The 61,794-nt window shown below is 41.6% G+C and overlaps 2 protein-coding genes and 1 pseudogene across 2 annotated transcripts in view; 1 reads left to right on the top strand and 2 right to left on the bottom strand.

The window, feature by feature from the left end:
- sec61a1 (Sec61 translocon alpha 1 subunit) overlaps positions 1-1,662 on the bottom strand; it is an 8,903-nt gene extending 7,241 nt beyond the window's left edge. The window contains 1 exon segment of the mRNA NM_001004801.2: positions 1,587-1,662. Within this exon segment, the coding sequence (NP_001004801.1) occupies positions 1,587-1,593 (7 nt within the window). The 5' untranslated portion in view covers positions 1,594-1,662.
- Positions 1,663-5,695: 4,033 nt separating this feature from the next.
- On the top strand, positions 5,696-5,812 carry LOC116410676 (annotated as a pseudogene).
- Positions 5,813-22,891: 17,079 nt separating this feature from the next.
- On the bottom strand, positions 22,892-61,119 carry kbtbd12 (kelch repeat and BTB (POZ) domain containing 12). The gene is made up of 6 exons (XM_002933082.5): positions 61,022-61,119; positions 57,801-58,968; positions 56,445-56,715; positions 47,501-47,651; positions 36,292-36,489; positions 22,892-23,658 (listed from the first exon to the last, which is right to left on the bottom strand). Exons 2-6 carry the CDS (start codon positions 58,850-58,852, stop codon positions 23,489-23,491), a joined length of 1,842 nt encoding a protein of 613 aa, XP_002933128.2. The 5' UTR covers positions 58,853-58,968; positions 61,022-61,119; the 3' UTR covers positions 22,892-23,488.
- Between the last annotated feature and the right edge of the window lie 675 nt (positions 61,120-61,794).

The raw sequence follows: 61,794 nt of genomic DNA, 5'->3' as shown, positions 1-61,794 counted from the left end.
TATTTACAAAGCTGTAGTGGAATGAAACACTACCCAAGGGCAATGATGGCTGGGGAACCACACATTACACGTTATTAATCTTTGACCTTAAAAATGTGTTCTTTTATCTTAACGCTTTTACCTGTACGATAAAGATAAATACACAAACACAGAAAATGGCTCATCATAACCCATGTAACTGAACTTACAATTCTGTATTATGTGCAGTCTTGTGCTACTAGAGAAGAGCTACCCTGCCTCTTCTTTGTATAGGAAACAAGAATTAGAAAGATCTACTTGTCATATAACTCATGAGCGATTTACACTCTACAGGTATTTATACACGGCTATGGTTAGAGATTGAGCCTTGAGGAATACCCAAAATACAGCCCACTAGCCAGGCCTGGGATTCAAAATAGACCCCGGCATTGCAAGTACACAGAGACCCAAACAGCCCCCCCCCCCAACCCAATAAATAGTGACTGTCTATGGCATCTTACAGCAGCCCCTCTGGCATTTGCCTGAACCCACAGATTACCAGTCTGGGCCTGTCTCTAGCTGCAGCTTAAAGGAACAGTAACACCAAAAAATGAAAGTGTATAAATCTAACTAAAATGTAATGTGCTGCTGCCCTGCACTGGTAAAAGTTGTGTGTTTACTTCAGAAAGTCTACTATAATTTATATAAATAAGCTGCTGTGTAGCCATGGGGGCAGCCATTCAAAGGAGAAAAGGCACAGGCACATAGCAGATAACAGATAAAACACTATTGTATTCTACAGAGCTTATCTGTTATTTGCTATGTAACCTGTGCCTTTTCTCCTTTTTTCCAGCTTGAATGGCTGCCCCCGTGGCTACCCAGCAGCTTATTATATAAATTATAGTAGTGTTACTGTAGCAAACACACCAGTTTTACCAGTGCAGGGCAACAGTGCATTATATTTGTATTACTATAAAGCTCTTTTATTTTTTGGTGTTACTGTTCCTTTAAGATGATGACATTTCCCTCTCTCACTATATTATATACCCAAAGCATATAAACATATATTTAAAAGCAAGATGGAGCTAGATCAGTCTTATACGTCCCTGAGCTGGTAAACATTGGATCTCCTTGGAATGCCTGGCAGCCCTGTAGCCCTTGTCCCACTGGAGGTGCTAGGTGCCCAGTCCCAGGCACTGGGGGTCCTACCCTGGATCTCAGGGGCCCTTTTCCCTAGTGATGTGTATATAACAATGCCCAGGCCATAGCTGGGAAAGCTACCCTTACAGGGCACTGACCCCCAATAAATTCACTGCACCCACAGATAATGGGCCCTGCCCAAATAGCACCCATACCCCCCAGGAATAAAAGGTGAAGTTAAGCAGCATCAGGATCTCAAAATAAAAAGCAAATAGAAAATCAATGGGAAATGGAATGAAGAAGCATGAGTTATGTAGAGTTCCCATGGCAAGCAGGGTAGTGAAGTTAAATAAGGCTAGGGGCTGAGCTGGCAGTAAGCTTGATGGTGATGCTGGCAGCCCCTGCAGAGGCGGCAGAGAAGCGGCTGGATGGTGGGAGTCCCTGCAATAGAGCCCTAGGCTGTGTATGTGCGCCCCAGGGATACTCACTGCCCATGGTGAAGGTGTTGCGGTGGGCTCAGTGGCCTCTAGGGGTGTGACGGGCTGGGGGACCGGTCCTGTTGCGCCGCGGTCTCTCCTTAGACTGACTCGCAGCCGCCGCCGTCTGTAGAGAAGAACCTCCCGAGACACGTCACCCCTCCTAGGTGCCGCACACACGTCAGTAACCGGAAGACAGAGATCCTAAACATTTCCGCTTCCTGCCACGCTCTGGGCATTCCACACTGAGGCGGACACTGACGCTTACAGAAGCGGCCATTTTTATAGTGGGACGCTGCATTCTTTTACCCCTTACCCGCGCCTTACAGACACATTTATACACTTAGATTTTAAATACACACAACCCATTTATTTCTGAAACGTTATTGTTTTTAAACACGAAAGCAGTATGTTCGTATTGGCAACATTGGTTGATTTTTGCCATCTCTCAAAATGGCGTAACCGTAAACTACACACAGAGGTTTCCGATGGCGCTTATGACGTTTTTCCGGAGTCGCACTGCCGGCTGCTTAAAATAGTGACTAGCGCTTCTGCTATTGGCTGTATCGAACGCGTCATCTCTAACGGGGGAGCGCCATGTTGGGTTAGGGACTAGTAAGAACACGTACGTCTCTTTGTTTGTGGAATGCTCCGGCCAAAACGCGTGTTATTTATTAACTTTCATTTGCTAAATAATAACTTTTATGAATTACACGCAAGTAGACGGTGCCTTTATAGAGTATGGGGTTTGGAAGCAGGAAACATTCTGTTTAAATGGGGGGGGGGGGTGAGTGTAATAAATGATATAGGACAGCACAAGCCAGAGTTGCCAGATTTAGTTTTCCAAACTAGCCAAAAGCCACTTTGAAAGTAGCCCACAAATAGCCCAATATGTGCAATGAAAAAATTTCTAAAAAAATAAAAGTACAAATGGGAAAAAATGCCTTTTTTAAAAGTGTATAATCACTCCCCATGCCCTGTGCCCCCTCTCCAGTTACTGGGATGGCCGATAATTCCCTCTGTGCCCAGTCCAGCTGGGAAGTCACTACTGAAATAGATTCACAATGTTGCATTAACCCCAGACATGATATACATATGGGTGTGTTGAACTACAACTCCCAGAAGCCCCAAGATATCCTGAGAGTTATAGCTTAATGGTCAACTGCAGAACTGCCCCCACATCCCAGTAGAAAGTAATAGTACAATCACATTCCCTATAGAGCAGGGGGTAGAACTGCCCCACATCCCAGTAGAAAGTAACAGTACAATCACATACCCTATAGAGCAGGAGGTAGAACTGCCCCACATCCCAGTAGAAAGTAACAGTACAATCACATACCCTATAGAGCAGGAGGTAGAACTGCCCCACATCCCAGTAGAAAGTAATAGTACAATCACATACCCTATAGAGCAGGGAGCAGGGGGTAGAACTGCCCCACATCCCAGTAGAAAGTAATAGTACAATCACATACCCTATAGAGCAGGGGGTAGAACTGCCCCACATCCCAGTAGAAAGTAACAGTACAATCACATACCCTATAGAGCAGGGGGTAGAACTGCCCCACATCACAGTAGAAAGTAACAGTACAATCACATACCCTATAGAGCAGGGGGTAGAACTGCCCCACATCCCAGTAGAAAGTAACAGTACAATCACATACCCTATAGAGCAGGGGGTAGAACTGCCCCACATCCCAGTAGAAAGTAATAGTACAATCACATACCCTATAGAGCAGGGGGTAGAGCTGCCCCACATCCCAGTAGAAAGTAACAGTACAATCACATACCCTATAGAGCAGGGGGTAGAACTGCCCCACATCACAGTAGAAAGTAACAGTACAATCACATACCCTATAGAGCAGGGAGCAGGGGGTAGAACTGCCCCACATCCCAGTAGAAAGTAACAGTACAATCACATACCCTATAGAGCAGGGGGTAGAACTGCCCCACATCCCAGTAGAAAGTAATAGTACAATCACATACCCTATAGAGCAGGGGGTAGAACTGCCCCACATCCCAGTAGAAAGTAACAGTACAATCACATACCCTATAGAGCAGGGAGCAGGGTGTAGAACTGCCCCACATCCCAGTAGAAAGTAACAGTACAATCACATACCCTATAGAGCAGGGTATAGAACTGCCCCACATCCCAGTAGAAAGTAACAGTACAATCACATACCCTATAGAGCAGGGAGCAGGGGGTAGAACTGCCCCACATCCCAGTAGAAAGTAACAGTACAATCACATACCCTATAGAGCAGGGGGTAGAACTGCCCCACATCCCAGTAGAAAGTAATAGTACAATCACATACCCTATAGAGCAGGGGGTAGAACTGCCCCACATCCCAGTAGAAAGTAACAGTACAATCACATACCCTATAGAGCAGGGGGTAGAACTGCCCCACATCCCAGTAGAAAGTAACAGTACAATCACATACCCTATAGAGCAGGGAGCAGGGGGTAGAACTGCCCCACATCCCAGTAGAAAGTAATAGTACAATCACATACCCTATAGAGCAGGGGGTAGAACTGCCCCACATCCCAGTAGAAAGTAACAGTACAATCACATACCCTATAGAGCAGGGAGCAGGGTGTAGAACTGCCCCACATCCCAGTAGAAAGTAACAGTACAATCACATACCCTATAGAGCAGGGTATAGAACTGCCCCACATCCCAGTAGAAAGTAACAGTACAATCACATACCCTATAGAGCAGGGAGCAGGGTGTAGAACTGCCCCACATCCCAGTAGAAAGTAACAGTACAATCACATACCCTATAGAGCAGGGTATAGAACTGACCCACATCCCAGTAGAAAGTAACAGTACAATCACATACCCTATAGAGCAGGGGGTAGAACTGCCCCACATCCCAGTAGAAAGTAACAGTACAATCACATACCCTATAGAGCAGGGGGTAGAACTGCCCCACATCCCAGTAGAAAGTAACAGTACAATCACATACCCTATAGAGCAGGGAGCAGGGTGTAGAACTGCCCCACATCCCAGTAGAAAGTAACAGTACAATCACATACCCTATAGAGCAGGGTATAGAACTGCCCCACATCCCAGTAGAAAGTAACAGTACAATCACATACCCTATAGAGCAGGGAGCAGGGTGTAGAACTGCCCCACATCCCAGTAGAAAGTAATAGTACAATCACATACCCTATAGAGCAGGGTATAGAACTGACCCACATCCCAGTAGAAAGTAACAGTACAATCACATACCCTATAGAGCAGGGGGTAGAACTGCCCCACATCCCAGTAGAAAGTAACAGTACAATCACATACCCTATAGAGCAGGGGGTAGAACTGCCCCACATTCCAGTAGAAAGTAATAGTACAATCACATACCCTATAGAGCAGGGAGCAGAACATACAGGTTGAGCCTGAAAGAGCAAAAAGGAATACAAAACAGCCTCTGTCTATACTGTCCAATTGCATGCTGGGTATTGTAGTTTTTCCATGCAGTGGAACAGGCACACTATGGAGAAATAAACTTTGGCTAGTTTCTAAACTACAAACTTGCCAAGGCTTCAAAAAAATAGCCCAAAAGTGTACCCTTGCAGGGCTTTAAAGTAGTAGCCCAATTTGGTGGAAAAACTGCCAACCCGGCAACCCTGGCATGGGGGACTCAGCAGGTAGTATTTCTGCCTTGCAGGACTGGAGTCCCAAGTTCCATTAAACTGGCTGTGGGGTGTGTGTGATAGGAATACAGGAACAAGTCAAAAGGGTTGAGGAGACCGCCTCATACGTATGCAAGTAGACCAAAGGGATTCTGGGAACAAATTCCTTAAGGCTCCAAAAAAAATCGCATTTACAAGGGTTTATCCTGTAGAAACCAGTCTGTAGTTGGGAATCTGATCAGCTATTATCCGGCTTCTGCTTTAAAACCCAGTGGGTGAGCTTTAGCCTATAGGATAAACCCATGTAAATGGAATTTTTTTTTAGGAGCCTTAAATTTGTTCCCAGAATTCCTTTGGTCTATTTGCATGCGTATGAGGCGGGTCTCCTCAACCCTTTGAATTGTTCGTGAATCCCCACTCCTGGCTGTACTTAAGCTGATCAGAAAACCCTGTACTACACTAAGGAGCCCCAAGAAGGGCGAAACCGGTCTGCAGTCTTTGCGCAGTGGCAGTAACATAGCCAATAAGGTCAAACCGAGGCGTGATTATTGCTAATTGTGATGAAGCTTATTGTACAGCACTGCGGAATATGTTGGCGCTTTATAAATAAATGTTAATAATAATAATGAAGCTGAAGCTTGATGAAAGCTGAGGGGCTGTGTTCCCATTAGGGAAGACCTGCTGACTTATTTTTTGTCGGGGGCTTTGCACATGCTCCTTCTGCCTAATCATGCTTCACTTTCTTGCCACAGCCATTAGGCGGGCGGGAGGTTTTTTCTTTTTTTTCTTCCAGCTGCCAGCTGGAGCCTTACCAAGGCGATTAATGGCATTGCACCCATACACTTCTGCACCCTTTTTGTGTTTGATTTGTGCACCCTGGATAGTTGTCATAGTCCTTGGGCTTGACCCTAGGCCAAGACTTGGTGGTTTTTACCCTAGCTGAGGCAAAGGTGGATCTGCCAGCACATGCTGTTCATTGGCGAAAGCCTTGGACACATGAGCATCGGAGCCCATACCTTCGGGTAGGACTCACAGGTGATGACTCAACATCGAAACCGGTCTGTTGTTGGGAATCTGATCAGATATTATCCTGGCTTTTGCTTTAAAGACCCAGTGGGTGAGCTTTAGCCTATAGGATAAAACCATGTAAATGGGATTTTTTTAGAAGCCTTCAGGAATTTGTTCCCAGAATCCCTTTGGTCTATTTGTGATAGGAATACACATGGCAATCCACACTCACCAGCACACCCTGGCCTTTCCACTCTGTTCCACCTGGTGCACAGTATTTAGAGAAACGTCGGCACTCTCCACCACGATCCAAATAGCACAAAATACCGGCACAACAGGATTTGTTTAAGCGGGATAAACCCTGCTGATTTTAATAGTAGCAAACCATGTAACGTTTCGGGGGCACGCCCCTTCGTCAGACATACGTCATGCCTGACGAAGGGGCGTGCCCCCGAAACGTTACATAGTTTGCTACTATTAAAATCAGCAGGGTTTATCCCGCTTAAACAAATCCTGTTGTGTAGGAATACACATGGCACAGCAAGGTAATTACAACTGGGGTAAACCCAGCATGTTTATTAGGTGCAAACCATGTAATGTTTCAGGGCAAGCCTCGTCATCAGATATAACGTTGCATGGTTTGCAACTTATAAACATGCAAGGTTTAATCCACGTGTAATTGCCTTGCTGTGCCAGCATTTATGTGTATTCCAGTGAGTGTTTGAGGGTGCAGATCCTTCAGAGGACACTGTACAGCAGGCAGAATATAGTTGGAAAGGTCAGGGAGTGCTGGTGAGGCTCCTATATATGTGAATGTATAATATCTGTGAAATGTGTTGGTGCTATATAAATATTAGGATATAAATAACATGGCCCAGTGTGGCAAAGTTATTCATTTACGTATGCACAATATTTACAGAAGTATCAGGACACCTACCTGTCCAATATCAATGTCTGAAACCAAAAGTATTAATATGAAGTTGGTCCTGTGCTTAATTTCACTGCAACCTGGGGGCCTAAACCAAACCAGTTCATTATTTTGCTTCCACCAACTTTTTCAACAGACTTGTTCACTCAAAAACATACATTTAAGTATCAGTTCCTTTGCTTCCATCCACAGTAATGAAATCAATAAAATATAGTACGGGAAAGGTACCAAGAAGTGCCTGCTATACAGGGTAGCATATTGGCTAAAACTGGGACCTTACATGCTATTTGTAAATTGTTTTCTGATTCTGTTCTATTCTCAGCTAAATCATGCCACTTGGAAACAGAAAATGGTACAGGTAAAATCAAATATAAATTTGAAATATATAAAATTACAGGTAAAAAAACGGCCCCACTAGTTGTTAGTATTGTCACTCTTAAAATTGGCTGATAGTTGTATATCATGTTTTTATTTCATATACATGTTTAGTAACGTTTATATTTAATTGTAATTTTATGACCATTAAAATTAGACTAATGGGAAATGCTGTTTGGACTAATAAAGAAATTCTTCAAAGTACCTGATCTACTTAGACTGGTCATGGAAATATGTAGGACTTTGTTGGGAGAGGATTTATATTACCATTAGACAAATGGAGGGAGTCCCCTAAAGAAGGAGCAATTAGGGTGTACTTGTGGCTTTAATAAATGGGGCAAGGATCCCTTTGCTGTCACTGGTGTGTGCGAATCATTGCCAGACCCAGACTGACCAATGCCAGAGGGGCTGCTGTAAGGTAACATAGACAGTCACTTGCAAAGCAACATGGCTACAGTAGAACTAGGTGGTAATAGCAGACCTTTAGATCAGGGTCACCCTTTCAGCAACACTTTAGGCAGTTATTGGTTTAATAATGGAACCCCACAAAATCTGTTTTTCCCTATGAACCACAATACATTGAACCACAATACATTGAACCACGTGCATGACATTCACAAACTAGCACAATATTTTGTGCTCCTTGTTTTTTACATGCAGTAATGTCTCCGATCAGCAGACAGGAGCAGTTTGTGGCATAAATCAGGGTCCTAAAAGCAGCAAGTGTATAGATTGCGGGGTGATAGTATATAGGCACATGGGTATGGAATAATGTATGTGAGGAGTATGGTTGCCACCTGACTGGTAAAAACAATGCTTGGTTCCAATGTAATTAATAGGGAAGAAAGATAATAATATAGGATTTTTTTTCTAGAAAAGGTGGCAACCCTAGTGGTGAGATCCATGAAAACAACAGAAAGATCCATGGAATGTATTAGCATGTATAAATATGAAGCCTAGGTGGACGCTGCCCTATTTTGCTTATACAGGTATGGGACCTGTTATCCAGAATGCTCGGAACCCAGGGTATTCCGGATAAGGAATCTTTCTGTAATTTGGATCTCCATAACTTAAGTCTGCTAAAAATCATTTAAATATTGAATAAACCCAATAGGATTGTTTTGTCACCTATAAGGATTGATTATATCTTAGTTGGGATCAAGTACAAGGTACTGTTTTATTATTACAGAGAAAAGGGAATCATTTAACCATTAAATAAACCCAATAGGGCTGTTCTGCCCCCAATAAGGGGTAATTATATCTTAGTTGGGATCAAGTACAGGAACTGTTTTATTATTACAGAGAAAAGGGAATCATTTAACCATTAAATAAACCCAATAGGGCTGTTCTGCCCCCAATAAGGGGTAATTATATCTTAGTTGGGATCAAGTACAGGAACTGTTTTATTATTACAGAGAAAAGGGAATCATTTAACCATTAAATAAACCCAATAGGGCTGTTCTGCCCCCAATAAGGGGTAATTATATCTTAGTTGGGATCAAGTACAGGTACTGTTTTATTATTACAGATATAAAGGACATTTTTTTTAAATTAGAATTATTTGCTTATATTTATCAAAAATCCAATTCTAAATTATATTCTTTAACCTGGTGCTTCAACAGCTCACCTGGGATCAGGTGGCCAACTCACTGATATAGAAAGCCAGGGTCCCTGAGGGTTACTGAAGCACAGGTGTGTGTGGGCTGTATCTTAGTTTCAGTGGGCACTGTGATAGCAGTCAGCTCCTATACTTATATCCTTCACTGAACGGCACAGGGTTAAAAGGCCCACCATTTCATTCTGTCAGTTACCTAAACCTCTGTGTTGTCTCCTCTTCTACCTCTGTTGTGCCCGGCACTCATTTGGTGGGAAAAGGGACCCCTAATAGTAATAAAAGGTAACCTAGAGCAGTCTAGCTGGAGGCCTGCAGGCCAGTTGTAGCACTTGAACTTGGGCACTTGGGACATACTAATAAACTACATAGGGGGAATTTACTGTGTGTAACATATACTGTGTGTACAAAGAGATCTTACAGAATGAAACCATTTAATAGATGACACAAACATTATAAAAAAAAAAATATGGATCCACATATCTTTTACATTAAAAGCTCTCCACCTTTTCTGTGTAAGAAACTGATTATCCACAATACATTTGCTTGAGAAACTTTATTAAAGTGATACTGACATATAACATTTTTTGCATAACAGGTTTCCAGGTAATGGATCCCATACCTGTTATTTAGTGATTGTGTGCTTCCCTGAATGTGATATTCTCTAAAATAACTGTCTTCTTCTTGCCTAACAGTAGGTGTCGCTCATGGCAATTAATGGTCAAAAATCGTGCTCAATTGCAAAACTGTGGGGGGAGAAAACCTAGTACAGGTATGGGATCTGTTATCCGGAAACCCGATATTATGGAAAGCCTGTCTCACACAGGCTCCCATTTTAATCAAATAATTCAGATTTTTAAAATTGATTTCCTTTTTCTCTATAAAAATAAAACAGTGCTTTGTATTTGATCCAACCTAAGATGTAATTAATCCTTACTGGATGCAAAAAAAATCCTATTAAGTTTGATTAATGTTTTATTGATTTTTTAATAGACTTAAGGTATGAAGATCCAAATTACGGAAAGACCCCTTATCCGGAATACCCTTGGTCCCGAGAATTCTGGATAACGAGTCCTATACCTGTAGTTACAAATCGCAACCTTGACTTTTCCCACTATTCAAAATTTTTTCAGGAATTTTGTGCATATTTATAATAAATCATGAATGACTTTAAAGCACTCTCATAGAAAAAAATAATGAATCACATTTTCCTGTGCGTTTTCAAGCAAAATTTACAATGCACTTGCATACAGAAAAGACACCTCCCACTGACTTTTGTGATATTTCCACAGGTTAGTGGAAATTTCAATGAGGTTACTGTAAACCTTAAACTGGGGGACCTCCCTGGGTGCCTTGAAAGATGGGGTGCAAGCCCCCCTGCAAATATAACTCCATAGTTAGGAGATGATTGTAGTGAGGGGCTGATTATGTCGTTGCTTCTGGGGAATGGGTGAAAGGCCGTGCAGTGGTGTGTAAATCATATATTTCAAAAGGAGTAGGGGCTGGTAAATGAGAACAGACAAGCTGGTATTCCATTAGTTTGTAACTAGGTGTTTTTTATGAATATTATCTCCCAGTCCCCAGCCTGACAGCACCTGAGGATAAGTTTGCCCAGGGGATTCCAACACCATCTGTAACTGGTACCCAGAATAACTCTCACTGCAACACACCTGCTGGCCACTAGAGGGTAGCGTGGAGTTATGGTAATATGACCGCACCGGGAAAATGCAAAATGCAGGCACTTTTTATAAGTACAATAATATTATGCCATATAATATACTACTTTGGCTTGTTGCATCTTTATTGTATATGTGTAGATTCCAGTAGTATAGATGGCATTCCTTCTCAGCACTCACATGCTGGCTGTGGGGCTGGCAGTTTGATTATAGCTTTTGCTCTTTGTAGCCTTTGAAAAATAGCTTATATGATGCTAAACTGTATGTGTGAGCCAAATGATAATGAACTGCTTACAAATGTATATAGTTATAAAGGTGCCCATGCACCATATCCCTAAACCCCCCCCCCCCCATGATTATTCTCAGCACACAGTAAGTGATGCTTTCTTTTTTTGCTGTTCTATTAAACCCTTCTTATAGATGAGCTAAACATACTCACTTTATTGTTTTCTCTTTATGCACATATTTAACTGCTCTTAATTGATTTAAAATCCCTTGTATGCTTCATAAGGAAACAATCAAGCAGCAGGCATGGGGAATATACAGAGTCTACTGAATGCTTTCCCTCAGGAGACCACGAGAAGCACAAAGCTTATAAAACACCAACTGCAAGAAGATATTTATGCTGCTGTTGCATCTTCAGTAATACTGTATTTTATACATGGAACTTACTGTACTGGCCCCATAACAGTAATGACCCAGGTGTGTGCGCAGAGTAGCAGCTAGGGTGGCCAACTGCCCAATATTTTACACCTGCCAGTAAAAACTCTCTAGAAAGGTGGCAACCCTAGTAGCACCCCATTTTGGATCTTGTTATGCCATATTCCAGATGTCTCTGTTAACAAGGTTAACAGAACCCTGACCACCAGAATCCTTTTCCACCTCTTCCAAGGTGACATTTTGTAACCTTTAAACATTGTTGTTTCCTTTGTTATTATTAAATAACCAATAGAACTATGTCAGCATCATTAGGAATTAAGGGCCACAATCTAAAATTTTAAAACTGGTTTAGGTGCTTGGGAATGGCCAGTTCTAACACTCACTTTTGGCTGGAAGGAGGTGTGATCTTTTGATGGACTGGAGTCCCATATCCACTGCATTGGGCCAAATAGGGGTTCGTGGAGTGGATTTCAGAACCAAAATCTGCTCTATGTGCCCTGCTGTTGCATTGGCCCGGGTGCAGACACATTATGTAAGGACCAGTGCCCACAGGTGCTGAAGGCAGGGGTATGGTGGCTTTCACCTACTTTTTGCACCCTGCCCTGCCATCTGTACATAAGGCTCCTGGTTTCCTGTTGTATAATTGGAAATTTGCAGGAGTGTGTATAATGTCTGGCAGTCAAGGAACTGCTCTGGTGTCTTGGACCTAAATTCTAGGGCGCAGATGTCAGTTTAGAGCTTAATACATAAAAAGCCACCCATTGGATTTTATAAGCCTATTTATCAAATGGTGAACTCTAACCTTCAACCATTGATAGATACACTTCTATAAAACTCATAGGAATTAATAGAACGTGGGCAAGTTTTTATGTATTAGATCTAAATTCACATTTTGCTTAATCTGCCCCAAGTGTTTTAAATGTGTCTAGAGGAAGAGGAAAGAAAGTTAAAAATCACTGGGGGTGTCACAATACAGATATACCCAGGGGGTGCAGTTTTCTGCTATCAGAGCAACACTTGGAATATCGGGTAAGTGATTATAATAACTGGGGGGGGGATGTCTAGCACTTTCCTTTCAACTTTCCTTCTCCTTTAATGGCCTTTTTTTTTTGCCGCTGACACTACATTTTCCTTCTCACAAACCGAATAAGTCATTTTTCTCTTAGAGAATTTGTCCTTTCAGTGTAAATAGAGAGACAACGACAGACATCAGGTTATTGAATTTTTCCTCCCATGAAGATGGATTAGGTAGGAAAAGCAATTTTATCCGGCAAATCAGATTGGCAGCCGAGAATACCTTTTGCTCCAAAATATAGAAGTCTGTGCTACGATCAGGTCTGACAGAAAAGGAAGATAAAGTGCTGGAACAAACAGGGTCTGGAGGCCACTGATTCTGACTGCTGCAAGGATTTGTGTGAAAATGGCAACTTATCAGAACAGGTTTTGAAAATAAATATATGGTAGTGACTCAAAAGGGAAGCCAAATCCAGATGCCATACTGGAATACTATGGGCTATTAATTAGAAGTCATAGACTCAAAGTGCAAGGGGGCTTCTTTGGGCTCATTGTTTTGCACTGAGTTGTGGGATTACCCAGAAAGGTACTGGTGCTTTCGACTAGTTCCCATTAAAGTCAGTGGTGGTGGCATGGGTGGTATGGGGCACTTCAGCTGGCAGAAGGGATCTAGGAACCAATGTGGAATAAATGCATTCCTCATTCCCTGGTTGTATGTACGTTTTCTTATTTTCTGTGAAATTTTAGTGAATTGTAGGGATAATGTATACCATGGTGAAAAACATAGATGTCATCCAGAATATTCGATTTATCTGAGGATTCAGACAGTATCCATTCCCAAGGTAGATCCCCTCTCAGCCTGTTATCCAGAGAACTGCCTGTACTTTCAGTCTGGATACTTCAGATGGATTTTGGAAGTTCATAAGTTAAGGACTTGCCTTGTAAGAGGTTTTTTCGGTTCACGGTTCAATTTCAGTCGTCTAGCTCTTTCGTTTCTTTAGAGATAAGAACAACCAGTTAAAGGGTTAATCACCCAATTAACTTTTTGGTCTTCATTTTTATATTATTTGTGGTTTTTATTAGCTTTTGTTATTTAGCTTTTTGTTCAGCAGTTCTCCAGTTTGGAATTTTTAGCAGCTATCTGGTTTCTAGGGTCCAAATTACCCCAGCAACCGGGCAGGGTTTAAATGAGAAACTGGAATATGAATAGGAGAGGGCCTCAATAGAAAGATAAATAATAATAATAAAATTGCAGCCTTAAATTGCGGCATTAGGTTTTTGACTTCTGCAGTCAGTGGACATATTTATAACATACTAAGGTGAAGCACCCCTAGAGGTGGAGGCTGGAACGCAGGCAGATATAATAACAATAATGTGGAAGGACTGATATATATATATATATATATATATACAAGGAGTGTGCTGAGACAGAAGATCTTTCAGCCTTTCTGCCTGGTATTTGAAAAAGGAGAATATTTAAACAGGAAATAGCAGAACACAGACAGATAGGGCCAATAGAGAATGACGCAGCTAAACTGGCTGATTTTATTGTTATGAAAGCTGCCCCCGTGCTACAGCCAGAGTGCCCAATGTTATGGATGTGCTACATACAGACTCCAGCTGTTACTGCATGGAAACTCCCAGCATCCTCTGCCAGCCCATGGTTCATGTTGAATGTTTGTAGCTGTAGTTTAAAGCAGATGGGAGCAGCTGCAGGCTGGATTCTTAATAATGGGTTTACCCTGCCCTTACCTATCTTCCTTATGGCTAAACTGCAAGCTATGCTGGATAGAAGACACTATGCATTCTTTTTTTCTTAAGCCTTAAATTAGATATGGCGCTGAGATAAAATTAGACCGCCTTCTTGGAAGAGTTCTTAAAATTATATAACTGCATCATTATTATGGTAATGTAAAACCTTGTGGATTTCTCTGGTGAGGTGAAATGGATTTAAATTACCATAATTAAGATACAGTTATATAATTGCAAGAAGTGTCATCAAGGTGATGCATGGGAGAACGATACCTCTGTTCCGTTACCCGCGCTTCTCGCATCCTTTATCATCGAGTGAGAATGAGGCATATTATAGGATCAAAGCTGGCAGCAAGAATGACGGGAGGATCGGGCTTTGGCGTCAGTGCTCAGCTCAGAGGCCTTTAAAGGAAAACTATACTCCAGAATGAATACTTACCCAGCAGATTTGTCATATAAAGTGGCTTATTAAAGAATCTTGCCAAACTTGAATATATATATATCAGTAAATATTGCCCTTTTACATCTTTTCCCTTGAGCCACCATTTTGTGTGAGATCAGCTGACAGGAAATAATGCAGCTCTAACTGTAACAGGAAGTAGTGTGGGAGTAACATACAGAACTTTGTCTATAAATTAAATGATAAATAAAGAACCGTTCCAGACTCACCCAGTGTTTCAGTGATGTCCCCTCCAATCTAGAAATCTGATGCTACAGATATTAGTATTGGGGCACGCTTTCAAGGAGGATTGTTCTAACCTCCAGCATATTTGAAAAGGAGAAAAGTCCCAGCAGCGTCACAAGTGCCTGATGCGTTTCTGGCAGTCCTGCCCTTTATCATAGGCTAATGTGGGCGAGGTCATGACAGGCTGAAATACATTCTAATACAAAAAACTTTATAAAACATTACAATAACAGAACTAAGAAATGATGTAAGCAGAACATCAATATGATTAATGAGCACAAAATTCTTATCTACAGTAATTATATTAGACACAATATATCATATCTAATATTAAGTCCTTAAGGGATTGTAAAGTGAGTTTCCAAAAAGCTTCACCGGAATCACAGTATAACCTTTTCTTAAGGGAATCTTAACTTGTTCAATTATTTTCACACTCTAGTACCTCTAGTGAAATATAGATATAGTGAAATATACTGTCATTTATTATCCCCATTCTCTGTTGCATTAGGTGCGCCCTAATCCTGTCTATTGTGCGTCCAGTGTATTGTTTTTTTTTACAACATTCGCATTCAAGAGGATAAATAATGATTGGTAGTGCAGTCACCATAGCCTCTATAGTAATAAACCTTACCAGTAATGTTGGACCTAAAATTCCTGCAATATACGCCCCCTAAAAGACATGATTAGGTTACGATTTCCAGACCATACGTTCTGTTAAACTGATGTGCAATTAAAGGGATACTGACGCTTTTTTTACTCTGATTGTTTTTTATTTAGACTTTCATTTATTTGTCTGCTACATGGGTCCCCAACCTTTATTACTTATGAGCCACAGCCAAATGTAAAAAGACATTGAGAGCATCATAAAAGTTCATGGAGGAGCCAAATAAGGGCTGTGATTGGCTATTAGGCAGCCTCTATGCACACTATCAGCTTACAGGGGCTTTATTTGGTAGGAAATCTTGTTTTTATTCAACCAAAACTTGCCCCCAAGTCAGGAATTCAAAAATAACTCCCTGGTTTGGGGGCACTGAGAGCAACATCCAAGGGGTTGGGGAGCAACATGTTGCCCCGGAGTCACTGGTTGGTGATCATTGGTCTATTTTCTTGCTCCCTGTAAATTGTAAGCTCTTTTGGGCAGGGCTCTATTCACCTCTTGTATCGGTTATTGATTGCTTTATATGTTACTCTGTATGTCCAATGCACGAAACCCACTTATTGTACAGCGCTGCGGAATATGTTGGCGCTTTATAAATAAATGTTAATAATAATAATAATCTAAATATCTGTTAACTTTTATTCAACTCAACGGATCATCATTTATTTATAGCACACAATCAAAAATGATAACAAAAACACTTCATTGATATCTGCCCTCTGATTAGTCTTAATGCCATTACCAAGTCTGACCCGGATTTAAAATAGGCCCTGGCATTTCAAGTACACAGAGGCCCAAACATTGTACCTCAAGTATAAAATACTATTTCTTTTTAAAATAGTATGAATCCAATTAACTATAAATATGGGTTTCATAAATATTTTTTGTTTTTTGTTTGTGATAAATACTTTAAATACTAAAACCATCTCTGTGTTAAATGTCAAATTAAACAAGGACATTTTCTGGCCAAGTTGACCAAGTTCAGAGCTGTAGGCCCCAGGCAAATGTTCTCTTTGCTCCAGGCTAAACCAGCCCTGTCAGTTAGTACTGGGAATTCTCTCCTGCTCAGGTTGATGAGCCAGTGGAATTAAGACTGTAACCAGGCTCCTTATGTGGTTCCAAACAGCAGGTTGGTGAGGGTATGAAGGGTCACCTTGTATGCAAAGGTTTTAAAAAGACATTTTGTCTTAGTCAAAATGCAAGCGAGGAAAGAAAATGGATTAAATATCCACCTGCTTTGCGCCAGGCGTTTGTCACTCATCTGCCCGCCATTCATTCTTCATTTGTCTGACTCTGTGCAGATGTGTGCTTGTGGCCCAGGCTTCTACCCCTCTGCTGCCCATTATAATTAAAGCATTGTTTTCTCTCTTTACAGGGAAATGGGAAACATCTGCTTGCAAACAGCGCTGGGAAATTGAGACATGACTGCGAGCGGAGAGACTGATGGCTTATTCTGTACGCTGGGTTTGCAGCTACTTCACTGCCCCAGAGCTGCAACTCTGCATTCATCATGTTCTTTCAAAGGGAAAAATTCACTTATAAAAATATATGCTATGGTGGTATTTATATTGCGGTGTGTTCTGTTCTAAGTACTTTTGTAACCTTTGATATTATATTTTACTATTTTGATGAATTTATTGGAGATTCTCCTCCCAGCTTTCCTGTTTTGTATTTAAAGGAAAACCCCCAGATTAAATACTTGGCTTGTTTGTGTGCACTGTAAATCCTATGCGCCCAGGGGGCGGCACTTAGTATTTAAAATGGCAGTTTACTATTTAGGATTACCCAATGGCACATACTACTAGAAAAGTATATTTTTATGAAAATGGTTTATTTAGATGAAGCTGGGTTTTACGTATGAGCTGTTTTATGTGATATATTTTCATAGAGACCTACATTGTTTGGGGGTAAAGTAACAGAAATGTGTGTCCTGGCACTATAGATTGTAAGCCCATGAGGGCAGGGCCCATATTGGCTACTGTATAGGTTTGTTGGTATGTCATTAATTAAGCACCCTTGTGTAAAGCATTGCAGAATACAATATAATAATTGGTATGCCTAAAAATTTTGTCCAGTTCTAATTGGCCATTGAAAAAAATGCCATCCTGCTTGCTTCCAGCCCCCTGTTACTTATATATGCTTTTGCTCTCCAGCCTATCAGGACTCTGCCTGGCTCCCCCCAAGCCAATGTCGTGCCTATGAACAGATTGTGTGAAGCTGTGTTGCCTACCAACTCAGGTTAGTAACCAAGGGTTGCAGTCAGGCAGGCAGCTAGCAATGGGTAGGTTTTTATAGTCATATTTAGATATACATGTCATATATATATATGACTGTCTATGGCCCTTTGGCATTTTCCAGATTCCTCAGATTGCCAGTCCTAGCCTAGGGAGGCAGTTTGAACACTCAGTGTGGCAGTGGGCTTAATGTGCAAATGGACTGGCTTCTTTCCCTGCTGGATCCAGAAAATGCTGAAGCCCTTACTCAGTGGGTTGGCAATCTCTGACCGTAACCCTTAGGCCAATAAGTCAAATATCAGGCAGGCTGCTGTGTATGGGCGCTTGTACAGGATCAAACATTTCAAGATCTTTTATTACAGTTCTCTTTTACATTTCTATACATAGTAAAGTAAGGGTTAAACACATCACTACAAATCTGGGCAGAAAAGTCAAGTATTTTTACCTTTTTCAATTGATAAGTGTAGCCTTGGCATTTCCTACCTAATGTTTCTTTTTTGTCCCTGTGTTCATGAGTCACATTCTGACTTGCCTGCATATTGTTGGAGTAAAGTGTAATGTTGTCATTGTCACTGTTTGGGTGGTAATAAGATAACAGCAAAAAGGGAAAAAACTATCCTCATTAGTTCTTTAGATAGCAGATGGTTAGGGCTAAACTGTAAATAGACTGGGAGGCCAATTGGAACCTGCAATAAAACAAATTTAATTAATCTAAAATTTGCTTCACATGTTTATTTCTCTGTCCTGAGCCATCACTGTGCTGTACTGTGTGGCACCCCCATCCCAGGGGAGACAGATTCCTGCTCTACCTTCCATAGCCCCACAATGGGTGCCCCAGGAACATCATCTGGAGGAACAGAAACCTCTCTAAGGGTGCAATTTTGTCCAGTCCAGGCATCTGCAAATGAGGTCCCAGGCTCTAGTCTAATAAGCACTGAAAACAATGCAGGTATTCCATGAGAATTTAAATTACACATCTTTGTCTAGATTTTTTTTTCACAGCGTAAATCCCATAATCAGTTCTGTCCAACTAGTGGCCCTTCAGGAATGATATTTGCTGAACTGAAAAGTTTTTTTCAAGTTTGGTTTTCCAGCTTTTACAAATGTGTTTTTTGGCAGTATACAATTGTTTCTTTCTCGAAAAATTCTAGATTTTTTTTAAAACCATGAACATTCGACTTTATGTGACTTTTTTAACTGACAAAAAGTGCACAAGGTTTAAGCTGGTGAGAACCATTGAGTCCTATAGAGGCTTAGAATGGTGGAGGAATAGAATAGACAGTGACAGCCTGTCCTTGACACATTTTCAAGGGGAAGTTAATCCCCTCATTGTTTCTATTTTACCCAGTTTCAAGGGGAAGTTAATCCCATCATTGTTTTCTATTTCATCCAGTTTCAAGTGAAACTTAAACACATTATTGGTTTCCAAGAATGAGTGCTCCTAAAATGGCTGCTGAACCCATTCCTGTTTGGGAAAAATAAATTAAATGGGCATTTAAATTTCATGAATTTGACAGCTCAAAAAAATGATTTTCAGACAATAATATCGATATTTTCGTTGCTTAAATGCAAGAATGATCATGTCTTATTTGAAAAAAACACCAAGTAGAGTTTATACAAGTTTCAAGGCCAGAAAAATTCTAGATTTAGTAAATCTGCCCCTAAGTTTTAGGCTATAGGTTGGAATGATATTTTCCCAAGGTTCCACCACCGCTAAGGGCTGCTGTGAAATATAACTCCAAGCTGTAGATCCTGGTAACTGAATAGAACTAAAGATACCAAGAAATACGCGAGGTATGTCAGCCGATAAACAAAATGGTCCTTTATCAGATGTACTTTTTCCTTCGGTAACGTATCCAAGCTAGCGCTGGAGACATCTACCTGCTGCAATATATACATAAACATGCTATAAATATTACCATTGGTGGGTGCTAATCCTAAGCAGCCTTAAGCTTGTTTGTCGCTACCCATTAAAAAACCATTATGACAAATAATATTTGTGATCACAGCCAGTCAGATATTGATTATTAGTCTGTTTTTAACCTGCTTATGGGAATGTCCACCCATAAAGTGCATGATGCAAATGAAAAACAGAATAATTAAAATCATTATTGAGGGAAGGGTGGCGAGCAAGAAGCACCCAATCGATAAACCAATGCCCTTCTTATCCTTAATGCTCAAGATCATTACAATGTTTACACATGGATTTGCCAGATGGGAGTAACTGAAGGAAATAAAGCGCAACAAATTGGCATAAAGTCCATTTATGATTGACTTAATGTTTAAAGCTTATTGGTGGGATGGCTCAATAAATCAATAATGTTAGGAGGAAAGTCAAGTCACTGAGGTCTATGTGTAGGAGTAGTGGCCAGACCTTTAAGCTGATCCTATTATTACAAATAGAAAATCAAGAATGGAGATTGAAGCTCAGCTGAGTATAAAACATGATGGGCAGCTATCGGTATAGAGCAAAATGCCAACAGCTGTGCTTGCCAACAGAACTTTGGTGGCCCTAAAGATCAATGTTAAGAATTGTTTGTCTAGGGGTTGCTCTTTCCAAGCTCTGTAACCATCAGGTATGCTAATATTAGAATTGGCAATATTGTTGACATTACTGGTACAAAATAGTTGCTTCCGAGACTTTGTAAATGCATATGAAATTATATATGTACCAGCACGATCATTGCTAGATGGATTTATGGGGTCTCTGATTGGAATCTTCAGTATTTTCTGCAGATTCAGATAGGAATTTGGATGGTTTTGACTCACGCACATTGGCAAATCCCACCAGTCTGGATAAATACTGACCAGACGCATCAATCGGAGCCATCAATGTTTGTCATTCTAAAGTGCGCATACAGATTGCTGTGTTTTGGCACATTCATGTGTATACAATCTACACAAGCCTGGCATGCCTCAGCCTTCACACACACCTGTACTAACTAGTGTCGTGTTTTATTTTTATGATTTGGATTTTTAAGGCATAAAGTCGCAGGAAAAAAATTTATTAAGCAAAAAAAAAAAATGCAACAATTCTGAATCCAAAAATACTCCATCTAAAACTTGTCGATATCATGTAGAAGTCAATGGCAGATGTCCCTTCAATAAAAGATCTTTCTTTGATCTTTCTTCAGAGGTTTTCAGATTTATGACGCTGGCTTTTGTGCGACTTTTCCATAGTATTGAGTTTTATGCGTCAAGTCAAAAAAGTTGCAGTTTTCGCAACATTTCCGCAACTTTTTCCCGCATGTAAAAAACATATTTCTCTACCTCCATGAGAGATCTTTTTACACAAAGATTGTGATATTAAACCCGTATTATTTCTCAGACAGCAATAGCAGTTCCTACCAGCCTTTATGCTCAGTTTTATACTTGGCTTTTTGCATTAGAGATAGCAGTGATTTTGGTATCCTATGTGTGCAGTAACCAATGCTAGCTTTTCTCCTTTAAAGACTTTACTCCGTGTTTCTTCCCAGTGCATTTATTAGGAATATGCAGAATGAATCAGAAATGTATAGCAGACTAAATGATCGGGGAATTGCCTAACTTGGGTACCAGGGCCCTGTATGTTGGGATTCATGTACATAGCCCTGGGTTTAACTCAATTTCATTTTACTTTTAAATATCCTCACTCACGCTGATTGAATCAGTACTGAGCCGAATATATCAGCTCTTTCAGTAACACTGAACACTTTTCTATTTTGAATGGATGGTTGTGGCCTCGCAGGAAGACCCTAGTACCATCTCTATAGTGAACAAGATGAGGATCTTTAGGGCAATTTAAGCACATAGCTTGAGTGTAGTTTTCTCCAGACTTATAAACCAATCAAAATGTTTCTTGGCATCTCAGCTAATTGCTGATTAGCTATTATGGGTTAACATTCATAAGTAAAATTGTACTGTTTTTTCAAATTATTTGGCCAGATAAGGGCTGCAGTACTGACTTAAGGTGGCCAAACACGGGTCGATAATAGTTGGAAGCTTGGTCCGTCAGCTTATTGGCCTGTGTATGGGACCTACCAAGGGCTGACAAAACTAACACACACATACTGTATATATATGTATAAATAACACAACATTGGATTTCTCAAAACAGAGTCTTTATGTTTCGTCAGTTCCACATGTATATTTATTGGACTTATTACATTACAGCAATACAGTGCCGTGCTAACACTGGCTCACACCCGTGGCGCACAGGCCCGGATTTGTGGAAAGGCCACAAAGGCCCGGGCCTAGGGCGGCACAAGTTTAGGGGCGGCATGCCGCCCCGCCGCAACAGAATTTTTAAATTTGGCTCCCATACGGAGCAGTCGGGACCTCTCCCCATTGCTCCGTATGGGAGTTTAAATCCGCGATTGCACATGTGCATTGATCGCGCATGCGCACTTGGGGGGGAGAGGGTGTTGCGCGATCGCGCATGTGCACTCGTGGGGGGGCGGGGGCGGCCTCGGGGCGCCGAGAATTTAAATCCGGCCCTGGGGACGCAGTCTGTTTTCACTAAGGTCTAACAAGAATTTTATAATTCACTTTTAGGCCACGACCACACCCAGCAGACCCACTACCCCACCCTCTGCCCTCCTTTCTGCTTAAACCTCCAGCTCCCTCTCAGTTGGGGCGCGGCTGGGGAGGGGGCATTTTTATTCTATAAAGGTCGCTTTGTCTATAGTTACCCCACTGCCCGCACCAAGTGAAACACCTGTACCGTAGATCTTTGCACACATTGGTATGAAACAGGGTTTTAGGCTGCAACCAAAACAAATACATTATGGTTTCAATATACTGCTATACAAAAGAAAGTCATAGGCACTTATAGACAACCTGATCAGGCAAACAATATGGCAGCTTTCATTCATATATGATAACATAACACCATATTTTAATGAAGGGGCATAAAGTATAAAAATATTATATATACCCAAATAAAAATTAGAAGAAATTGAAATCATGTTTTTCTGTTATTTTTAAAGGGGAAGTTAACTCTTAGTTTGTTATAGAATGTCCTATATATAGCAATTTTCAATTTAACTTTTTAACTAGTTTATGAATTATTTGCCTTTTTCTCCTGCCTTTCCATTTTTTAAATGGGGGTCACTGGCAACCCCCGGCAACCAAAAAATGATTGCTCTGTGAGACTACAATGTTATTGCTATTGTTATTTTTTAGTGCTTCTCTTTCAGTCTCACATTCTAACCACTCCCTGGTTGCTATGATAAATTGGGATATAGCAACCAGATAGCTGCTAAAATGCCAAACAGGAGAGCTGCTAAAAATAATTAAAAAAAACAAAAAAAAACCAGTCCAACTGCAAAATGACTCAGAATGTCACTGTGTGCATCATACTGAAAGTTAATTTAAAGGTGAAGCGTCGGAAGAACTTATCATTTACTTTACCAATAAAGCCAATCCTATTTCCTGCTGTTTATCAGTGCTAATTCTGGCAGGTACTTTGCTACCCGCATCACTGAGAGACTAATGGAGTGAATATTATGAAGGAAGATAAACTGTGCACTGACATTTATATAACCTTTATCAATTCCTTGCTTTCTATAATGCAAATTCTCCAAACCCATAGCAGTCACCAAGCAGATTTCTGCTGTAAAACTGAATCTATAACACTCAGCACAGGGATATAAACAGGCAGTTAGGAGTCTCCGGCCACAGATATATTTCCTTTATAATCCCTGTTCAGGTATCCACCAAGTCTCTGGGCGGTGGGATTAGGTCCCTGGGGTTCAGCCGAGCCACAAGGCAGACATCATATGAATCGTGCATGGGGGCTCTGACGCACGCCACATTCCACTGGTTGTCCCAAGGGTCAAGCTCCAGGATTTCTTTTGTAATGACTTCATACCGGTCTGCAAAACAAGGCCACCCACAAGCACATTAAACATATTAATATCAAATATTTATTTACACAGATATAGCACGTCTCCCTTTTTTTTACTTTTACTGTTTGTCAACGTTCCTCATCTCTGTGTGTTCTAATAGCCAATTACATTATACAACACTGAGAGCACTGTACATGGCTCCTATAGATCATAAAGTGACCGTTTCACCCATTGCCCTAAATGATATTGCTAAGACCCTCGCTCATAAACACTGACGCCTATATCTTCCGGGTTACACTGCATCAGGCTTATGGGTTTGAAAATGACATTGTTAGTCAGGCCCGGACTGGCAATCTGTGGGTTCTGGCAAATGCCAGAGGGGCTGCTGTAAGATGCCATAGACACTCACTATTTATTGGGCTGGGGGGTTGTTTGGGCTTCTGGGATCAGGCAAATGCAAGAGGGGCTGCTGTAAGATACCATAGACACTCACTATTTATTGGGCTGGTGGGGGGCTGTTTGGGCTTCTGGGATCAGGCAAATGCCAGAGGGGCTGCTGTAAGATACCATAGACACTCACTATTTATTGGGCTGGTGGGGGGGCTGTTTGGGCCTCTGGGATCAGGCAAATGCCAGAGGGGCTGCTGTAAGATACCATAGACAGTCACTATTTAGTAGGCTTCTGGGGGCTGTGTACTTAAATACCAGGGACTATTTTCAGTCCCCATTCAGACCTGTTACAAGTCATCTTTCTCCTGATCTCAAGAATGTCTGCCAACTAAAGCAAAATTGGCGGAGGAGAGGATGCGAATGAGATAAATACAGAAAATAACATCTCTACATGTCAGCTGTCTGCAGCTGAATTCTCAGTATTTGAACAGTAACACCAAATAATGAAAATGTTTTGAAGTAATTAATATATAATGTACTGTTGCCCTGCACTGGTAAAAGTTGTGTGTTTGCTACAGTAACACTACTATGGTTTATATAAATAAGCTGCTGTGTAGCCCCGGGGGCAGCCATTCAAGCTGGAAAAAAGGCACAGGGTACATAGCTGATAATTAGGTTTTCATTTTTTGGTGGCTGTAAATCCGGGCAGAGGTGGGGACGCGACATCACTGGGTGGGGATGTGATGCCATGGGGGTGGGGCTATGGCACCATAGGGGTGGGACTATGACGTGGCGAGCAGCCGATTGCCTCGTCAGTTTTTCCCAATTTGGAAAACTGGGCAGGCAGTTTTGATCCGGACAGCCCTTCCAAAAACTGTGTATAATACAATGGGAATCTAGACAGCTTATCCGTTACCTGCTAGGTAACCTGTGCCTTTTCTCCTTTTTTCAATTTATAGCCCATGGCTACACAGCAGATTTTTTTAATATTAACTATAGTAGGGTTCCTGAAGCACACACACAACCAGTGCAGGGCAGGAGTACATAATATTTAAAAATATAATAATTACTTTGATACACTTTTATCTTTTGGTGTTACTGTTTATTTAAAGGTCTAGGGATTGTCCCTATAAATAAAGGTGCATTTATGGACTAGGAGACTTCCTGCATTTTTCTGCCTAAAACTCCGAATCCAGAGGGTATCTTTGCAGGTTTTATGCCACCTATTGGAAATTCCTTTTTGGATGCTTTTGAAAGGGCGGTCAAATGAAAGAGAAAGATTTGGGACAAATCTGAACAGCAGTGTAGGTCAAATAACTGTACAGCCTAGGAAAGGAACGCATTTGAAGCCTTAAGAATAACACAGACATTATCATTAAAAAGCCAGATATAGTCAGGGTCGTTGTGGTTTAAATACACTGAGGAAGCACTCTAACAATGAGAGATCCTGGGCCACTATAAAAAAAAGGTACTAACCCCACCATTAAGATCAATAATCTATACCAGTATGATTAGTGATGCCTGATATTGGTATAATCCCAAAAAATGGCAAAGATTTATTAATGACCTATAGTGTCTGAGCTTGGGTCGGTCCTGGAACCTCTGACTATGTTTGTAAGTGGAATCTTATCCCCATTGTAAGAAAGGATACACAAAAAAAAATAATAAAACATGTTTACTATGGAAATAGAAAGTTTTAATTTCCTGTATAAATGACAATTTGATTAATGGTAATCAGTACAGGTATGGGATCCATTCTCCAGAAGTAAAAGTTCAGAAGTACGGGAAGGCCATCTCCTATAGACTCCATTATAAGCAAATAATTATAATTTTAAAAAAAGATTTCCTTTTTTCTCTGTGATAATAAAACAGTACCTGTACTTGATCCCAACTAAGATATAATTACCCCTTATTGGGGCAGAACAGCCCTATTGGGTTTATTTAATGGTTAAATGATTCCCTTTTCTCTGTAACAATAAAACAGTACCTGTACTTGATCCCAACTAAGATATAATTACCCCTTATTGGGGCAGAACAGCCCTATTGGGTTTATTTCATGTTTAAATGATTCCCTTTTCTCTGTAATAATAAAACAGTACCTGTACTTGATCCCAACTAAGATATAATTACCCCTTATTGGGGGCAGAACAGCCCTATTGGGTTTATTTAATGGTTAAATGATTCCCTTTTCTCTGTAATAATAAAACAGTACCTGTACTTGATCCCAACTAAGATATAATTACCCCTTATTGGGGGCAGAACAGCCCTATTGGGTTTATTTAATGGTTAAATGATTCCCTTTTCTCTGTAATAATAAAACAGTACCTGTACTTGATCCCAACTAAGATATAATTACCCCTTATTGGGGGCAGAACAGCCCTATTGGGTTTATTTAATGGTTAAATGATTCCCTTTTCTCTGTAATAATAAAACAGTACCTGTACTTGATCCCAACTAAGATATAATTACCCCTTATTGGGGGCAGAACAGCCCTATTGGGTTTATTTAATGGTTAAATGATTCCCTTTTCTCTGTAATAATAAAACAGTACCTGTACTTGATCCCAACTAAGATATAATTAACCCTTACTGGAGGCAGAACAGCCCTATTGGGTTTATTTAATGGTTAAATGATTCCCTTTTCTCTGTAATAATAAAACATTACCTGTACTTGATCCCAACTAAGATATAATTAACCCTTACTGGAGGCAGAACAATCCTATTGGGTTTCATTAATATATAAGTGATTTTTTAGTAGACTTAACCCCATAAGTAATAAAAGGCACTTTTGCCAGGAGCAGTAACCCATAGCAATAAGATGTTTGCTTTAAAACGGGTGACCAGTAAATACTACCTGCTGATTGGTTGCTATAGGTTTCTGCACCTGGGCAAACTTAGTGCCTTTTATTACATCCCCCCCTTAAGGTATGGATATCCAAATTATGGAAAGACCCCTTATCCAGAAAACCCCAGGTCAGGGCATTCTGAATAACAGGTCCCATACCTGTACAAACTGATCCAGGAAACCATTTGCATTCCAGTGGATGTGCCAAAATGCACCAGGATGAAAAATGCCATGTGTCATTTAAAGTCTTTTTTAATTTTCTTTTTTTTCTTCTTTAATTTTCTTTTTCTTCTCTTTTTTCCTCTACTGCAGTTTACATAAGTTTCATCCTAGTTGTATTTATATTGTGCCCCACACAAATGTTTACTTGCTCTCGCTATTAAATATTTATCTGTTCAACAGAGTTCCGGGCAAAGACTAATAAACTTATCCAGTAACTAAATCACATATTCAGCTTAAAATAAACAATAGGAAAAGGATTTTGGAGAACTGTTCCTGCTCTTAAAGTTTAAAGTACTTTATGAGACCAAGTTTCAAGATTAGTTTAGATCAGATTGTGCATCAGTTTCTATTCCAGCCATTTATAGTTTTATCCTTTTAAACATTGGCTTGTGTTTACATGATAAATAAATGAATTGCTTCGTGAGTATTTGGCCGGATTCTCGGCCTGCGTCCCTAGGGTTGTCACCTTTCCCAGTCTGTAACTTCAGGCAGGAGGGTGGGGTATGACATCACTGGGCAGGGCAGTGATGTCATGTGAGCGGAAAATCGTGCCATCACGGGGGCAGGGCTTTGACGCGGGGATCGGTGATTGCCTGATCGCTGCGTCAGTCTAGGACAGTGATCCCCAACCAGTAGCTCATGAGTAACATGTTGCTCATCAACCCCTTGGATGTTGCTCCCAATGGCCTCAAAGCAGGAGCTAATGTTTTGAATACTTGGCTTGGAGGCAATTTTTGTTGCATAAAACCCAAAGTAAAGCCAAACAGAGGCTTCTGTAGGCTCACATAGGGGCTACTAAATACCCAATTATAGCCCATATTTGGCACCCCCAGGTACCTTTTTCATGCTTGTGTTGCTCCCCAACTCTTCTTACATTTGAATGTTGCTCATGGGTAAAAAAAAGATTGGGGATCCCTGGTCTAGGAGAATCCTGCTCAGTTTCCTAATGTGCAAAACTGGGCAGGCAGTATTGATTTGGATAGCCCTTACGAAAAACCAGGCTGTCTGGGTTAAAACTGGACAGGTGCCAACACTGGTCCCAACGCTTGAAAAATGTTATAGTTGTGTCTGTACCTGGAGCTGCCCGAAGCAGAATTCCACGTGCAATTGCTCGCGTATGCGGTTCCTCAACTCGCCTCGTGGCAGCAGCGCCCTTGGATGCTCTTCTTATGCCACTAAATTATATTAAATGCTGTGAACACACAGTGGGGGCCCTGCAGGCAGGGAGATATGTGTCGCTTCAGTAGCAGAGTTTTGGCTGCGGCTCAGCCCTAGGTATCCACATTGCAGAACGCACAGCTACAAAAGAGATTCTACTGTATAAAGACTGACGAGTGACAGAACATAATACCTTACAGACGCACATTATGCAGAAAGGGGTAGATGAGGTTCATTTCTATTTTGATCTTTGTCAGCCTTTAAAATTTGAGCTGCAAAAGCTTCAACTGTTAACAGAACCTTTGATAATTTTGTGCTTTTTTCCAGCTCTCGGCCTTTTTATCTCTGCATGAGCAAGTGAGGAAGCAGGGCCTGAAATCCCCCTTTTATACCTATTATCTTCTTAGTTCTTAATTTATTTCTTATTTCTCAAAAATGATCTGCAAAATGGTAAAAATCTTTTTTTTTTAATTTTGTTTGTGTGGTAGCAAAGTCATCTTCTTTGCTCCATTCTTTAGAAGAGTCAGGATTCACATCCAGATTGGGAGTCAAAATAGGCCCCGGCATTTCAAGTACCCAGAGGCCCAAACAGCCCCCCCCCCAGCCCAATAAATAGTGACTGTCTATGGCACCTTACAGCAGCCCCTCTGGCATTTGCCAGAATCCACAGATTGCCAGTCCGGGCCTGGCAGGATGGATGCAATGGCAACCATGGGTTTGTACACATGTACTTTACTGAACTGCGTCACTATGCACTCTTAATTGGGTCAATTTTAGAGCACCAGTAGGTGCATTTAGAAATGACCTCAAATCCATTGGCTCTAACCAAAACCAAATTGTGTGTAACCAAATGTTACAAATACTTACTGTCTAATTGGTTAGAAGTCTCCAAATCCAGCTATCGGGGAAGTCCAGCCTGCCCACTAGGGCTGCTTTTGAAGTCCCCTTCCCTGCATCCTTGGGCGCTAGAGGCTGTAGATCAAAAGCAGCTGGAGGGCTGCATGCTTAATAACTCTGATTTTAGTATTTTTCTGAATCTGGTGTCCCCCCATCCTTCTTCTTTGTTAATGCCCTGTGGCAGGGGAAGGGAGGGTGTCGGTGGTTACAAAGCAAGATCAGTGGGGATGAATGCTTGAGTGGCTCAGCAAATGAGATGGTTATGCTGCTCCTGGAGGACTCTTTGGTTGCATCATTGATCTCTCATTCTAGTCAGGCGCTGACATTGATTTCTCTCCGGAGATGGAGAATGTACACACAGAAGGAACTCAGGTATTTTCCTTGTGCACTGAAGCAAGCATGTAATTACCAGCATGGCTTTTACTGCCCTATATAATCATGCACCCAACTGGCCTCAGAACTGGCTGGTATACACTCTACATCCGCTCAGTACACAAATACATGTAGGGCTCATGCTTTATATTCTGTATTTAGAGGACTTTGACACTGACTCCTGAAACAAAACCAAAGGGGTCTGGGTGGGAAATGCAGCTAGCCTAATCTCTCCGCAACCCTTAATGCAGGGGGTAAGGACATGGCCCCAATGCAGGCTACGCACCTCACATCTCAGAATGATGAGCAAGGTAGAGGGCAAAGGGCAGAATGCCTACGTGCCCCCCCCCCCCCCAGGCCTCCCCTTTAGAACCAAGTTTGAGCTAATGCAGGTCACTCTTAATTTTAAGTGCAGTCTGCAGGTCTCTGCTCCAAAAAGTGGTGCCTTTTTTTGCACTTTGCACACTGCCTAAACAGTCAATATCTAGCTGAATGACCAGATGTTTTTAGGCAGGTTTAACATTCCCTTCGGGTGCGGAGTATGTTGGCATGTTGATGTGGACCTTGTCCTAATGACCTGTATCCCGTCAATGTGATCCAATCATTTGGCCTGAGGGTGGGCCTATCGGGTAGCTGAAGGGTTGGGCCGTGGGCATATCAGGGAAAGATTCACAGATCTTTCTATGTATGGCCACCTTTAGATGGCCAAACATGCAAAGATATGGTTTGGCTGTACTGTAGTCTTAGCTCCATTGGTGCATCACCAGATTTTCAAAATTCATAATTGGTATTGATTGGTATTGGTCAGAATGGTGGGAACAGCAACTTGTTACTCTACACTGTTAGGGATGCACAGGTACCAGCATACAACTACAACTTGCAGGGTCTTGACTCATTGCCAAGACCCCCCAAGAAACATTGTGATATCAGTTATCCTGCCATAGTCCCAAATTTATTTAGACAAGCAATAAGTGTTCACCCCAAGTGAGCTGAGCAATGAATAACTAGGAGATCATATCCGCACTCATCATCATTTTAGACTTCGAGCTTACTCCCACTGTCCCAACCACAGGTTTGATAACGGCTGAACCTCAGTTTGTCCACTAAAACTAATGTTTGTTTTATGAGAAGCCACTTAACTACCCACTATATTTTTGAACTGTGAGATAAAACTAGAGCACCCACAAAAAAATAAATAAGGAGAACCTGCAAAATATACACAGAGAGTTAGAATCAAACCCATGACCCCAGTACTGAAACCATTCCTTCACTGTGTGTTTGGCTTATTGATAAGCACAGAATCAGTCTTATCGGCATAGCAACCCATCGGCTGAGGTTGCTATGGAATTTGCAGTAGTTGCCATTATCTGGGCATTTTCTTGATGGGTCATTGCATGATACAACAGGTGCCCTAAAGGAGCATACACTTGCCATTTGTGGCATGTCTATAACAATAGAGCAACTATGGTTTCAGCAGCACCTTTGGAAAAAGTCAATATTGCTGAAATACCTTTTGTTTAAGAACTAGGCATAAAACCTGGAAATTAGGACAGTTAGACACCAGGGTATATATGAATGGTGGAAGGACAAATTATCTGAATGTTTTACATAATAAATGTCCTCAGTTGCATGGGCTAATTCTTATGTGTTATACTGTTAACCTTGATCTGAATGCTCATATGTTGCCCATATGTTACCTTCCCTGTCAAAGTGATGACAGGGTAGGTTGTTATATTCCACTGCATTCCCATGTCTCAGAGAGAGAGAGAGTGTCCCAGGGAGAAGGCTATGCTAGGAAAATGTGAGACCTCGCTAAGCAATGAGATGCCTGGAAGTAGGTGAGAGGTTATACTAAGCAATATACATGCATTGCCAAATGTTCCCCTCCTGTAGGAGGCATGCAGTCTGCAGCTTAATGTTCTTCCCCAACAGCAGGAACCGATTGGCTGCTTGTGCCAAGGCCTGCAGGGGGCCCATGAGAGCAGCATTATTCTGTATACAAGGGCTCATTTCCAGGATCCCTAAATAGCAGCCATGCACAAAACACTTAGCCTAGCCCTTGTGATGTTGCCAGTGTGTCAATAGGAAGATGTCTCCAAGAAGTGCCCATAAGGCCTCCTGGACAATATACAGTTTAAGATGGGAGTGCACGAGCCATAGCATTGAGAGGAAAATGGGAGGACATAGTGGCAGTATGTAGTGGGTGGCAGCAGGAAAGGAGAGACTGGCAGGGAGCAGCAGCTGTAGAATGGAGCTGGGCAAAGAAGCAAAGCTGGTAGGAACTTCTTGAAGCAGGTACTGCAGGTTGCCTAAAATAATCCCTTGCCAGTAATTAGCTGGGGGTGTTTTTTATGTCCAAGATTAGCTGAGCTCTGCTCTACACTCAGGAGCTACGGGCAGAGTTAAGCTCTGGTGTAATGTAGCCTTTACATCTGCTTGCTATTGGCCTGAGCTAAGGGAAGCTTTCAAGGGATATTGTAATTATGAAGAACATATTGTTCCCCTCATTAAAGAACCTGATACTTTTTAATGACCTGCATAAGCGCTGCCAGCTAATACCCTACTGTATTTAAATTCATACTCCTTTCTGTCTTTGTTATGAAGACGTTCACGCCTGCGCTACACTGAGCCAGGTCTGCGACCACTGCAATTCAGCCCAACTGCTCTTGGTGAACTACATTACCCAGCTATCTGCTATCAGATTATATCCTTGTTCTTCGCCTTCCTAAATACAAGAGCAGATATATGACCACTGGGACAGCCCACATTGGACTCCTCACACAGTAGTCTTCCCCCTTGGTTCTAACTAAGAGTCTAAAATCTGGATAGCTGTGTCAGTTACATTAGATAAGGTGCTTGGGGTTTTTAAAACACTGTACCCCTCATTGCTAATGTCCCAGTCACTTACATGTTCAGAACTCCTCTATGCTACTGGAGGGAACTGATCATTTAGTTACCCTTTATGTTAGCAGGCAGTCTCCTAGAGTTTATAGACCAGGGATCCCAACCTTTTTTACTTGTAAGCCACACTCAGATGTAAAAAGTGTTGGGGAGCCACACAAACATGAAAAATGTTCTTTTGGGGATGCCAAATAAGGGCTGTGATTGGCTATTTAGTAGCCCCATATGTGCTGCTGGCCTGTAGGAGACTCTGCTTGGAGTAAAACTGTGTCTCTGTGCTTCCAAAACTTGTCTCCAAGCCAGAAATGTAAAAATGGGCACCTACATGTACAGACTTAGGGTTAGATATGTTCCCGCCTAAGTTCCACTTGGAGGGCCTGAAACTTGGGGTTGGACATGTTTTCAAGTTGACTTTGTGCAGAATTGTCAAGGGCTCTACAGATTTTTTAAACCATGAGAGCAGTGAATTTAGACCTATGGATTTTGGCCCTTTTACAGTCCACCATTTGGCCTGGGCCATCCTTAGGTGATAAGGTAAATATATGAAAACTTCATTTCACAATCCATTCAGATACCATTCTGAAATAGTTCCTCTATTGCACAATAGTTAACCTTTAGGCTGTGGTTGGAGGCATAAGGGAAGCAAGTAGGTATTCTATCCTAATCTCACTCTACGCTGGCCAGGTAGTGCTCAGGCCAATCCTACAGGGACCAGGACCATTTTTTGGAAATTACTTTTTTATATGAATTATCATCCTTTTGTCATATACAACACTCGTCAGGATCTAGTTATTTTCTGGACCGTGGCGGAAAACAAAAGCAGCCACTTGGAAAGCTTATAGACAACAGGCAGACAGGGTCCTGTAGACATGGAGCATCGGGTCGGCTACCCAAGGGTAGGTCGGTGGGTTTGGGTCGGGTACAGGTTTGCCGACCAGACTGTTGCAGGTCTCAACAATATACTATAAGCTGTTTGGCTACACCCCATTGCATCCTGACTGTATTCTGTTCTCGCCCCAGCTTTGCTGGATGCTGCCAGTATCTCAAATAGTTTTAGGAGGGTTTTTAGGCATTTTAGTTAAAGTGGTTAAAATACATTTGGCTGTGGTTTTGGAAAGTAGGATACTGGGCTCTTACTGTGGGTGGCTAGGAGAAGGACCCAAAATTGGGTTGCTTCTAAAAAAATGGGAAGAATTGCCATGTCTGCTGCCCCACGTCCCACTGACCCACCATCTCTTGTATTTCAGAGGTTGGTACTGGCTTAGTAAATCTTACAATGGGCCTGCTGGGCTTTAGCTGTTGTTGCAGTGCATTGGGATTTGTAAGGAAGGAGACAAAGATAATGGGTTAATATACTAATCCCACAGCCAGAGGGAAGAATTCACAGCTCTGCATGGATCTATATCAATTTGTGTCTAGAAGACTGTGTTCCCATGTAAATGAGAGCAATATACAGTATATTCCAAGCTGTGCATTAATATGCACTTATACAACCACAACTTTAAACCAATTATCTGCCAATAATTACTTTTCCTTCTCTGAAAAATTGTTTTCCTAGCGAATTCCCCGCTGCATTCTGTGCTGACTAAGCCCTATCTCATACTCTACAGCCCACGATATCAAACTGGCGCAGCATTAAAGGGCACATGTACGTCCGCAAGTGCAATTTCCAGCACGATCGCCATGTTTGTTCCAAAGGGGCAATTCTCTTGATGCAAAAAAAACATTTGCGAGGGCAAGGAGCCCATTTTGACCCAAGTGCCTTTAATGATAGTGGGTTTACGTGCAACTTACTGCAGGGAAATTGCGACTGTACAAGTGCCCTATTGTATTTTCAATAAAGAGAATACTCTCCTCTAATACATTTGAAACAGATTTAATAAAAATATTAACAATTATGGGAACACATATCATTTATTTTTAGCACCTAACGCCATAACTATACCATTACATTTCCCACAGTTGCTTTTATTAGAGAAGGAATCCAAGGATGACCTAGTTTCGTAGTATATCTCTGTACGGACTATAAGCATACTGATATATTCATTATTGCTGAGCTTGTTTCCCTATTCCAGGCTATTGTGGCTAACAACACTATCAAGTTATGTCCCACCATGTCCACCAACACATAAGGGGATAGTGTCTAATGTCACTTTCATCAGCTATTTCAGCAAGCTGTCAGGAGCAGTTTTCCTTAGTACTCTGTACTTCCTTCCCTGTAGGCCTTTGTTCACAAGGGAAAATACAGTAGGAAATGGAGTGTCCAAATTAAATTGTTTCCCACCACATGTACCCTCCATTGAAGAAAACAAACATAAGGGTTTAATAGTGTTACAATATACATGAATGCTAGCTTCTCTTTCATAGGAACTTTAAACATTGATTTACGGCAGTTAGCAACAACCACCCCCATATAATGAGATCGGGGCCAGATTGTACGTTTTTGATCGTGTAGCAGAGGTCTGGAAACATTTCCCCCTGTGCCCAGAATCCGATTATTCTGATGTGTTCATTCCACACTGCTCTGCAGAATGAGAGGGCTTAGAGTCTAATTTTATCTGCGGGCAGTGGGATGAGCAACGCGGAGTTAATCCCTTTGAGAGAGTTGAACCACATAATGGCATTTCAGGGGGTTGCTGAAGGTTAAAGGGACATAAACACTTTTGTATTTATGGGGTGTAAGTGCTATCCTGCTTCTGGTATAAATTATAGTATATACATTCATAACAAAAACTGTTTTAGTGTGATTACAAACTGTATTATTTTGAAGGAGGTTATGCCTAGGCAGTAGCTTAGCTATAAACAGACTCCCACAGACTCCCCTGAGTTTAGACTCAGACCTTAAGGTAGTGGTTCCAAAGAGGTGCCAATTCCCTGACGTTTAGTTAGGGAAAGATTATAGGGGGAAAATGCAGATTTAGCCTTCTAGATGTTCCTGGAAGCCCAGCTTAGAAGTCAGTTATTATGAAATTCAGAGTAAATTCCTAAAACTATGGCTGAGAGATCAATCTACTTACTTATATGTATCATGATAAGGGGGGTAGGCTGAACAAGTGTGGGCACTGAAGGGGATCTAGAACTGAAAAAGTCTTAAAACTTCTGCCACATGGGGAATTTGGGGGGTTTGATAAGTCTAAGCTTGTGGCAACCAAACCACCTGTGCCATATTTCAGACAGTAGCCATATACTGTAGCAGGCAGTAGCCATATAGCAGGCAGTAGCCATATAGCAGGCAATAGCCATATAGCAGGCAATAGCTATATAGCAGGCAGTAGCCATATAGCAGGCAATAGCCATATAGCAGGCAATAGCTATAGGGCCCTGCCAGAGATCATTTAAGCTACATGGCTGAGTGCCCTATACATCTTTCCCTTTGCACAAATGCAAGGACTTGTGGTAGATAGTAGGTATAGCAAGACTGTAAGGGGGCCAGTAGGATAGAAATAGGTAGAGAAAGGTGGCATCAATAATTTTACGTCACAGAATCTGATAGCCAAAAGCTGTAGGGGGTGCTGAGAGTTGTAGTTAACAGCTGAAGGTTGCACAATCCTGCTTCTTATTAAAGTATGTTTTGACTCATAGCCTTCCATTTTGAACCCTTTGCCTTCCAGGGCAATGGCTGAGTAAAGGGCAATAGGCAAATCATCTTTCCTGTAATGTGACCTTATACCCCAAAGCTTTGGTTGACGTTGCACCTACATCATTAGCAGGCAAAGGGTTAAAGGCAACACTGGTGAAACCAAGGAGACACAGTGAGGGACATGCACCTCAATATGGAGCAGATTTCATACTTTCATCTCTATGATGCCAGATCTTGCACCCACTAGAAATGGTTTGCCCCTCCCAACCCCTGTACATTTTTACCCTTGTTTTTACCTGCTCCTTGAAATCCTCCACAGACGTACAGTTTTCCTTCCACAGCCCCGGCGCTGCTGGCATTGCTCCTTAGAGAAAGCAGAGGGTAAGGCATGGCAGGCCCATCTCTCCAGAAGTCTCCGTCTGGGTTATAAATCTCCACGGCATCTAGACACTTCCTCACTTGGCCTTTGTCTGGCCCGATACAACCAATGCCTCCTGCCAAGGAAAAATGCTTCTTGTTAGCTAGAGTCTCACCAGTGGTCCTCCATCTCATTTACCATGGGTGCACTTGGAACAAATGATACAAATTAGGATGTGACCAGTTCAAACTAAATACATCACTGCTTAGCACCAGCAACGCTATAGGGCTTATTTATGATCATAGGCAGGGCTGCTTTAATAAATGGATGAAAGGGGCATTTGCCCAGGGCTCACCAGGATAGGGGGCCCACTAGTGCATGCAGGCGCAGGGGTGGCAGAACCCTAATTTTAATCAACTGAAAGAACTCTACAGTATGGTTCTTTTCATTTATTTGCCTTTATTCTTGTGGCATCAACATTTTATCATTTTTCTGCTCCAAGGTCCAGGATGAGACACCTGGGATCATGTCGACATCAGTAAGCACGGACTATTTCTTCTGCCTTACTATACTGAACTTGAGGGTTATTTTATTACAAATGTAGTGGGGGCCCACCAATCAAATTTTGCCCAGGGCCCACTGGTACCTTTTAGCTGTACTGATAATATGGTGTTTAGTGAGCAGAACTGCACCCATAAAATGTCTGCTATGGGCTTACAACTACTTGCCCCACTCTATACTACGGCCTTAGCTGGTTGTGTTCCTTTAGTGCATGAGGTGCAAGGCAGTTTACAATGGCTTATCTGAGCCCTGCACCTAATACGGATCAGATCCCCCCTTATATGTAGCACCTATAGTTGGCAGCCTGTGGGCATACATGTACTGATCATATGACAAAAAAGCAATAGACTAGTGACCCCACCCCCCTACTTATTGTAACCTTCTGATTAGCCCGGAGTACTGTACAGGACTGGCCCGTGTATGGCTGCCGAAGATAGAAACCACAGTTCGCTAGCGTGAAATTCCACCACTCTCCATTCATTAGTATGGGATTTTTAAAAGAGTATTTATCAATGAGTTAAAGTGAAAGTTCACCCTTTGATAAACATGCCTTAAAAAATTTCATAGAAATAAATGGAGAGTGGCAGAATTTCACTTTAGCGGACTGTAGTGAGCTCTAATGCCACTTATTGATAAATATACCCCATAGTGTATGTCCTACATCAGTGATCCCCAACCAGTGGCTCAGGGGCAACATGTTTCTCCCCAACCCCTTGGATGTTGCTCTCAGTGCCCCCAAACCAGGGAGTTATTTTTGAATTCCTGACTTGGGGGCAAGTTTTGGTTGGATAAAAACAAGATTTACCAAATAAAGCCCCCTGTAAGCTGATGGTGCATAGAGGCCCCTAATAGCCAATCACAGCCCTTATTTGGCTCCTCCATAAACTGTTATGGTGCTTGCGTTGCTCTCCAAGTCTTTTTACATTTGACTGTGGCTCGCAAGTAAGAAAGGTTGGGGACCCCTGTCCTACGTGAATGTTACACCATCAATGTTTATGTCAACAAAATGGCTTGACTTCCCCTTCGCTAATGGTGATCCAGCAGGAATCGGGCGAGTTTCCTGCGCTATTTCAGATTCAGTAATGCTATTACCCAACATCACTCCCCTGGGACAGATATGAGATCCCTATCTTTAAATGTGATATATCCTAGAACGTCATTTGCAGTCCGTGTGTTTAGGTTACTGGATCTGTAGAATAAAGTCAGTCCATGGCAGTGTTTTATTTCCATCTTATATTTTGTTGCAAGCTGTTCCAGTCGTGCCCCAGCCATGAACAGAGATTCAGTTGTGCAATATTTACTGCAAATAATATTGAGCCTGTCTCAAACAAGTTCCAAACAGATGGGAAGGTTTTATATTTTTAAACACTTTATTTCTATCACAATAGAACCAAGTAGCCGGTCTCTATAGCAGCTGCTGATCTGAATGCTGTGCTGCTATGCTATATGTTTATATTAGGCATGGGCCATAATATTACTGCAGGAGGATCAACTTTGTAGCAACACGGTCCAATCAAATCTCAACAGAGGCTTGTCTTACATGTATTGCACTGAGTTAGTAGTTCCATAAAGCAATGCAATGTTCTGCACCTGTACCTGCCCTTCAAATGGGCATATACCCCTGTGTGTTGGGTAATTTATCAGATTTAGAGATGGTATATGTCTCCTTTCCAACAACATAGAAACGTGGAGGCTGGTATTTCTAAAAGCCTCAGATTTTTTGGGGGACAAATACTAAAACAGAGAGACGTCCTGCTTATTAGAGCAGTTTTGATCACCCTGGTCTCCAATACAAGCAGATTGATAGTACAAAATGGCCGACATGTGGGCTGCTATAGCAGACGGATCTCCATGTTAAACTTTGTCTGACCTCACGAGCTTGGAGAATGTAAAAAATGTGAGGCTGCGGCAGGGACTGAGCTTGTTACTAGTGGCCATTGTCCAGGCAGCAGTTCCTGTGTAAAAATTCCACTCATTCTTTTACATAAATGTCCATTGTAATATTTTGAGATACATGGGATAATGTTCTGAGATACAGATTGTCCTCCATCAACATGCGGTATAATATTTACTGTTACATGCCCCATGCCCAAATCCATGCCCACATCCATGCCCCATGCCCAAATCCATGTCCCATGCTCAAATCAATGCCCCATGCCCACATCCCTGCCCCATACCCAAATCCATGTCCCATGCCCAAATCAATGCCCACATCCCTGCCCCATACCCAAATCCCTGCCCCATGCCCAAATCAATGCCAACATCCCTGCCCCATGCCCAGATCAATGACCCATGCCCACATCCCTGCCCTATGCCTAAATCCATGCCCCATGCTCAAATCCATGCCCAGATCAATGCCCCATGCCCACATCCCTGCCCTGTGCACAAATCCATGCCCCATTCCCACATCCCTGCCGATCCCTGCCCCATGCCCACATACAAATATGACCATTTGCCTTTAGATATTACTGGAGCAGTAGTTGGCTTACAGAGAACATGAAGACCATACAGACAAAAAGCAGAAGGACTGGCTATGCCTTTAACAGAATACAGAGCGCATCTTTATTAGTTTCCCCCCTGGGCAGGTTCCTTATGTTGGAGAAATCTGATTTAATTCACATTAGGAATTTTCTGACTTTCAAAGCAAAATTGTAAATTGCTTCATCTCCGTCAGTAAAATGGAGATTGGATACAGGCTGACACTGAAGGCATTTTTTTCCACCTTGGCAGCTATTTATGTAAAAAGAAAATATATAGATATATGTGCTGCCTCTGCATAGCTTGTGGGGTCATTCAGATTGCAGGTATCGAGATAGTGGAAAACCTGTATATGCATTAGCTGGGATGTAGCCAGAAGGGAGTTATTTATCAGGGTGATGGATATATATGGGGCAGGTGGAGGCCTGTTCTACTGCACTGCATTACCATGTTGGATGCTAACACACTGCTGGATCATGGGATAAACCTTACTATTTCACTTCACCCCCTATAAGGGATAACCTAGAAATGTATAGGGGCCTAGGGGATTTAACAAATATATAACCAAACAAAATATATCGGCCAATTTGGCCACTTTTTCACTTGGGTCACTTGGTAAAGCCTTACTAGCACAAAGTGGCACATGTTTGCATGCAATCACGGGGCAGACTTGCTCTAAATAGCCCATTTGGTCAACCAACAAGAGAGCTATATCCCCAAGTTCATTTATCTGTCATGGCCAAGAAGTTTAGCAGAACACAGCCCCTGTCACCCCAAGGCAGTTTATAAGGCTCCTAGTACTAACCTAAGCCTATCTGCTTCTATCCCTGGGCAACAGCTGCCCAACTAACCTAGTTGTCTCTCACCTCCGAGGCAAGCTATTACAGGTCTACCCTGTTACTAGTTTGTCCTACATGTGGCCAGTCCCATAGACCTTGCCTGGGGAACTTCTTCACTGCTAGGTTTACAGCATGTCATTCCTATATATTAGGCCAAATAGACCTTTCCCATTTTCCTGCTACTTTATATGGACTCTAGGTAGGGCTGTATTTTGGGTCTGTACCGCCTGAGTCACCAGACCCTGAATTGGCCACACTTGCTCGTCAGTTGGTGGGAAAGTTTTTGCACTGCATACATGTCCACTGCAAGGCCACAAGGTAACCCCCCAGTTCTGCCACAGGATTACACTAGCAGCAGACAAGGGATTTTTTAAAATATATATAGACAACTGAGGGCTGCCCAAATGAAGCTGCTACCCTAGGCCCAAGGCCTTGAGAGCCTATATAGATATAAATATGTCCTTGGCTCTACGCCTTAGCACCTCCCCCTCTAATGGAATCTTCCAGACCCAAACTTAGGGGTTGCTACACTAAAAATTACATTTAATTACAGCCGAGACAAGGGTCTCTACCTAGAAGGCCCAAGTGGGTACAACTGATACAAGGGCATTCCAAGGAATGCAAGCATATAAACGTGTGTTTATAGTGGGACTAAGGGGCAGAATTATCAAAATGTGAGTTTAGACTTTAATTGGAAGGGTTGAACTTGATGGACTCTGGTCTTTTTTCAACCCTATATATGTAACTATGTAATACATAAAGACTCACCCACGTTCTGTTCATTCTATGGGATTTTTAGAAGAGTACTTATGAATCGGTGAAAGTTAGAGTTCAAAAATTTGATAAATACTCTTCACAAAATCTCATAGAAATGAATAGAACATGGGTGAGTTTTTATTTTGATAAGTCTGTCCCTATGTCATACAAAATAAACTGTTTGAAATACCTGTCAAAGGGCAGGATTGTGAACATTCCCAAACTGTCACTGTAGTAACTACAACCAACCAGTTGGAGATTTACTTTCATCATGGGAGGCTGTGCAAGTGGTTTTAACCAGTTTCAGCTGCAAATGTTCTAGTGGAAAATCTTTTCTCTTTGTGCATATTCTACCTGCATTTCACTGCTCAACTGTAAATGCTGCTGGTTGTTACGGTTCACTGATTTGTTCACTGCAATATGACAGTATTTACTAAATGGATTTAGGGTGGGTAGGAAAGGGAACTTACTGGGGCTCCTGTATTGCAGGAAAAGATATAGAAAATACATATATTGTTTACTGTGTAATAAACACTGCTGGTCCACTACAACTGAACTATGAACCTCAAGCAGTTGTTAAACTATAACTCCCCCACCTGAAACTTGTTGGCTGCTTTTAGTTTTAGATCAGCAACAGCTGGAGGAATATAATAAGGGCAGCCCTGATAATAATTGCCCAGGGTAGCCACTTCTTGACCAGCACCTCGTTAGTTTGATCCTATTCAAGTCTGCAGGTATATGGCACTGGAGTGTGTACAGAGTGAGGGATAAAATGTTTTACTTCTTTATTGATAGCTTGTCCTTGTCTTGAGGGAAATCACGCACCATCACACCCACACTCTCCTCAGGGAATCCGTGTACAATTGCACCCACACTGTCTTCAGGCATCTGCACTGTAAACTAAGTGACAACTAATTGTTGGATAGAAATGAACCAAACTGTCCCAGCCTATTCTTATTCTCACATTTCCCATCCAGTTCCCTTGAATCAAACTGTCAGCCCACAGGCTGTATGCTCTCCTGGAACAGCCAATGTGAAGCACATGACCCGACCCTGCCATTCTGTATTCTTTTCATTCCAAATAAAGAAGAATTAAATATTACATATGACACACTAGGAATTATTTCTTGGGCTATCTATAGAAGGGTACAGAAAGAAATGATTGTCCATCATGGGGTCCTGAGAGCAGTAGTTGTAGATGGGACAAGTGAGAGATAGCAGATATAGGAGAGCACGATAATGACAATAGGGCAAGAAGGCGGCAGAAATATTTTGATTATTGCCCAACCAATAGCCCTTCAACTGGTGATGATAAGTTTGGGCTTTGGTTAGGGTCCCCTAGATGTTCCTACTAAAGTGTGAGGTCCAATATCTTGGACCCTAGATAAGTGGATTGCTTTATGGAAGAGTTTGCTTGGCTTAAGTAACTCAAGGTTGCATTGCCGGACCTCAGCTTAGAAGTGTGATTGTTAGGTTAGTAACCCAGGTAGCCTTTGCCCCAATAAAAAAGATACACAGCTCCGGATAGCGATATAGTGCGTAGGGCTCTGGGTAGGTTACAGATCTGCAAGAGAACCAGCCGGAACTTGTGTAGTTGTTTCAGCACAGTAAAGATTTCAGGAGAGGTAGCACCATATTGTTTTGGCTCTTGGATAGCCGTTGTGGCTTTTCCATGTGCCAGAGTGAGCCACACTGCTCTATTGTAAGCAGCAGACTGAGAAGGAGAGAAGAGGTTGCCATGAGTGAGGCAGAGAAGGAGGAGAGAGTGGCTGGATTGTTTGAAGATGCACCAATATTGGAAAAGGTTGTGCTATTTGCCCATGGTAGAATGACGCTGCTTTAAAGTTAATTATTTGGTTTAGTGAAATGTGTGTGTGCAACATATTCTAGTAAAAAAAGGGCCCCGACAGCTTTATTTTAAATGCATCTATTAGCTATGTTTTCTTACAACATGTTGTATGTTTTACACCCAATTACAATGTTTGGGTGTAAAATAGCAGATGTTCAGTAATGTAGGCAAAGTTTGCCCAGGACATGCAGTCAGGCCCAGACTGGCAATCTGTGGGTTCAAGCAAATGCCAGAGGGGCTGCTGTAAGGTGCCATAGTCACTCACTATTTATTGGGCTGGGGGGGGCTGTTTGGGCCCCTGTGTACTTGGATGTATGTATGCCAGGGCCTATTTTGAATCTCATACAGGTTCTGTGTGGCTTTAATATGGAGCAAAGCATGGTAATTCCCATGCCTAAGGGATGTTTAAGGTTAGCTTTCAAAATCCATAGATCAAATGTATTATCTTTATTTTTTACTGTTGAAAAATCTCTAGCATGGGCTAAAATTCCGCTGACTTACCGTAGGGGCCCACATGAGGGCCCAGTAAAGCACCTGTTATTGCCAGCCAGGCCCATTGTTACTAAGCATGGCTCCCTTCTCCAGTGCATTCTGGGCTCTGTTCTGCATCCTCTCTCAGGCCAGCAATTCTATTCGCAGGATGCACTAAAAATAATGGCATTGTTTCAGTAATGACTGAGCTGATTCAGAGAGTCTTGGACGGGCCCCAGAAGCAGAGGCAATGTTTCGGGACAAGCATCTTAATGGAATGCTCCAAATAAAGATGTCTATACAAATGCAGAAAGTGTTCAGAGCGGGGGCCCCAAATCCATGTCATTTCAAAGGGACACCCCTCCACCCCCCAAATTTTTATAAAGGCCTTGCAGAAGAAAAGATATTCACAAACTGAAGGTCAAATCCAGGCGTGATGTCATTTTCTTTGCGTCTACATAAGTCCTGCTTTGTTTCCCCACTGCCTAATACATGTTTCTTCTAAATAGGAAGCGCGGAGCTGGTATTGATAGGGAAATCCTATTAGAGAAAGCTTTAACGATCAAAGAGGTACCAGTTTGTTCCCCAAGGTAACTTGCTCCCGGCCAGCTAATTAAAACATATTCAAGGCTGGGAAAAATGTCCCTTCTCAAGCTTTGATAGGCCCCTGTTTCCTAATCAGCCATTATTATTGTATATAAGCAGTTCAGGCCATTTCATGCAATCCATATTGTAGAGCAGTTCCTTTCTGGGGTACTAACAATGTTATGTCACGTATACAATTGTGTACATTGTGTATAAAGAGCACTAAGGGTGACCCGTGTCCATTTGTTTATTGTAGACAGAACATAGAGAATTCTTTCAGTGAGAAGTTGTAGCCATCTTTAGAATTTCCTTTCCTAAAGGGGGGTGAGGTTTGCCTAGGGTGGCCATATGCCAAGTCCGAACAAACATACTTGAATTTATATGTTTGTTTTAGTGACACCATGAGGTTTATTATGCACTTGAGGGGACACTGAGTCAGAGTTGGACTGGGACACCAAAGACACACCAGAGAACCTGATATCTAGGGCACACTAGGTGCAGCCCTAAAAGTTTCCTCTTATTGAGGAAAATCCCTGTATCCCCATGTTTGAGATGTTTATTGTTCAAATGTAAGTGATCAATATAGCTAAAAAAATGTGATCACATTGATGGGGTGCAGGCCGTTGGGGTGAGGATCGCATTTATGAACTCCTGCTCTCCTCACGCCAATGGGATTTTCAAGCCTGTCAGATCTAAATCTGGCCAATGTTTGTTGGGCAGGCCATCTGAGGGCGCCATATATGGCCACTGTATTGTCCTGTGTATGGTCGCCTTCCTAGCTTTCTTACTGCTGGGAATAAATGAAACACAAGCTGGACCTGGAAAAGGTAGAAAAGAGCTAATGCTCTGTGCTCCAGAAAGGGCAAAGGGCCCACCGGGAAAACTCCCAGTACCCTGGCAGGCCAGTCCAACACGGCAATGAGGTTTTCATACAGGAAGACACACCACCATCAAGCAGGTCTTAAAATCTGCAATATGATAACTATCTAATTGCTAATATTGAATACACGCAATAGGATTGTTTAGCCTCCAATAAGGATTAAATATATCTTACTTGGGATCAAGTACAGGTACTGTTTTATTATTACAGAGAAAAGGGAATCATTTAACCATTAAATAAACCCAATAGGGCTGTTCTGCCCCAATAAGGGGTAATTATATCTTAGTTGGGATCAAGTACAGGTACTGTTTTATTATTACAGAGAAAAGGGAATCATTTAACCATTAAATAAACCCAATAGGGCTGTTCTGTCCCCAATAAGGGGTAATTATATCTTAGTTGGGATCAAGTACAGGTACTGTTTTATTATTACAGAGAAAAGGGAATCATTTAACCATTAAATAAACCCAATAGGGCTGTTCTGCCCCAATAAGGGGTAATTATATCTTAGTTGGGATCAAGTACAGGTACTGTTTTATTATTACAGAGAAACGGGAATCATTTAACTATTAAATAAACCCAATAGGGCTGTTCTGCCCCAATAAGGGGTAATTATATCTTAGTTGGGATCAAGTACAGGTACTGTTTTATTATTACAGAGAAAAGGGAATCATTTAACCATTAAATAAACCCAATAGGGCTGTTCTGCCCCAATAAGGGGTAATTATATCTTAGTTGGGATCAAGTACAGGTACTGTTTTATTATTACAGAGAAAAGGGAATCATTTAACCATTAAATAAACCCAATAGGACTGTTCTGCCCCCAATAAGGGGTAATTATATCTTATTTGGGATCAAGTACAAGGTACTGTTTTATTATTACAGAGAAAAAGAAAATCATTTGTGAAAATTAGAATTATTTGCTCTATGGGAGATGGACTTTTCGTAATTCGGAACTTTCTCGATAACGGGTCTCCTGATAAGGGATCCCATACCTGTATTTACATTAAAAAATTAATATGAGCAGCAATAATATGAGTGCATAGCTTATGGTGTGTGGAATATGAGTACTAGCCTTGGTTTATATGTTACCAAGACCACCCAGAAACCGATATTAAGTTTGAGGGATAACAAAGTCATTACCCCCCCCATAATTATAGGTTTTATGCAGAAGCCAGTATAGTTGTATACCTTGTACCCTGCTGAAGTCTGCCCTTGGAATTCTCTATGGAACAATATTATGAACTGATCAAAAATAGATGTTGACTCACAGAATGGCTCAGGGAAGCAACATGGCAATGCCCCTTGTATGTGTCCTTATTTACTATGTAAGCCTTCCTACAGATTTAAAAGCAATAAATACAATCTCAACAGACTATAATTGCCAATATGATAAAGGGAACAAAACAGCATTCATTTAAAATCACATATTTTTGGAAAGTAGTGTTTGGCTATATTTGCCCCTGCAACACTGCAAGCAATACGCTTAAGCCATTGGGGGGCCAGACCAGATGCCCAGGGCTTAAATGGCTTCCATTCATTTCAGCACAACACAAACTGAATCAATGAATTACGACTAAAGGTCATTTCAACAATTCATAGCCAAGCTATTTGTATTAATGTTTTCACCACGGATGCAGAATCCATGAGATTTCGAATAGCAGTTATGAATGGGAATATTTATTCCCACAGGATAGGGATCGTCAGACTTTTTAGCCCAAGTTCCCCTTGGGTTCCCTTTAGCTCATAACAAGGTGACAGATATACAAGTGGCAAAATATTGGTGTAATAGTCGTTCAACCTCTTGACATTAGGAAGATAAACAGTGAACCAAACGTAGAAAGAACCTGTATAACAACAGTTTTTAATTCAGTTTCGGGAAAACGCCCCTGTAAATAAGCAGGAAACACCCGTGTGAGTCTGGAGATAAGCCCATATGGCAGTGGCACATTTGTGTAACCTGTGGCAAACAAGATAAAAACTGTTATTGCTTATAAAGGAGCCCCAGAAAGTGTCCTTTGTCTTCCTCTTCTATATTACTAATGCCAACCTAAAGCTGCATGACTATGTGTGGGACTTGGGGCACGTGCTCGTCCTGCTATTAGCCCCCCAAAGGCAGCTCTGGCTAAACTACCAGACCTTTCCTATTGGTGGGATGCTAGAAGTTATAATTCACAAATACTTGAATGGATGCAAGTTTTTCTTCCACGTTCTATGACAGTGATCCCCAATCAGCTGCTCCTGAGCAACATGTCTCTCCCCAACCGCTTGGATGTTGCTCCCAGTGGCCTCAAAGCAGGTGCTTATTTTTGAATTTCTGGCTTGGGGGTAAGTTTAGGTTGAATGAAAACAGGAGGTACTCCCAAACAAAGCATCTTGTTGGCTGTTAGTCTGCATAAAAGCTACCACATAGCCAATCATAATGCATATTTTACACCCCCAGAAATTATTTTTTATGCTTGTGTTGCTCCCCAACTCTTTTTTTACATTTGAATGTAGATCACAAGTAAAAAGTTGGGGACCTGTTTTCTATAGGATGACACAGAGGACAAACATGACCATCAGTAGATGCCTGGACCAAGATGGCTCCAAGTGCATGTTCTGGAAACTACCAGCGGATTGCAGTACATTTATATTTAATGGTTTAAGATTTACCTTAATGGGAAGGGTAAAGGCATTACTCTTGCGTAAGTATTTATAGAGCTATAGAACCTCACGGTAAACTTACCCAGGACATAGATCTCATTGTTAACAACGGCCGCACTGAATCGATATTTTGAATATTTCATGGAGGCCATTATGGTCCATTTATCCAAGGCAGGGTCGTACTGCAGTAATCGATTGCTTAGACGATCAGGTTCGTCATCAGGGCGATCTGTCTGTGGGTTAATGAAAAATATCATCAATAAGTTCCCTGCATATAGCTGACGACATATGTGCATATGTTATAGCAGTGTTTTCATGAAACGCAATGGGCCAGATTCCGTTTAGTAAGAAAAAGGTGAAAACTCATGATTCAACCTCAAGATTGAATTTGAGATGCAATTCAGCTTAGAAAAACGTATTTCACTGTTTATCACGTGAAAACTCTATTGTAGTCTTTGGGAAAAAATTGGAATTGAATAAGGAGAAAAGTTTTTTCTCCTTGAATTGAATCTCGTCTGTGTGATAAACAGCAAGAATTTAATTGAATTGAATTGAATATGGTCCAGTGTTTCACAGTAAAAATGTAAAATGGGCATAGCTTTTAAGTGAAATGTGCTATCCTTTCTACTTGCATTGCTAATGATGCAAATCATAGGCACATACTGAGAAAAGCATGGTGCCATAACTGGGCAAATGACAGGTCAGCTAATAGGAAACCAGCATTATTATTAGCCCTGGGTATAGTTACAGCTCACCTAACAGCACAGGAGCAAACATTTCAGCATCAAAGGTACCTAATAGGGAACTAATATAAATATCAGCACTGTAAATACCTACATACCACCAAATAAGAGCCTAGCATAAGTATAAAGCTGTCCATACGTGGCTGGTATTGGTGACTTTTCCAAGCAAGGGGATATATACATGTATGACCATCTTAAGTGGTAGGATAAGCAGCTAATAGGAGCCTAGCATAAGTATAATCACTGTGGATAGATACATGTCATCTAACAGGAAACATCAGTACTGGGATAACCACAGAGCAGCCAACAGTAAGTGAGCTTTAAGTGCCAGCATAGGGGTTTACTCAAACAGTAGGGCTCACTTTCATTGCTGGTGAGGATTGTATAAACACTTGATCTCTGTGAAGGTGAAGAGATGATGCTGCCGCTAGATAATAGAGTCCTTTTTTTTGCATTGATATGTCTCATAACTTAATTTCACAGTAGAAAGAAGAGGCCAAAATTTGTTTAACTGAATTCCTTTTGCACCATTGGAAAGAGTTGCTAATTTCTATATCTCTACATGGTCATGTAAAGGTCCTACAGGCAATTGGATTCCCAGTAGATTCCCCTAGTGGAAATGTTCTGAAGGCAAATAGATTCCGAGCAGCAAAACATTCTCCGGTATGAAAACAACGAGGAAGCCGAGCTGTGTAATTCGATGTTCATTCCTGGTATCTGGTAAAATATTTTTTTTCCTGATGCCATCTGTTTTGAGTACTGGCTGACAAAAGCAGAATGTCTAATCTTAATACCAGCCTTTGTTCACCAATAAACACCCACTTATTGTGTAGCTGTGTAACCCCTGTGCTGACAGGCAGAGGCTGCCTTCTCTAACAATTCACCTAAGGAGAGCTCTGTAGCTTTATGTTTGGTGCAGATAATACGTGGCCTTTATAAAGCCCTGCTATGCACAAATCTGTATGGGAGAAACCTCTTGGGAATGTGCTGTGCCAATCGCAGTTTTGCTTCTTGATACTATTTTCTGCTGTACAATGTTTATTGTCCACCCTGTGTCCCAAGAGATTCTGCAGCAGCCACAGGCTAATCATTAAAACCAAGTCAGCCTCAGGGACCTTTTCCATTTAACCACCAGACCTGACTCCCATTGGATGATTCTGGCACATAAAGAGTGAGAGGCGTTTTACTTGTTCTTGTCTTGCGACTCTATAAATAGACCCTCAATACTTTCCTTGACAACTTGTCTCTAACTATAACACAAAATCCTTAACCATGTCCACGCCGGCACCATTTGTAAGGCTCTGGAGAACAGACTGATCTGTTTAGGCACAGGAAGTCCAAGGAAGACAACTAATTAGCTCCTGAAGTTGTTTAGTAAGTCTGTTTTAATCTCAGCCTCCCACACCTGCTTCCCCTTCAGTGCAATATCATTCATGGTAAACAGGTTGTGCAGAGATGCCGTGCATGAAATGATCAACATTTATTCCTCCGTGCTGGAATCGGGGGTGACTCTTGGGCACAGAATGGGTAACTGTTGTTCCAATAATTGCCATTGTGCGGCATGTCTGGAGAGAATCTATTAGAAATGCTGCCACAGGCACAGGGTTTTCTGGTTCATCCATTAGTAAGTTCAGTTACTGCTGCCCTTTCCATATGGCATCAGTTATCCCCCAGCACACAATATATTAAGCTTAATTTATGAATGCAGATGCAAATGCGGTTGTGCTAAGATTTATACAGATACCATTCATTAAAGACAATTGCATCCAAACAAGGTCCTTGCCTGTCCGTACTAATTCCCAATGTTCCTCCCCAGTCTAATGTTGCATTGATTGCAAGTGCACCTATTGAGGCTGAAGAGCCCTGGAGCTATCACCCCAATGGATATGGTGGTAATTCCAGGGTTCCCATAATGGGTTATATCAATAGCCACAACAGAAAAGTGAGGCTCATTCATTAATGCCAATTTTAATTGTGCGAGGGGGAAGTGACGCAATCCCCACTCTGAGTATGTTTGCTACAACTTGCCATGGAATTAGGGATAGGCAGGAGAGGCCTGAGCCTAGGACTCAGCGGTGGGGTGCTGGCCACGTACCTCTTTTGCACCCCTAGTCTGGTCCCTTGTCCCCCTAACACCTGCTCCTCAGTTTCCCTCCTTATGCCCCTGATCTCAAGGAATTGCTAGTAACACATCAAAGGTAAGTTAGAAGCAAAACTGGGGCTTGTGAATATATAAAGTATAGCTACCGGTATATCAACTTTAACTCAACCTTAGCTGCACTTTGTTTATTCACAGCCCTAAAATGCTCTTAAAGGGCATCTAAACCCAAAACATAAATTGTTATGACCGTACTCAGAGTGCTTAGACCAGGCTTTCAGCTCAGCAGATCTTTTTTACTGTCAGTGACCCTTACTATTTATGTGCAACCTTTGTAGTCACTTGACCCTAGGGCTGACACCTGAATTCTAAAAGAGGTCTGCTGAGCTAAAAGCCTGGTATTAGCAGTCTTAAACAGCAAAGAATACAACAAATAAAAAATAGAAAATGTTCATAAATTGCAAAAGTGATCTAAATCAGTCTTTATCAATGAATTAAAAAATAATTCAAAATAATATTTTGGGGGGGGATTTATATTCCATTTTATCTCTTTTTGGGGAGTTTAGAACATCAGGAAATCAGGCTGGCTGAAACAGAGCCTAATTGGGGCAATTGGGACTGGGGCCGTTTGTATTGGGGCATTTTCACATACATTATGGAAGGACAAAGACCCCAGCTCCAGTTTGGAACTTGTATAAATAGAAGACTGCTTGTGTATGATATAGCCAGGAGGGAAGCGAAAGCAACATGTCATGGGCAGAATGGAAGTAGAGCCCCACACAACACATAAACTTGATAAAGGGTATTGACCCGAAACATGTCGTGTTACCACTACCCACAATAAATGGTTTGCAGTAAATCTGCTGAAGCTTTTTTCCTACTTTTTGCAGTTGTATTTGGTTGCAGCACAGAGCAACAACTAGGAGCTAAAGCTTTTTTTGTAAGTACTTTATACAAAGTTCACCAATCATTTTTTATTTTTGAACATAAACCCCTAATGTACCTATCACTGTAATCTATGAATAAATACCATTTTATATGCTGAAATCCAGCTTCAAAACAGTTCTTCTCTTTCTCTCCTGGCAGGGGAGGAGGGACTAAAACATTGATGTTACAAATTGTAACAACTTCTCCACAACTTACAGACAACATGCAGGGACTTCATAACCCACAATGCATTGCACTGTGATGTTCCTTTCCTTAGAGCTTTCCAGGGTGCTAGGCTTAGGGAATTGTTCCAAACATTAAAAATCATGAAAAGGCTGACTATTTTTTAATTGATGTACATTGCAAAATTGCCTGAAATTATGTTTAGTTTTGAAAAAGCTTAAGTTGTGTTTGGGTGGAGTTCCCCTTCATCACAGCAGGCTGAATGGGCGCACTGGTTAGCTGTTTGCTTATTTTTGCATCCAACTTGCCAGTTACTGAGCCCTGTATATAGGGATCCTCATCTCTCTGCTGTTAATCTTTACATACACTAATTGCCTTTCTGTTTCCTCCCACATGGGCACTTTAATAAAGCGCCACAGAGCCTGTGCCGGCTAATGACTGGAGCTTGTGAGCCACCCAAGTGCCATATTGGGGGGGGCATTCACTCCTCATTATGTAACGAGCTTTCCTTCAGTGAAGACCTTTTATATCTGCCAGTGAATTACATTTGCACCATGACAATTAACATTGATGTATTAGAATTTTCATGTGCCAGGATGGTTTCTATTTTACTCTCTTTTATTTGCCTCCCCCATTTGCTTTATTAAAGGCAACAAAAACACCCACAGAGAAAGCAGCAATTCAGAAAACTGACATCTCATCTAACAGCACTCTGGTTGCATAAATAGCACAAGTGCATCTTTTGTTGCTTTGTATCTTGTATAATAAAGTCTTGCCAAAGGGAGCCCAGACCTCTCCTCCTAATACTAATTTTTATATTGTACCCCTCCTTCTCTTTCTATGAAGGCGCTCAATTCGCCGCCGTGCATTAGTAGCGCTATATAAATGTATATTCACACTTATATTTGATTCATTAAGGAACATGGCAGCCTCAGTTATAAATACTCACAATGGGGCTTTTACTAACTTAGTTGCTAACTGCACCAGTGTAGATTCCCATAACAATCAATCATCAATTAGATTTGATCTTATTACTGCAAGTTAGAAAATAAAAGCAAAGTTCTGATTGGTTCTGATGAGTAACTGAACAGGTACAAAGTAGCACTTTACTCATTAAGCACTGCTGTAATACCCACTAAATTCACTTGTCCAGACATAGGGGTGGTCAAAATGTACAGATCCTGTAAAGCAATAAAACTCTAGTGACTGCTTCCCAGATCTAGCACCACTTCTAGTGACTGCAGCACCCAGAGTGACTGCTTGCCAGATCTAGCACCCCTTCTACATCTTGAACCCTTTCAAGTGAATGCTTGCCAGATCTAGCACCCCTTATATAGACTACTTGCCATATATGGCACCCTTTGAAGTGTCTGCTTGCCAGATCTAGATCTCTTCTAGATCTAGCACCCTTTCAAGTGCAAGATCTAGCATCTCTTCTAGTTATTATTTGCCAGATCTAGCATCCCTTATAGAGACTACTTGCCAAATCTAGCACCCTTTTAAGTGACTGCTTACCAGATCTAGCCTTTGCCACATTTAGCACCCCTTCTAGTGACTGCTTGCCATATCTAGCCTTCTTTCTAGTGACTGCTTGCCAGATCTAGCACCCCCTCTAGTGACTATTTGCCAGATTTAATACCCCTTCTAGTGACTGTTTGCCAGATCTAAAATTCTTTCTAGACTGCTTGCCAGATCTAGCCTTCTTTCTAGTGACTGCTTGCCATTTTAAGCAGCCTTTCTAGTCATGGGCATGTTTTAATAAAGGCTTGGGTGGCTGCCATGTGTTCTGGGTTACTGTTAGCCAGATTCAATTTGATGAGAAAAGCTTATCTCCTAATTCAATTCAGATGCAATTCATTGAATCAAAATCTCACTGTTTAGCACATGAAAACTCTATTGAAGTCTATGGGAAAAACTGGACCACAATCTGGTCCTACACGTGGATTTCGCCCTGGAATAGTATAAATAAATTTGTAAAAAAAAAACAGCATCCCAAAATACAAAAAATAACCTCTGTCTATGTTTATAGCATCAGCTTTTCATACCTAGTACCTTTCTAGTGACTGCTTGTCAGATCTAGTTCCCTGTCTGGCGACACATGGTTTTCTCAATAGAGCTGAATGGCAAGTTTGATTGGCCAACTCCTTTTCATTTAAGGTAGTAATTGTTACTCCAGCATTTCAGCTATTAAAGACAGGCCACATATTTATCTATCTATGAAGAAGAGTGGCTTTAGTCAAGTTAAGAAAAGAATTTATGATACACACCTGTCAAATTCAATCCATCACTCAGATCCTTCCTTTTAGCAATTAGTTAATTCAAAGACAACAAACCCCCCCCCCCCATTTAAAATTGTTACTAATTTGCAATTAAAAATAAAAAAAGGTCCTCTATTACTTAAAAAAGCCAATACCACCAGTTCTGGATCACCATTGTACTAATACTTACTGTATATTTAGTCTGTCATGTTACATCTGCTAATTTATCTGCCATGTTACATCAACTTTACCATCTTCACCATCTATTATCTATTTATCTATCTGCTTCCCCCATATAAATGACGCAGTCTAGCATATATGACTTTGGCAGCAAGCAAATATGGCAGCACTTTAGCTGACAGGCACCTTAGCTCAGCGATATTCTGAGTTGGCTCTCTGTTCCCACTGCTGGGATTTAATGGCCACTGGCACAATGCAGGCTTTAACACTCCTAATTGCCATCTAGATGGTGCTCCCTGAGCATTTCAGCTCCTGCAAAAGTGTGGAGTCAACAGCAATAAGATTATACCTTTTAATGGACAATTTGGTCCCTTAAGGATATTCTAAAAGCCTCTGACAGGAGCCTACATGATTAAGAGACCCACAGGGTTTCTAAGGTTCGGCACAGTTTTATACATCCATTTCATTTCTTTTGCTTGTTCTCTGTTATTACCAGCAGAGCGCCGAGCATTCAAAGTACATACAACCTTTAAAGAACATTCCCGCCTGCATTAAAGTCAAATAGTGAAATGAAATAGTAAACAGGGGTGTTCCTTACCAGCGACAGCTTCACACACACATTCATTTTACCCTGGAAAAGTTTCCAAAAAAACTAAGCTATGGCATGTATGTAGGTTTATAATAGGGTATTTTGTCAGGTCCCTAAGTGGTGGGTTCTGGCCTGGTTTGGGCAGGTTTCAGGCATCATAATTGCCAATTACATGCCAGTCTTAATGATTGTTGAGCACTTATAGATCCTAAAAATTTGCTATAAAGAACTGTGGAAAGGGTCCTGTGGCTTCTTTCTAGGGGGCTGGCAAGCTGCCCTTACTATATCTTAAAAAAGGTGTCCTGTTGGCAGGTGAGGGCATATTAACTAATCATTTGTGCCATGTAGCTTCAGAATGGGGCATTGAAGGCCCACTGGGGCTGTGACTTTAAGGGCCCTCCTTGAACTTTCAGCGCCCTTCTCCAGATGTCCACCCCCAGCCTGAATGTACACTGTGCACCACATAACTCCTTCCTCCAATTTTGATTATTCTAATGTGTAGTGCTGCACACCTGCAAAATCAATTCAGTATGGTGGGTGCTCACTGCAGGGGTCCCCTGTGAGATCCCCCAAAATATCCAAAACATAAGAGAGGAGCAGGGCACATCCAAATGATCTAAAAATTACAACGCGTTTCGACCCCCATTCAAAAGGAGTGGGGTCTTTGTCAGGGGCACATATATTAAGCAGACCTGCTTTTTATTGCCCTGCTCCGTCCTGCAATTTTGATGACTGAGGCCAGAGCAGGAAAGCAGACCTGGGTCAGCAGAGCCCATGAGAGCTGGGGCCCTCCGGGTTTTCTCCCGGTGTCCCGCCAACCCAGTCTGACTCTGGTTCTGTACCACGGCATATGAGAAAATAATCCCATTGCTGGGTTATACGTTTATTTGTTTTTAGAACTGGCAGGACCAACCATGACTTGTAGAATTAGAGCTTGAGCAGTTCAGGATACAGCTAGCTAATCTGAAGGCATTTCTGGGTGCCTATACCCACCCATTCCATTCACTGTATCTAGATTGTAAGCTCTACGGGGCAGGGAGCTCCATCCTCTTGTGTCTTTGACTCTTATCTTATTGCAACTATATCTTTTATTTATTTGTGTTTATTGTAATACTTTGTATTTATCTATTATTATCTTAATAATCCCCTGTTTGTATTAATGTATTCTACCGTACAGCGCTGAGTACATAAGTAGCGCTTTATAAATAAAGATATACTGTACATACATACATACGTACTGTATCTGTCTCCTTGTTGTGCCTACCTCAGTTTGGGTTTTATTGATATCACTGGTCAACATAATTAATAGTGTGCAGGTTAGACCTTATTTACATCATGCATTTAGCTGTGGTTATATTACCAGGACAACATATTTAGGTTAATTGTAAATCTGGAGAACATGCTCACTATCGTCATTAGCGCTGTCTTGGGAAGCCAATGATTGCCCATGCTGGCATTAAATAGGGCATGGAACTGCTTTGTTGTTGATTCTGAATCACAAGGGATAGTGTAGAACTATCCTCTCTTACTGGCTGTGGGGTGTTAGAAATGCCCCCTAACATGTACATATCATAAGTGAGACTATTCCACTATTCTTACTGGAGAGCTGATAAGACCAAAGCTCCCAGGCTGGCACCCAGTGGGGCTTGGGCCCATAGGGAGATATTCTGGCACACTGGCAGGCATGATCCATCACTACTGACTATTGTTCTGCTGCTCAGTATCTTACAAAGGAGCCTGATTCATATACTTTATGAATAGGGGCAAAGAGTTCACTGCTATTTCTGAATTAGGCATGCATTGTTGCAAATCAGCGCGCCTGGCATTTCTCATGCAGCCACACGTGCAGCCAGCTTGCTCCCAGTCTTTCTGTGCCTTTCATTTCTCAGTTGCTCCATAAAGTTATATTGATGTTTAACCCCCCCAGGCATGCTGCTAGGCAATGCATTCATCAGCAATGTACATTCCTTGTAGGGCATTATGGGCAGCACAGCGGCCAATGGTACAGGTCACACCTGTTATGTAACATTCTTGCTTTCATAGCCAACCTGAGGGGTCCATCCTCCCATGACAAAGAGCTTGTTGTTCACGGTGACTGCGGCATGACAAGCCAGTGGGATGGGCAGGGGGGTCACATTCCTCCAGCTCTCTTTCTCCATGGAGAACTTTTCTACACAATTGGTGACGATGTATTGGTTTTTGTATTTCATCTGCCCTCCAATGAGATACAGGTCATTATGGAGACTGGCCAGAGCGTAAAGCTCCCGATACTCGGCACTGCAAAGCCTCTCCCAGCAGTAGCTTCCTCGGTTGTGATACCTGCACAATAGGGAGCTTGTTAGTAAGGCCCTAACGCATCCTCCATTCATTGGCGCTCATTCATATCATCAAGGACTCATTCCCCTTTCTGCCTTTGTATGTGCAGCCACCTCTGTAGTGATGGGATCCAGACAGACCAACACGCAGGTTAATAGCAATGCTGACAGTAAGGAATCTAGATACAATAGCTACACGTGGGGAAAGAGATACGTGTTTTGTCTGCGCTTTGTCATGAGGCTGCCTAAAACAAGTGAATGAAAGCAGTTGTTCAGTTTCTCTGAGCTTATTTATATATTCTATATACCGAACCTGGAAAAAAACACTATACTGTATATATATATATATATATATGTACACAGTAGGTAGATAGATAGATATAGATTAGATATATAGATAGATGGTGATAGATAATAGATAGATAGCTATATATAGAGATATGATAGATGATAGATAGATAGATAGATAGATAGATAGATAGATAGATAGATGATAGATAGATAGATAGATAGATAGATAGACAGATAGATAGATATAGATTAGATAGATAGATAATAGGTAGGTAGATAGATAGATAGATGATAGGTGATAGATAGATAGATAGATAGATATAGATTAGATAGATAGATAATAGGTAGGTAGATAGATAGATAGATAGATAGATAGAGATTAGATAGATAGATAGATAGATAGATAGATAGATAGATAGATAGACAGTGCAAAGCTAAACTACTCCTTATCTAATATCTATATTTATCTAATCTATATTAGATGGAGATATTATATTACATAGGGAGTAGATATAGAAATGACATAGGGAGTATTTTAGTTTTTGTTATAGTCATCCTTTTATGCATGAATTTTTTACACTCCAAAGTACCACACTGACAAGGCAAAGGGGTAGAATTCTATACTGATATCTTTCATCAGAGATAAACAATCCTAAGGGCCACTGCTACCTCCTGTATTGGTCAGTATTTGGTTGTGATTTATTTTCCATGTAGAACCTTCTATTGTACATCACTGATAAATATTCTGCTGCTTTATAATAAAGGGGGATGGTTCCTAATACTGCATTTCATACCCACCTGCATAGCTCAACCATCTTGGTCTTCTGCCTTGCCAACCTCACAGAGCTTGCTTCTCCAGCCAAAATAATGTCATTGTTCTCGGTAACCACTCCAGCAAGGACTGAGCCTAATACCTCTCCTTGTTTTGGTGATGGAATGAAACAGCATTTACCTGTCGCAGGAGCAAAGCAGAAGCTTGCGTCCCCAAAACTTCCATATCTTGACCTGATGCCCATTGCGTTGTTGCCAATGCAAAGGAGAATGTTGGTGGTCTCCATGCCATAACGTAGGCTTAGAGAGGTCTGACTGGACTTTTCTATAGTTTCCAGCGCTTCCTCGACTATGTCATAGCACTGAGAGTTGCACAGGAGCACGGTGTTCCGCTTCCTAGCCTCCCTGAGAAAGGAAGGACTGACTAGTAGTAATCTCACCTGCTTCAATAAGTCAACAAGATATTCCGACCGTGCAGTCTTGTCGTGGTTTACCCATCTTAGAACCAAATCCAAGATGCTCTCCTCTCGAGAAACATTGAGGTCATCTGATTTGATCATTCCCATTAACTGGTCAAACTCGATCTCCAAAATCTCTTCATGTAAGCCAACCTCAGTGAAGTGCTGGTACAGGTATTTCTTGCACCTTTCCTCAAGTTCTTCCCCACAGATGTGCTTTGCGAAGTAATAGACCCCAACACAATTTGAAGGATCCATGTGATCTAGCATGTAGTTTTGGCACAAGGTAAAAATGTCATCCATCTGCATGAAGTAGGCTGCAGTGGCAAGCACTTGCACAGTGAGATTGCTGATGGTGAGTTCTGAGGTGTACATATAATCAAGGATAATGGAGACACTTTGGGCAGGTATGTCATGGAGTTGAACCTCATTTTGGTTACATTCCACCAAACCACATGTAAACATTGCTCTAAAATAAGGGCTGAATGATGCAAGAACTACCCTGTGACAGGGGAACCTTTGTCCTTCAGCCACTAGGACAGTATCGGTCAGTTCTGCTACTCCCCTCATCCTGCTGAGCTGGTCCAGCAGAGTTATGCCATGTTGCTGCTTCCTTTCCATAGCAAATGACAATGGAGAAGACACGTTCTAATTAAATCAGTTTAGATGGTCTGTCTCCTTACCCAGGCAAGTCCTTCAAAGCAGATGTTCCAAAGAATGTAGGAAAGAGGGAGGCCCTGTAAAGAGAAAATGTAAACATTTTAATAGTCAAAACACCCCGTTAGATATTTTTACAATTCAACCCAACCCATTAATTAACTAAATATAAATATTTATTATGATTGAACTATGGCAATAGGTGGTGCATGAATTGTAACTAACAAAGGAGAACAATTTCTGCTGAAATCATTGGAAACTGATAATGCTTCAAAGGCTGAAGATAACAATGAAACTAGCGGTGTCACCCACTCTAGATAAGCAATAATATCTTGGGCAGATTGCATTTGCAGACTTCTTAAGCTGGCCATATATTGTAAGATTTGGTCACAGACACGAGGGCTGATTCACTAAAGTGAGTTAAAACGTGCGCTATTTATAGCGTGCATTAAAAATGTTATCATGTCTAAATTTTCGCGACTTAACGCATGTACTTTCATAAAATTACTGTATTAAAAATGACCATTTCGCTGCAAACTGGCGGCTGCATCACTCTAGGGGAAACACATACTTGAATAAATAACACTGCAAAGTCCATATTTTATTGCCAAAAGCTCATTAACTGTACTTTTCTATAATTACCGCCTGCCTCAAGAATTTTAACGCATGCGATATGCGACTAAACGCACGTGGTAATACTGTAGTGAATCGCACGCTAATTGTCGCGTCTATTTTAACGTAAAAAAACGTGCGATAAAACTTATCGACCTTTAGTGAATCAGCCCTACAGTGTGCAAAGTCAGGGAGATCCAATTGTTTGGCCCTTAAAGTCCCCAAATATGGGCTGATTCTAGTTGCTGATATCAGTCCCTTAGACCGATTCGGCAGCTAATCGCCCCGTGTATGGGCACTACCGACGGGCCTGCCCGACCGATATCTGGCCTGAAATCAGCCAGACATCGATCGGTCAGGTTAAAAAATCTAGTTGGATTTGGGACCGCATCGGCTCGTTGATGCGGCCCCCGGACCAACTTTGCCTATACCCATCGTTATAATTTGATCATTTGGCCCCAGGGCCAAACGATCGAATTAGCATGGATTCCCCCATTATCGCCCACCCGTAGGTGGGGGATATCGGGAGAAGATCCGCTTGCTTGGCGACATCGCCAAGTGAGCGGATCTGAAGGTGTATGGGGACCTTTAGGCCAATATTTGTATCAGAATGGGGACCTACTGAGACCATTGGCTGCAATAATGCACTGATGCAGTTTTTGCCTGGTGGGATTCTCAAACCTGCCTGATCAGTATCAGGACCTCCCCATACATGTGCCAATATCCTGCCAACTTGGTCTGTAGACTGGGCTGACAGTTTTTATTGGCCCATGTATGGCCAGCTTTAGTCTAACAACAGACGTTTTCTCTGTTGGCAGAAAACAGTACAAGTGCATTTCCAGTTTGTATCTCAGTGACATGTAGGTGCCATCACAGTCCCTGGCAACAGGAACAGGTAGAATTGGCTTCTGGTCTATGGCATACAAGATGGCATAGCTGCCACAGGGCTAACACATTTGATCAACTATAAAAGCTTCCCACAAAAACAATACAAAGATGATCTCTCTGTTGTGGATACAGGCAAAACGTTCTAGTCAATGTTCTGGTTGGTGTGATGCCCGGCTGTCACCATCATGGTTTGCAATACAAGCAGAGGGCAGTGGTCAAAGAATTGTGTGTGCCAAAGGGCTTATGTTCATAGAGTGACCTAAGGTTCATGTATGTGCCCAACACTGGCCGAGGAACCTGTGCTTAGCTTTAATGGAACTAAAACAGACAGCTAGGCTATTTACAGTGCAAGCCCTTTCCCTGCCATGCGAGGTAAATATATTGTTTTTATCAAAAGAAGAGGTTTTTAAATGCCTGTTTATATTTTGTGTTTACGTTAAAGGATATATTTTGGGAATGGCTGCTAATAATCCAGAATTCCTATCCTACATATAACAAAAATGAGTGCATGAACAATTTCCCTATATTCACATTACAGTTCTTGCTCCAGTAGGCTCAGCCTTCCTCGCCATTATAAATGACTTGCCTTCGTCGTTATTGCTTAATATTGATTTTTATTGGCAGGATCCTTACCCATATCTGCTGTTCCACTTTTCTTGGGAATGTTCTCTGTTTGGGCCTGTGGATTTCACGTTCCCTTCCTGCTTATGTTGGATCCCAGACTGAGCCAAACCTGGGATATAAATAGCACCTTAAAAAAGGGATATGAGCTCTAGAGAGTCACAAGGTTATTCTCAAACGCCTTCCCCACCCCTGTCTGCAAACAAACTGTCCCTGTTTCAGGGGGGGCAAAAACTTCCTCCTCCTGTGGAAATGCCGGGGGTCAAAAAATACAATGAGTTCATTAGTTCATGGAAGAGCAATTGAAAATACTATTTTGCCTATGCAATAAACAGTCAGTACTCTCTGCATCCAGTAGCATAAATGGAAGTTACTAAGTTACCATATTTTCTACATTCTGGGGGGAATTTATCAACACCGGGCACATTTGCCTGTGGGCAGTAACCCATGGCAACCAATCAACTTGTTGCATTCTCTGTTGTTCAACCTGTAGCTGGCTGTAAAAACGCCAATCACTGATTGGTCGCTGTGGGTCACTGCCCACGGACATATTTGCCCAGTCTCAGTTCACATTCATTGTCACTGGACTCATTGGGAAGTTATACCAATTAAACAAGGACTTAGGCTAATTTAACCTGCACAAGAAAAGTGATTTTTTTTAGATTAAAATTTGTGATATTTATTAAATATTTTTGGAGTATTCTGAGGTACAAAAATGAGTTGAAACCTGCTGAGATCCAGGTTTAGCAAATGCCCCAATCACTGGTATGCACAAGGCATGCAGG

Source organism: Xenopus tropicalis, chromosome 4, assembly GCF_000004195.4.
Source record: "Xenopus tropicalis strain Nigerian chromosome 4, UCB_Xtro_10.0, whole genome shotgun sequence".
Lineage (NCBI taxonomy): Eukaryota > Metazoa > Chordata > Amphibia > Anura > Pipidae > Xenopus > Xenopus tropicalis.
Note: the sequence above shows the minus strand (reverse complement) of the source record. Positions and strands in the feature narration are given on the sequence as shown.

Coding starts and splice junctions, on each gene's coding strand:
- kbtbd12 (XM_002933082.5), bottom strand. CDS start 58,852: ATGGAAAGGAAGCAGCAACATGGCATAACTCTGCTGGACCAGCTCAGC. Junction 56,716..57,800: donor AAGATGGTTGAGCTATGCAG/GTGGGTATGAAA, acceptor CCTATTGTGCAG/GTATCACAACCGAGGAAGCT. Junction 23,659..36,291: donor TGGAGGATTTCAAGGAGCAG/GTAAAAACAAGG, acceptor CTTGTTTTGCAG/ACCGGTATGAAGTCATTACA.